We start from the raw sequence: 72,089 nt of genomic DNA on the forward strand, positions 1-72,089 counted from the left end.
CAAGCCTGAGTGTGAAAGATTTGTGTATAGGTGGAAGTGGGAGGGGGTCTGGGATCAAGCCTGGGTCTGAGCCTGGGCTTACATTGCAATGTAGACATAACTTTTGTCTAAATCTATAATCTAGCACTTCTCGATTTGTCCCTGCTAGTTTTACCTTGGCCACCTGTTTTCTCTCCATGACACAAACCGCAGGTGAACCTAACTAAACTCTAGGGACCTGCAATTCCTGGGCACGTGCACTAAATAAATTACCCTATAATGATTGTTTCCATACACTGGAGGTAAACTTGAGCATGGTAGTGCTTCTCTCAGTATGTGCATTGACTTTGATTTTTCTGCCAGTTCATGTCTCCACTCCACACGTGTATCCCTAATCTACTTCCTCAAATCCTTTTCATCCGTAGAACTAGTCTCCATGTGTGTGTGTACATATTACCCTAAAATATTTACGTTAGCAGATGATTAAGAAAGAAAAGAGGACTCAAGCAAGGTGTTGGTTTCATGAGAAAACAAACAGAGGAGGAGCAAAAAGCCTCGGATAGTGTGCCTGGATGGGAATGGGAGTTCAGGTGAAGAGAGGTACTTCATAGCACTCAAGTACCACAACCAGGTAACTGAGCTGTATCACCAACAACAGAAGCTTCTTACCCATTAGAGAAACCAGAATGTCCAATCTGGTATTAAAGGAGTAAACTCAAAGCAAAATATATACTCCAATTCTTGTTAATTTGTTTCTGGTTTGCCAAATGATTTGCAATGTCTTTGGTTGTTGCTTCCATATTTGAGCAAGAAGCATGGGCTTAGGCCCCCCAAATTCAGACGCTACTGCAATCTGCAAAATCCCCGCTCAGCTGCTGCCTAACCCTGTAGATGCCTAAACTCACTCAGCAACTAAATTTTTGCAGTAAAGAGGCCCTAGGGGCCTACGTTTCAGTGTCTGGTAATGCACACTGCTGCCTCAGCCAGGCATCCAGGTACCCACATCATACCTAAATCCTTGGGTGATCCACTAACTAGGTGAAGGACACATCTTGCCTGTGGGGCTTGATCAGACAGATGTTCTCAGAGCGTGCCTAACTCCACACACAACTACCAGAAAGGAGATGGCAGCATCCTTTCCTATAATCTTTAGCCCAGTGATTAAGGTAGCCATCTAGGATGTCGGAGACCCTGGTTCAATTTCCCCCCCTGCCGGATGAAGAGAAGGAACAGGGCTTTCCTACTTCTCACAAGAGTACCCAAACCACTAGACTACAGAGTCATTCTCAGTCTCTCTCTCTTACCCAAAGAATATTTACTTAGTTATCCAAATGAAAACTGGTTCAACAAGACAGAATGAGAGATCTACCTCAGAATATCTCAGGCATTCATTTGAGAAGTGGAAAATCCTATTTCCTCATTAGTCAGAGCCTACTGGGCTGGCTTTTGTGAATCCCCTTCTCAGGCACCTAACTTTTCCTATGCCTTGTATAGAGTCTAGGTGCATGACCTAAATACGGTCTGAGAATTCCAGTGATTTCAAATTCCTACAAGTCTGGACTTAAGTGCTTTCCCAAATCAGGGACAAAATGAAAAAGAGGGAGATGGTTAAAAAGAACTAAACTAAAAGAAAAGAATTCCTTTTATTTAAAAGACATTCAATAGTAAAATTGTACTTCCTTTCTCTCCTGTATCTTTTGGCAATTCTGCATTCCAAAACTCACACATATATGGATCAATGTTTTGTGCTGCTTTTATGAACAGTGGTTTCTTTTACTGATAATCAAACTAATGTGTATGTCAAAACTTCATAAACTGTAAGGATAGCATAGAGCTGAATTATCTGAGACTATTTCAAGAATTCTGAAATAATCTTATTTTTTAAACGAATGCTGACTTTCTTCACTGAACTTCAGTGTGAGTTTTACATAATAATGATTAATTTATATGTGCTTTAGTTGCTAATTATAGCATTGCCATTTACACTGCTAAAATTAAAGTTAGCATTTCATTATAGGCGTCTATTTTGTAGGTTTTATAAACATGTGAAGTGTTCCCCAACATGACACTAAGATTACAAAGTTTTCTTAGGCATGTTCTTCATATTTTTTTTTAAAAAAGGGGACTACGGCTGAAGGATTTTGTAATGGGATATAGTTTTTCCATCTCTATGTCACTGTTAAAATCTGGCCTTGATAAGTATTGACTGAAAGCAGTTGCTACCTGACAGCTACTGGGTGACCCATGTAAAATGAAGTAGCGATCTCATTTGTGAACAGATGCCCACCATATCCAGCATAAAGACACAATTACCACTGGCATAGCGGTTGGAAGACTCAATCAAGGGATTGAGTCAGACAACAGATAGACCTGCCTTTTCCTTTTTAAGGTGTGTGTGTGGAGAGTGTCCCTCCAACTCAGGCTTGAAGCACAGTAGTGGGGCAGAGTGGGAACTACCACTGACTGTCTTGCACCTGCTTTTGTGGAAAAATAAATAACTTCAGATTCCAGGGCAAATCAATCCAGTGCTGTCCATGAACACTGAAACCTCCAGAACAATTGTGGCTGGGTGTTCAAATGTTTGAAAAAATATCCCTGGGTTACTCATATAAAAAGCCATGGGCATATCTGAATAAGCCTGCTCCTAAATGCACTTCAACATCAATTGCTTTGTTGCGAACAAAGCATTGTACAGCTATGTGAGAGAGTGGAGTAACTAGGTGAGTCTAAGAAATGCACATTTACACAAGAATAAAACTTTGTTGCAACAGAATTAGTCATCTGATTTGTGATTAGACATCCAGATAGAGGTCCCAATCCTGTAAACATTTATGCATGTGCATAATTCTACTCATGTGAATTGTCCCATTTCGTTCATTTTTGCAGGACAGGGACCATAGATTGGCCTCTGCAACACACACAATCAATATTTCTGGCTTATATCAATCAAGTCTCTTTTACTGGCTACTGCTTTTATTTTGGATTGCAGAGGCCATTTTTTTAAGTGACAGAAAAACAGCGCTGTTAGATGCAGTTTAACTATGCAATGAATGAAAATCAAGATTGTATACATACATCTGAGGCTTTATTTTAAATAGGGAAAGCATTTCACACACAAACACTTTCATCACCTGTAAAGGCCCCTCGGTGATCCTTTGAACTCTTTCAACCAAGAAAGGAAGAATATTCTTTCTTCTGAAATCCCCCCTATACTGCTCCCTGAATGGTCAAAGGATGCCTTCAGTCAGACCATGCTGTCTTCATGCCCCAAGGGGCTCAGGACCTGAACTGAAGTAATTCTTTTTGGTACAACAGACAGTACTGCCCACTGAGATTATTTTAAAGGTTTATGAAGTAATCTCATGTTTACCTATGTGCTCAAAAGACCATCCCTAAACCAGAGTTTACAATCTAAAAAGGGGAAAAGAGAGAGAGCGGGAGAAAGCTATTACCATTGCCCCTACCTCTAAGAGGATCTGTGGTGTAAAAAGATTAAGGGTAAGATCCACAAAGGAACTTGGGTGTTGTGATGCTCAGGATTGCAGTTCCTAGAAAATCACAGGAACACCACTGCGATCCACAAAGGTGAGTTAGGCGTCTATGCTCCCTATACAAAAGCCAGCACTCTCAGGGGAAGGGGAAGCTGTCTAGACTAGTCAAGGGGAGATGCTGATGAGAGAGGTCTGCACTAAGCTCTGCCCCTCTCTCAAAGATAGGCACCTAAGTCCAGGCTGCAAGGAGGTGCCTAGCTCCACCAACAATGCATGAACAGGAACCTGCCACCTGCAGTCAAGTGACTTAGGTGCCTACAGAATTTCTTGAGGGATATCAAAGGAAAAAGACAGCAGCAAAATCAAGAGGACAAGGAGTTGACCTAACTTTTAAGTCCAGTGGTTAGAGTACCCATCTGGGATCTTGGAGACTCAGGTTCAGTTCCCCCCAATCTGGGGGTGGGGGGAAAGAAAGGTGGGAGACCCTTGTTCAAATCCTCTCATGACCACTGGGCCATAGGATATTCTGATGTGGGACTCCTTCAATCTCTCTTGTTAGAGTTGTTCTACTATGGATAAGTAATAAAGGAGTGGTAGGAGCGGAGTCTGGGTCTCCCACATCCCAGGTGAGCACCCTAGCCATAGAGTCATTCCAATGCTTGCTCTTTCACTTCCTCTCTCTGGCCCACTGACTATTCAAATATTTATCTGCAGTGGAATAGTGAATTAGGTGCCTAAATCCATGGTTTAGGCACTAAGTACCTTATGGATCCCACCCTAAGTGGCTTGCCCAAGGTCACATAGGAAGTCTCTGGCAGAAGTGGGAAATGAATCCAGTTTGCTTTCCTTAACCATAAGGCAAATCTTAATCCCTTCCAGTTGTGCTTACAGTATCATAAGGTCTATTGAAGCTATTACCATATCTGAACTTTCACCTTAGCATGCACTTAGGTGCCTTTAGAAAAATGTAGCCCTCACACTAGGGTTTTACCCCAGAAGCAAGGTTGATCCACTGAGAAGCGAGTAGAGAGACAATGTAAGAGCTGCTGTGCCTACCCTCAACAAAGGCAAATTGCAGGCTTCCTTTCACAAAAATCTTCATTTTTTATTCATACATAGACTTAAATTGCTTTCTGGGACTTCCAGGAAGCCAATAGGTTATGTGGTTTTTTCCTCCTCTCTCTCTGACTATTCATTGATATCACACAGAAACTTGTAATTAATGGTAGAGATTATGCAAACATGAGATATTTACCTTGTTGAAATGTAATTTGAATGCACAAATTCATATTTCTCAAAGCTCAAACTGGGCATCTGATGTCACTGGATGATGATTCTCACCCCTCCTTCCCTATGTCTTTATAACAGAACTTGAAAGTCTTTCAAAAGACTTTCCCAATAGATAGCCATTAACATTGCAATAGGCCAGCAGTCTAATTGTCCTCTCTATTTTCCCTGCAGCAACTGGAGTTTTGTTTATTTATTTTCTGAACCATCTCACTGCAGTTTGAGAAATCAGAGATTTGAGATACCATGGTGTGTTTCCATAGAAACAACTTGAAGTTATAAGAACAATTATGAAGGTCAGATCCTATTCTCAGATGCACAATGCACATTTCCATGTATTTAAGAACATAAACAGTGTTATTGTCTTAGTGATGTGCAAATGCAGTAGTAAGAGATCACTCAGAATGCACGATTTATGCTCTGTGTAGCAGAAATTAGAATCTGATTTAAAACACTTTCCAAAAGTGGTAAAGTCAGTTTTGAATACAGTAGCAAAAATAGAAAAGAATAAAAAATAAATGTATCTTAAATTACATTTTCTACAATAATTTAGGACTGATTACCCAAATCTAGGCTCCGTTATTACTATTATTTAGTAATATTTTGAAATTATGTTGAATAATATTTATACATTTTCTGATTAGAATTAAATTGCTAAATGTATTAATATTTTTTAACTGTCTCTACTCATGACTGTTGTAGCCAAGTGCCAAACACCGGGATTAAACTATACGAGTTTCCATGATTAGTGACATATGCAGTAAGAGTCCCAGCCTTTGTACTACTGTACCTTGACAAATGGAGTGAAGATGTTTTCAATAGAGGGAGAAGGCAGCATCTTGCTAGCTTCTCTTTGCTTCCACCTATTAACACCGTACTCCTCAAGAAGTTCCACTGAAACCCACAGGATTGCTTGCAGAGTAAGATATAACCCTCTAGTATTTAATGAGAAGTTCACTAACGCTTGATACTGGTTCAAAAACATGTCACTATTGACATTTTTTCTTAGATTCTATTTCTTCATTCATAGAGTTTAAGGCCAGAAGGAATCATTCTGATAATTGAGTTTGGCCTCCATAACACAGGCCAAAGTATTTCTATATCAAGCCCATAACGTGTCTGATCTTTTAGAAATATATTGCCTTGACTTGGACTGCAAGAATGGAGAATACACCACAGCCCATGGTAAACTGTTTAATTACCCTCACTCCTAAATACTTGCCCTTTATTTCTAGTCTGAATTTGTGGTTTCAGCTTCCCACCTTTGGCTCTCACTATGCACTTTTATCTCATACAAACAACAAAACAAAAAAGAGCCGCTGTTACCGGAAATCTTTTCCCCACATATGAACTTGTAGTCTATGATCAAGTCATCTCTTAATCTTTTCTTCAAGAACATTTCCTTTTCATGAAGTGCAATGACGGTTGATTGAGCAAGAGGTACAGAGAAAAGCATTAGCAAGCAAGATACCACCCTTTTTTATCTGCACAAGCGTAGTTCAAATTAACTCAGAATGATTGTTCTATTCTATTGTTGTTTGGATAGGTTACTAATTAAGGAATGAATTTAACTTGGAAACATCCTAAATACCCCCCATCATTTTTATTTTCAAATTGAACAAAGTTTCTCACACTTTACATACGGAGATTGTCTTTCAGACCACCAAAAATCAACTGCCCTAAGCAAAGAAATGGAAAAATAATTCTGAGATAAGTGTGGCAGTTGAATATATAATACACAAAAAGAATCCAGTACCTTCATCATGAAAGCACCTGTATGATGGCTGTGTAAATATTTATGTACTTAGGGATGGGAAGGAGGAGATCCTGGCCCTGTTGAAATAAATGAGTTTTCTCCCATTCTTCAAATTGTCCACAAACAGTTTTAGAGGGTATGTTTGAGGATAAAACAAAAATTCCCACTGAAAAGTAAAAAAGGGTTTAATTTGTTAGGAGTTTAGATCACTGAAGAAAATGTTTTATGCTTTAACAGGGTTCTCAATCTGTTCATGTCTAGAATACTGTTTTCCTGTGATGTGGCACCTGGCCCGCTTTAACATTGTTTTATTATTTTACACAGACAAGATATGCTTAAATAGCATTAAAACTATTTTAGAACCTAGATACTTAAATACAAATAATGATATCTGCTGATACCCCAAGAGACACTTACAAAAAATAGATTAAAAAATCAGTAGCTGTCTAAAATATATAATAGTACAAAACTGGCAGACATTTACAATCCACCCAAGTGTAGGACATTAAAAGTAAGGAAACAACACAGTCACTATACTCAAATGATCAGGTGGATAAATAGGTATTCTATGTAAAAAGAGGATAAAAAAAATCTTTAATGATGAGTTAAAAGGACACCTAAGCTACATAAACAGTGGAATAAAATAAAGAAGAGTCCTTGTTCATAAGCAGATTCATTCATACCAAAGTGCACCTTTTATATACTTGCCCATATATGATCCGATCATAGCTCCTAAAGAGACCACCTCTTTCCCTATAGAACAGCTCAGCTGATGTGCATTTGAACTTCAGGAAACTGGAGGCAGTACATACTTTTCTGGTGCTCATTTCCTTTACCAGTCTGCCAGGGTATGTCTACACAGGATTTTGGAGCCACTGAGAGCAAGTGAGGGATGCGGTTTGGCAAAGGGGACACCCGTGCACACTGCCTACGGATTGAGCCACCATTGGAGAGAACTGAGAAATTGCAGTGGGAGTGTGACCACCTTGTCCAGGCTGTCGCGGCCTGGGTGATAAGTTGACACAAGCCAGGCCAGGAAAAGTCTGAACCTCAGCCTTGCATGATGTACTACATAAGTACAAGAGGCCATATGTCTGAGGAGCTTCAAGCAATTCCTTGCTGTAGTGGTGAGGTATTGCCTGAAGCCTTCTATGAGGTCGTGCATTGTCTGAAAACGAGACTCAGGCAGGAAGGCTCTGACTTGACCCAAGTCCAACACTGCCCCTATAAAACTCTATTCTCTGAGTAGGGGATAGAGTTGATTTGTGGACAGTCAGCAAGAGACTCAGCCTGTCAAAGGTAGACCTTATGCTGACATGTTGCTACACCTGTGCCTTGGAGCAGGCCCTGAATAACCAGTCACCAAAGTCCGGGAATACCTGTGCCTGCCTTTTTCTCAGGAAGGTGGCTATGACCAGTGTTCCCTCTAATTTTTCCCATGCATGCGCTGAATGAATTTTGTTATGTGCACCAATATGGAGGTGATGTGTCACACAAAATTCATGTGGCGGAGGTGGGACTGAGGAGTTCGGAGTGTGGGAGGGGGCTCAGGGTTTGGGCAGAGAGTTGGCATAAGGGCCCCGGCTGGGGGTGCAGGCTCTGGGGTGGGGCTGGGGATGAGGAGTTTGGGGTGCAGGCTGTCCCAGGGCTGGGGTACAGTGAGGGACTCCCCCCACCCCAGCTCTCTCCCCTGGCTGGGGCTGGGTTGGGCTTCTCCCCTGGCCTCTGCAGGTCTCCCCACCGTGGCAGGTCTGGGCCTGGGGAGAGGTATCTCTTCCTGCCTCAGCCCTGAGCACCTGCGTGGTGCTTAATAGGCTGCTGCACGGCTGCACAGCTTAGAGGGAACTTAGGCAATGACCGCCATGCACTTGGTGAAAACTCGAGGGGTTAATGACAGGCCGAGGGGGAGGACTATAAACTGGCAATGGTTGTGGTTCACTACAAACCTCAGAAAGTGTCTGTGGGCTGGAACTATTGATACGTGGAAGAACGCATTCTTCAGGTTGAGTATGGTGTACCAGTTCCCCTGATCTAGGGATGGGATGAGGGCAGCCAAAGAGACCATGTGGAACTTCAGCGTCTTCATGAATCTGTTGAGGCCTCACAGGTCAAGAATGGGTCTGAAACCCCCTTTGGCTTTGGGGATTAGGAAATATCAGGAGTAAAAACCCTTGTGCCCCTTAGCTCCTGAGGAACCTCTTCCACTGCTCCTGTAGTCAGGAGTGTTTGAACTTCCTGCATGAGGAGTTGCTTATGAGAAGTGTCCCTGAAGAGGGACAGGGAAGGGGGAGGTGGGAGGTAGAGGAATAGGAGAATTAGAGAGAATATCTGATTTCTACAGTGTGGAGAACCCAGTGATCTGAGGTTATCTGGGCCCAAGCATGATAGACGTGGGACAGATGGTTCAGAAAACAGGGTGAAGGATCCGGTGACTGGACTGGTGAGTTGCCCCTGTCTCACCAAGCCTTAGCCTTGATTGAGTGGGGGATGGTGAGGCTTGCGCCTACCATTCCTGCCTAGGCTGGGGAAGGTAGAAGTGTGGAGGGGGTTAGGGCAAACCCAGCGAGTTCAATGTTGCCCATAGACTTTTAGACTATGGAGCTTTGAGTCCGTATGCTCTGAAAACAACCCCACACCGTCAAAGGGCAGGTCCTGAATTGTTTGCTGGACCTCTGGGGGAAGGCCTGACACCTAGAGCCATGAGCTCCTCCTCATGGCTATGGTGAAGGACATGGTTCAGGTACCGAGTCTGCCGCATCCAGGCCTGTAAAGAGGTCCATGCCACTGCCTTGCCCTCCTCCACCAGAGCAGCAAACTCTGCGCTAGAGTCGGACAGGATCAACTCCTAACTCATCATGGTGTCCCATGAATTAAAATTATATCTACTCAGGATTGCTTGATGGTTAGCAATCCGAAGCTGGAGCCCCCCGATGGATTGCACCTTCCTGCCGAAGAGGTCCAGCTTCTTTGAGTCTTTCGCTTTCGGAGTTGAGCCCTGCTGCCCGTCTCTTGTTCATTGCAGCTATGACCAGCGACGCAGGCTGTGGATTTAGAATGAAGGGATGAAATACTTTCTCTCTACTCCCTTACCTGTAGGGGGAATGGAGGCAGAAGTCTGACAGAAGGTCTTTGTGGTGGTTTGAATGGTTCTTATGATGGGTAATGCCACCCTGGAGGGCCCCTCGGGGGTTAAGATGTCCACCATGGGGTCCACAGACTCAACCACCTCCTCGGCTTGTAGCCCCATGTTATGAGCCACCCTGCACAATAGCTCCTGATGTGCTCTATCATCAATAGGGGGCGGCCCAAAGGAAGATGACTCCATCACCGCCTCGTCAGGCAAGAACGACAAAGATGCCCTCGGCGGTACTGGGCCCTCCTGTCCCTCTGGCTCCCTAGAATGGTCCTGTCTGGTGCCAGCAGCAGAGCTGGGATCCAGATGGGGTCCAAAGCTGTCTTGCTGCCTTTTGGCAGGGGACGGTCCTGGGGTGATAAAGGTGCATGCTTTTCTGAGATTATCTATTGGAATAGGTGCCCCGAGCCTGATGTTATGCCCACGGGGCCCAGAAAGGCCATTGCATGGGCCCTTGCCAATGCGCCAGCCACGACATCATCCCTGCCTCCTGTCTGTAGCGGCTCCACTCTGATTGGAGCCGGCTGCGCCTGGAGTAAGAGGACTGCCTTGGAGGACTCTGAGGGAGAGACCACAGCAGTGCCGAGTGGACGGCAAGTGGTGCCTCATCATTGAGGGCTTGCCTCTAGATGACGGCACATATTGCGGTACCAGAGGTCTATCCCACCTGGCAGGGGACTCTGGTGCCATTATTGGCAGTCAGGCCACCTCAAATGTGTCTGTGGAGGAAAGAAGCTCCAACTCCTTCACCTGGCACTCTCTAGCAGAGGAGTCCAACAGTGCCGGACTCAACGGACCCCTCTGCTGGCCTGAAGTTGACAGTGCTGTTTCCGGCGAGACAGGCGTCAGGTGCCCCTGCACGGGATGCACACTGCTAGCGCTGTCAGTCTTCTTGTGAGCTTATGAGGCACTGGTGTGCGCAAGCGGTGTCGTGTTGCCACCGCGGGCTTCAACGCCGGGGAGTGCCTGTTCCAAGAGTCTCTATGCATAGAGTCCTCCCGCAGTGCCGTAGCTTCTCTAATGGAGGCCGGAAAGCTCCACATAGAGGTGCTCAGTGCAGAGTCCTGCTGGCCCAGAGCCAGCTAGGAACAGAGGGCTGCCTCCATGAGGAATTGCTTGTGTCTTAAGTCCCTTTCCTTTGTTCTCGGGTGGAACCCTCTGCAGATCTTGCAGCAATCGGTTTGATGTGCCTCCCCCAGACACTTTAGGCAGGACTCATGGGGATCACCCTTTGGCATGGGCTTGTGGCAGGTACCACACGGTTTAAAGCCTTGGGATTGAGGCATGCCCTGAACCCCAAGAAGGGAAGGAATTGGGGTTGGGGGGAACCCCCAACTCTAACTACTGTAACTAACACTAACTATTTACAGGCTAACAGAAAAGAGAGATCACTAGAGGAAACACTCGCTGAAGCAAGAGAGACACTCAGCTCCAACGACCATCACACTGGTGGTAAGAAGGAACTGAAGAGACAGTGGGTCGGCAGGGACCTATATACACTGCCACGAAAGGGTGGCTCCACAGCCGACCTGATGGGAACTGCTAGGGGAAAAACCTTCCGATGACTGTGCACATGGCACACACACCCCTACTTGGAATTGACATGAGCAAGTACTCGAAGAACTGTTCCTTCCTACGTGTCTGTATGGCACCTATCATATTGAAGTTTCTATTCTGATTTTATAATACAAGGGTCAGCAACCTCTGGCATGCAGTTTGCCAGGGTAAGCACCCTGGCGGGCCCGGGCCGGTTTGTTTATGTGCCACGTCTGCAGGTTCGGCCGATCACGGCTCCCACTGGCCACGGTTCGCTGCTCCAGGCCAATGGGGGCTGCGGGAAGCGGTGTGGGCCGAGGGATGTGCTGGCTGTGGCTTCCCGCCACCCCCATTGGCCTGGAGCGGCGAACTGCGGCCAGTGGGAGCTGCGATCAGCCGAACCTGTGGACGCAGCAGGTAAACAAACTGGCCCAGCCCACCAGGGTGCTTACCCTGGCGAGCCGCGTGCCAGAATTTGCGGACCCCTGTTATAATACTAGTGTATGGGAAAAGGAGGTCGCAGGAAGAATTTATTTAGATGAGCTTGAAAGAGGCTCTTTTGGAGGTCTTTGACTTAGTAAGTTTCTGGTCTGTATTTTTAATTTTTACAAGCACTTTTATAAATTGAAAATAAAAAAAATACTAAATAAATATTGATAATTTGGGAATACCTGCAGCTGTTCTGGTTGTATCTATACCTGTTTCTTATAAAGCTGCTGTCTTTTTCCTTTGATATCCTGCTGAAAAAAAACCATGTTAGATTATGACAGCTGTCATTGTGTTTCACAGGAAAAAGATTTATTGAACATGCATCCCACATTCAGTATAAGAGGCTGATGGAAAACAAACAAAAGAGCAATTAAAATTTCATTCTATTTTCTCATCAGTTCTTAATACCATATTTTCAGTAAATTACACAAAACATTGTAATAGAGATATTTTATTTACCAAAACAGCCAGAAATTTACAGTCTTCTTTTAGAGTGACAATTACATAACAAGGTACTTAATATAATTTTAAAATTTCAAGCACATTTTGTATTTGATTAAATTTTGGATTTCCTGAGACATGCATGGCATTTCTTTAGGCTATAGTAAATTAAACACTGTGCATAGCAAAACATTCTACATTAAGAGCAGTGGTAAGTCACTGAAATTTTAGTGGTCAACAAATTGAAGTGCAACAAGAATTAAACTATTCTAGGCTTCAAAATACCTTAGACTATATCTAGAAACACGTAGTAATGAATGAGTACATTACATTTTTAACCCAGTAGTTTCTTACTAGAATACATCTACTTCACTATAGTGAATAGTAAAATATATTATAAATATCTGAACAGGCTATTTTCCAACCATGGGTTATTTACAAGTAGATTTCCCCTCAATAACTAAAGCAAGTGGTGCTTTTATATTTTGGTTGCTTCTTAACTGAAATAGGACAATGCATCTTGGGCCTGATCCCAGTTTTCTCCCACAGGCAAAACAGGCATAAACCCTTCTGCATTAAGACTGGGTGATTATTGCTATTATGCTTTTTTCTAGAATTGTAAAAATACACACGAGTCTCCTCCTTTTACCACTTTAAAATGCAAACATGAATCCTACATTTTTCATCTTTTGGTTAAGCATAGCAGTACCTCCTGTGTAATTTTTTCAAAGCCCTCTGAGTATTTTTGTGAGTTGTGCACTATAGAGAGAGCCTTTTACTGGATCAAATGTAACTTCAGTGGAAGTTTTGCCTATTTAAAAACATAAGGATCAGACCCAGTATGTTTCATGGGTTTGTACTATTAGAAGTCCTGCATCACTATTCACTTTTTCTGTCTTACAATAGACATTCCACTGGCTCACGAAGCAGAAACTGATTGGCAGCTGAATAAGTAGTAAATTTTGGTGAACCAGTCTCCTTTATATACAAATTAGAGCAGCAGACAGTTAATAGAAAGAACCAGTACGCCATGTTTTATGTGAGCAAATGCAATATCTGACACCTCAATTCCAAGGTCATAGTTGATAGAAAATTCACTTTCTACACTGTGACCGCTTAGAGATTGCCACTATCATACACTCTATGGCATTTTGGGCACACAGTTATTCTTCATCAACATTTAAGCAACTAGGTTTTTGTAAACATGATTATAAATGAAAACACTGTGTACTCAAATGATTTGCTATGAGCTAGATTGTGCCACAAATCTCATACATTGAGTAGTACCCTGAATAAGGGTGACAGAATCAGGCCACATTAGTAATACATTTCTACAGCCAGGTAGGAAAATAACACACCTAAAATGTAACTGATTTAAACTCTGTCAATTGCACACAACAAAATATTAATATCCACAACAAAATCATAAAAACACATTTTGTAAAATGCATGCTTTGTTTATAAAATACATATAATAAGCACATTCTCTTACAAAATATTGTAACAAGCTGGTTACATTGGAACTATACAGGAATTCTTAGAAATAAAGTTACTTTAAAAACAGATTTAAGATTTAAATCTGGACAGAAGTAGCAGACTATGACAATATTTTGAAGAGGTTCACAAAAAGAAAGGAATAAAAGATGGTGAGGGTTTACTGAATTGTTTAATATAGATAATAGAAAGTTAGAACTTCTTTGCAAGTAAAAGGACCAGAACTAATACTTACAGAATCTAGAACAATTTGCCAGAGATTTCTACCTTATCTTAAATAGAATATATGTAGGATTCTTTTAAATCAAATTATGCCTTTCTCCTTTATTAAGTACATACATTTTGCAAAAACCTAAAACACCAAAAAATAATTTACTTGTCCAAGTGCATAAAAATGTGTTGATCTAATCTCTATTTCCTACCACCAGCAATAAAAACTCTATATACAATATATTTTCCTGTAAAACATTATAAAGGGCACCTGAAAAATCCATGCAAGAGACTATCAAAAAGGTATGTAATATGCAAGTATATACTATGTACACAGTGTGTACAGAATTTCATGGTGAAAGACACTTATTAAGGATTCTTCTGTTCCAAAAACTTGTTAAGTCTGTGACAGAACATTGGCACCACAAGACAAAAGGAACTCTACAAATAAAGCTGATCCAAGATTGAAGCTGTGCATTCACAAGATGACAGCCATAAGGGGTTAACAGTATGTGCAAAATAGATGGACATGCTCTTTTGCTTGGGGAAAAAAGGCAAGGCAACTTTTTCAAATCTGTGCAATATAGACAAGGGTTCTGAGAGTACAGGGGATGGACTACGCTTCAGTTTAGATATAGCCCATGGAAATAAATAAGTATATAAAAAACTTACGTGGGCCTGTCAGAAGCTGAAGTCTACAACTGAATTAATAGGGCCTTCACACACTTTTATAAATGAATTATCTGGCTTTAGAAACATTGCTGCTTGGCCTTGGAGAGCATTTCCTGCGTATGGTCATCACTGCTTTCCCTGTCACGATTGCTCAGTAGTATGTCACCAGTGATTTTAAGCACTGCTATGGAGCACAGGTATAATAGCGAGTGATTGCCTTTAATAATCATTAATAGTTTTTAGTTTTGCCTAAATACAATTAATGCAGTATTATCTATTATGAATACTATGGCAAACAGTTACCTACATCTAACAATAAAGATTTTAATGGCAATCATTGCAATGTGTTTTGACTTAGACTCGGGGAAAGGTGGAGGATACCGTCCAAGTCCAGAGTCTAAGCTCAAATACAGTGAGAAAGTGGATCAAGATACTTACCTGGATCGCTCTCTGCAACCCAAATTCAGACTTTTAGCTGAACATACTTCAAGGGCAGCTGTTCCTAAAAACTTAAAAAATACAAAGACTCCAAACCCTTTTCAAGGCCATTTGACTCTTTTGAGTTGATTGCTTACATGTTGTGAAGAAATGAGATTCACTGTGTTGCAGAAGTCTTCTCCCCTTAACCCAATTTTATGAAAATATTCTCTGCTTTGAGCTATTATACTCCACCTACTAGAAAATAAAAGGCAGCTCCACCACCCCTCAAAAACAAATACCTTATCACACACTCACTATATATCCAGGCACTGATATTTGCTGCTTCTAAAAAACAGGGACTCTGGATGCTGCCACTTCATCTATAGGCAAATCTCAAATTAATTCCAAACTTTGATAAATGTACTATCTGGGTAGAAAGTAAAGTCCAGATTTTAAGAAGGTTGTGGAATTTTGACTATAAAATGGAAGTTGGGTACCTAGGTGGTTTTGAAAATCCTTGTAGGCACCTAATTGCATCTTCAAGCATCTGAATATTTTTTAAAATCTGCCCTTTGGTGCTGTTATGTGAACCTTTGAGAACAATGTGCTTCCACTGCAAAGTCACTAGTTAAGAAGCAATATTTTTTTAAACTAGGGAAAGATATTTCCAATTGAGTAGTGGGGTTACAATAATTTCAAAGGGTCCCATAACCAGCATAAACTGGAGGGACTGTAGCAGTCAAATTTGAAGAGTAAATGTTGGCTGTGGGGGAAAAACAGGCAACCAAAAGTTGAATGTAAACGGTCTAAAAAGTGCTAGGAAGCAGTAAGCAAGAGATGAAAAGGACCTAAAGCTGAGAAAAACTTTAAGTTAAAGAGACTTCCTCCCTTCAAAACCTCTTACTTCAGAAGTACTACTGATGGTCTGAGCCTTTCCCAGTTCATGTAGGAGGAAGCATGAGCATCCCTTTAAGTTGCTGAGAGCTAGAAAGCTAGAAATGAGGAAATAACTAAAGTAACTGTGCACTCCCAGGCTTGTAAATACTTTAAAGAAAAAGTAACAAATTTAAAACAAACAAATAAAAAGGTATAGTTATTTAAGGAACTAATACTAAAAGGGCATACATTAATTTCCTTAGGAGACTGTATGAAAGTGGTTAGAAGGGGGGGGGGCAGAGAGTTGATACCTGCTCTATGTCCTACACTGTCACTGATTCACTGTGTGACTGTGGTCAGGTCACTAAATCATCTATAGCTCAGTTTATCCACCTGAAAAATAAAAATACTACTTACCTACTTTGAAAAAGAATTTTGAGATCCTTAGAAATGAAGTCTGACGGTGCAAAATATTTAGAAGATACCATTTAACAGAATACAACATATTGAAGGTGCACTGTAACATCCCAGACTACATATTAGGCTAGGTCTACACTAAAGCTTATATTGGCATAACTTATGTTGCTCAGGTGTGTGAATAAGCCACCGCTCTGAGTGACATAAGTTACACTGATATAAGCGCTGTGTAGACAGCACCATGTCGGTGGGAGACCTTCTTGCAGAAGTGGTTTTATTATGCTGAGAGGCGAGCTCTCTCCCGTCAGCATAGAGCATCATCACCAGACATGCTGCAGTGGCACAGCTGCATTGCTGTAGTGCTTCTAGTGTAGACAACCCTTAGTCAAGATAGGCATTTCTCAGGCATGTTGAAGGCACCAAGCTACTCATTTCTCAATACACAAAAGGGAAACAATCCTGCATTCCTTGCATACCCAAATTTATCTTCAATGGGTATGCATGGAATGCAGGATAGGATCCAAGATTATTGCTTATCACACTTTGGGTCAGATTCTCTCTATTCTGTATTTTGTGTAGTCACACCAGGGCATTTGTTATGATTTAGTAGAATTTTACACTCACTCTGCCCCGATAAAAGTGACTACACAAGATGCATGGCAATGCTCTTTTCTTTCTCCCCTTCCCTCTCCCTCCCTCCTTTTATTTACATACATACATACACACACAAACGCACGCGCACACATAATCTTGAGGCTGCTCTAAACTACACTAGGACCCAACAAGCGCAGAACTGATCCCACCACTGGGAACCACAAATGGCTCTTCTGCAGCCCCTTTTGTAAGCTACACCCCACACCCCTTGGCTGTAGCTGAGAATATGGTCCTATATGTTAATCTTAGTTAAAAATAAGTTGGAATTTCCATGCCTATGATGTTTGGGGGCTTACTAATAGAATCATTTAAATAATCGGAAGAGAAATCTTACATACAATTTGCCATCCTGGATGTATAAAACAGTTAAAAGAATTTCAGACCGTTTCCCTGCATAAGTTTGGCGAAAACTGTCTTTAATCTACGGAGACAAGTTTCAGATAAACTCTTCCTTCCTTCACATTAAGAGGTCACTAACAAATATCAGCAACATCATGTCATTAAGATTAAATTTAAACATGTTTCAGAAATAAAGTTTCACTTTTTCAATCCTGCACTGAGACTGCATGGGCAGATTACTGTGCCTGCACAAAATTCTATTAAGTCAATGGGACTCGAATGGGCAGTTTACATGAAAATCACAATGCAGGATCAGGGCCTAAAGTAAGTAAAAATAAAATAAAAAAATCAAATAAAATAAAAAAAGCAATTATACTATGCTACAGATTAAATATTTGCCAACATACTCTCAAATTCACCACAACTATGAAACCAAATAGTGAAACCCCAAACTTGGACCACTATGGGATTTGCTCTATTCAGAACTGGGTAAGTGCCAAAAAAGCATTGCTAGACATAGACCATTGTTGAGTAGTGTCTCAGAAACAACCAGGTCTACAAATGAATGATTTATAATAATTGAAACCTGAGAATCTCAGCTTTCAAACAGTATTAAGCACTCATTTCTAGCAATGACATGTTATGAAATGCAATAAGACCATCACTCAATTACTATCTTGCTTTATTTTCTCCTCACCTGAATTCTGACATGATTTTGGTAGCTGCTACCTTTAGTACTGCAGGAAATCAATGAACTGTCTGAAACCATTTGAAATCTTAGCTTTCAAGTTAAGAGACAAAATTCATTCTAGTGGCCAAGACTATGTGCTGCTAAAATCATGTAACAAAGACTGCTCTAGAAAATGAATCAATTGTAGGACTAGTAAATATTTATGTGACTTGTAATCTTTTCAACTTTTTCCAAACACTGGATCTAGGTCTGCATAAGTAATACAAAAGTCTATCCCTGGTAAACATTAAAGAAAATCTTGTTTAAGAAACAGCTTATTTTGAGCAATGTCATCACTCAGATACTTTCCCCCCTCATTTTAGTTACTGTTATTCCTTCTTTAATTTTAATCTAGTTAGAAGATCTCAATGCATTTTGTTGACACTCCATAGTTACAAAAAAATACAGAATGCAAAATCCAAATACAAGACTAATCTGGAGTTAAATAACCTTTCATCAATTTTTGAAACCAAAAGCTTTAAAAGCTGTAAATTTCAGTACAATTTCACACCATTCTTAGTGTTTGTACCACAGACAAGGCAAATGTTAAAGTAAACTCTCCGCGTTCTACAAGGTGTACAAATGATATAACAATTGCTATGTTATTTCATGCACCACAAATATTTATCCTCTGAGGAACTATCGAGACAAAATTCTAATCACAGTAGTATTCAACTCTGAAACATGGCTTTATAGCTAAAGGTAATAAATGTAAATATGCTAAATTCTGTCTCACTCTACGTGAGTCACCTCTGAATTATTCCAGATAGAGTTTCTGTAAGCTTTACATAAAGATTATGAATAAAAAGCATCTAGCATTGCACAAAATATTCTCGAATTAAAATAGCCTAGAGATGCAATATTTCTCACTATTATTTTAGCCCCTAAAAGGAGTCAAAGTTAATTCTAACAGGTACAGTAATAGCACATACTACATTCAAAGGTTATTTTTTTTAAGTATATTTATGATAAAAGACATCTTGATTGGCTGAATTAGAATTTCCAGCATCATTTTCACCTCTGAGATGGACTGAATGTATTTACAAACAAGGGCAGCGGCACCTCACATAAGCCATTGTTCTTTTTCCTTACTGTATTTCTCAGACCACTTGCGAGTGAGCTCCAGATACATAGTTGGTTTATGAGGCTTGTAATCCAGGTAAGTTACCTGTCCAGTTTTCTTAGGAATAGCTTTTTCAATCTGAGTCCCTTCATGCCATTCATTGAAAGAGGTGATGGAAATAATTTCTGGTCGCACCAAAAGTGCTGCACTGAAGGCAGTCTCATAATACTTCCCATTAACACGGTTGCGGGTGTTGTGGTTATTCCACGGTCGGATGCTGGTGTCAATGTATCCTGGTCCCACACTTGGAATGAACATTAAGTTGCTGCTATCACAAAAGGCTTTTAGACTTGGCCAATTGTGATGAGATGAGCCATAAGAAAAGCCATTGGTGGCAAAGTATGTATAAATTCCATCAAAACCACTTCTGTGGATTTCATGTTTATGTTTTTCTTCCACTAGAAGTGCAATGAATAATCCATCATATGGTGTATTGCGAACGCTCTGGGATCCAGAAACAGTTAATAGATTTGCCCATATTTCAGGGATTGTTACATAAGAATCATAAACATAAAACATGGGGAGGGTTCTGCCTGTGCTGGTCTTATGCCTGTAAAAAGCTGGATGGCCTCCATATCTATAAAGCAAACAATATGGTAAATATTCATAATAATATGCCAGTTGGGAGAGAATCTTTCACATACTGAACTGAGGAATTTTTTATGAATTTTAAAACTTTATGTTCAAGATGAATTTAATTCAGTAATGTGGCCATTCAAATATATATTTTAACCATACATATGCTGGAAATTTATGTATTACAGCAAGGAGATAATAATCTATTGCATAACTTAATTATTAGTGTCAAGTCCTACAAGTAGCCATCACTTTCCTCTCAAAGGCAAAACATTAATTCGCTGAATCGTTATGGAAGATACTCTAAGTGGCAGCAATAAAACAAAAACTGTTTATAACTTCTTTGACTCTCAGGCTGGATTGAAGGATATTATGGGTTAGCCCATTAGACGTTTAGCTGGCAACCTGTCAGCCTACAAAGTTTTTTGTTTTAAATAAAAAAATATAAGTGTCTAAGAGCTTAAATAAAAGCAGTTAGAAATGTCAGTCTAAGGCGTCATGAAGCATGTGATAAAAATTGGTTACTAACCTGGTTCCATAACTGTTAGTCTTGGAGATGTGTTCCACTCTTGGCATTGGCGTGCCCAGCGCACAGCAATCAGAAACTTTTCCCCTCAGCGGCACCCATTGGGGTGGCTCAAGCTCTACCTGCTGCTACACACCACTGCACGCAGGTATAAAGGGCAGAGTCGTCTCTAGCCTCCCTCAGTTCCTTCTTGCCATAACTCTGATAAAGAGGGGTAGGAAGGCGGGTCATGGAATGGTCGTATGCAACACATCTCAAAGAACGACAGTTATGGAACGAGTTAGTAACAGTTTTTCTTTGAGTGACTGCACATGTGCATTCCGCTCTTGGTGATTCACAAACTGTAAGACAGGGGGCGGGATGGGAGCCTATTTCAATAAAGATTGGAGAGCAAGTCATCCCACTCTCGCATCATCTCGAGTCTTGAACCACAGTACAGTGGGAAGCAAGCATGTGGACTGAGGAACAGGATGACACTCTACAAATGTCTGCAATTGGAACTTGTGCCAGAAAATCTGCCGAGGCTGACTGTCACCTCATCAAATGAGCTGTGACTCTGTCAGGTGGAGCGACATTAGCCAAGTCATAGTTCATGCATATGCAGGATGTAATCTGGGAAGACGTTCTCTGGATGGAGGAGACTGACTGACCTCTTACTCTGTCTGCCACTGCTACAAACAACTGGGAAGATTTACAAAAGTAACTGGTTCTGTCCTGGTGAAAGGACAAGCCTTTTCTGACAGTCAGGGCTGGCTCCAGGGTTTTTGCTGCCCCAAGCGGCGGAAAAAAAAAAAAAAAAAAAGCCGCAATCATGATCGGCGGCAATTCGGCGATAGCTCCACCATGCCGCTTTCTTCTTTGGCGCCAGGTCCTTCCCTCCGAGAGGGACCAGGGGACCCGCCACTGAAGTGCCGCAGAAAAGCCTGACGTGCCGCCCCTTCCCCTTGGCTGCCCCAAGCACCTGCTTCCTGAGCTGGTGCCTGGAGCCGGCCCTGCTGACAGCCGAGGTATGCAAACACTCTTCGTCCCTGGTTGTATATGTTTTGGGGTAGAACACAAGCAAAAATATTGGCCAGTTGATGTGGAAATAGGAAACCACCTGTGGGATGAACTTTGGATGGATGAGGACACAAGTAAACCTTGTCCTTAAAAAGATTGTATATAAAGGCCTTGATATTACTGCCCGCACCTCCCCTACTCTTCTAGCTAAGATAATGGCCACCATAGATGCTACCTTCATTGACAGATGCAGCAGCGAGCAGGTAGCCAATGATTCAGATGGGGGGAGGGGCACACGTAAGTTTAGATCCTCTGGGGGAACAGGGTCTTGCACTTGAGGATATAATCTGATTAGGGCCATTTCACTGGAGAAAATAGAGTAATTATCCACTTCAGGAACGGTGAAATAACAGCCAGATGTACTTTGATGGAACTGCCAAATCTTGGTGTAAGTAGTCCAGAATACATTGAACTGAAGCTGGTCAGTGATACCCCATACTGGTGAGACCAGATAGAGAAACCCTGCAACTTAACAAGGTAAATAGCTCTTATAGAAGGCTTTCTACTATTTAGCAGGATCACCTGAACATCTTTCAAGCAAGCCTGCTCTCTAGCATTTACCTTATGGAGCATCCATGCAGTTAAGTGAAGGGACTATAGGCTCAGGTGGAGTAGGCACCCGTGATCCTAGGAGATTAGATCCGAGTCTAATGAAAGTGAAACTGGAGGTTTCATTGACAGCACCATGAGAGTGGAGAACCAGTGCTGATGGATCCATGCTGGGACTGTAAGCATGACTCTGGACTGGTCCCGTCTTATCTTTTGCAATACTCTATGAATGAGTGGGACTGGTGGGAAAGCACAGAGGAGCTTGCCTGCCTATGTCAGTAAAAGGACATCTGTTATGGAACCTACAAGTGAAATTAATTCATGCAGCAACTTATAAGCATTCCATAAAGTCTAGACACTAAACACATACTTAAGTCTAATATCTAACTTGAACAATACTAACATACAGATGAGCTGGTCTGGTTTCCAGCTATGAATTTGTTAGTGCTCAGCTGACGCCAACAGCCTTGGCAAGAGTTGGCACTTGGTCTGCCAGCGCATAGACAGTATATCACACTTTCACAGTGCTCAAGACCCACTCCAAAGTAATCTGGAACAAAGCACAGCCGAAGTGGGAAAGATGGTTTGCAAAGGAGGTTCAGTTCTGGAGAAATAGAGACTAGTATGTCAACCTTGACTGGCCCATTAAAATGCCTGCTTTGTGGTTCCTGCGTGTCTTGAGGGGCCCAGAGTTGGAGCCAACGCAGCAGGAGGTGGAGACCTACACATATAATCCCTGAAATTCTTTTTGATATGTCCTGTCGAAGAGAGGAGCAGTGTGTCTGCTGTGGCCAACTATGCTTCCTGACTGGGGCAGATGTGCACAACCAAAAGGACTTCAGGGTTGCTCTAGAGTCCCTAACTCCATGAACTTTGCTGTTTCTCTGGTCTGAGGCTAGAGAAGGACCATTGAATAGCAAATCCTGGATAGTACTCTGAACTTCAGCAGAAAGACCAGAAGACTGCAGCCAGGATGATCTATGTATGGCCACTGTGGAGGCCATGGTTCTAGCTGCTGAGTCCAATCCTGCCTGCAGTGAAGTTCTCATTGACCAAGGAAGAGAACTCCTGCCTAGCATTCTCCAGAAGCAGCTCCTTGAACTTTTCCATTGAACCCGACAAATTAAAATCACGTCTCAACAGAGCCGGTTGGTTGGTGATATGCAACTGCAAACCTCCGTTGAATAAATCTTTCTGCTGAATAAGTCTAGCTCTTAGCATTTTTTGATTTGAGAGTGGAAGGCTGGTATTCCTGTCACTCTCTCTCATTAGCCACTGCAACAGCTAATGAGCCCAGAGGTGGGCGAGTATAAAGGTAAACCCTTGGGAGGGTATATATTACTTTCTTTCTGCCCTTTAAGAAGTGGGCGGCAAAAAGGATGGAGTCTGCCATAAAGTCGCTTTAATAACTCCTGATAAACCTCAAATCATCAAGAGGAGGTGAAGTTGTGCTGGATGAAATGGCCTCGTCTGGAGAGGCCAAAGAGGAAGCCAAGACTTGAGAGGGTAGAACCTCTTCTACTGGCCATTTTCCCATTCTAGACCATCCTGTTGATGCTCGATACTGGACCCAGTGCTGGATTCTGGGGACAGAGCTGCTTGGTACATAGACTCAGGTCTTCTAGATGAGGGCACTGAGTCCTGGTCAATGCTACAAACTTATGCTGGTATAATTATATTGCTCAGGGGTGTGCCGAACTCCCAGTGTAGACAGTGCTATGTCAATGGAAGGCTTTCTCCTGTCAGCGTAGGTAGCGTCTTCACTAAGAACTGTAGTGGTACAGCAACACTGTAAGCTTAGATAAGTCCTGAGTATGTATGGTGAGAATACCTGGAAGCTGGGGAAAATCTGCAAAGGTTCCAAAATGGCCACTAATGCAGGGCAGGGTCCCACTATCCTGGCCACATTCCAATGACAGGTCCAATTGAAGGGTTCTGGGGGTAGTTGGAAAGAGAGGATCTGTGCAGAGACTGACAGGTCCTGCTTCAGGATTGTGATAAAAGCAAGATCCCATCCCTGAGTCCAATGAGGATTCCCCTTCTTCTGATGATGGCAGGGCCAATCCAGTCAGTGCCAGAGACCAGTGTTGAGAGCCTGGCGATGAAAGCAGTGATGCCATCATAACAGAGTTGCAAGGGTCCACCTGTCCGGGAAGCAGACAACTGAACTACTGGAGGTTGAATCAGTGGCAGCAGCGCCAAAGGACCAGATACCTGTAAAAAAGGAGACACCAACACCAAGAAGAACAGGTTTTTGCTGCTGCAAACGTCTGGCACTGAGGTGGTCTCTTGTTGCAGGGCCAAAGAAGTTAACAGTGTTCCTTGCAGAACCCAAGCCAACTGTTCTGACTTAGGCACTGATTTGGAGGAGAAGTGCTTAGGTTTCAGGTGCACACTACTCTACTCCTTCTTGATCCTCTTACCAGACTAAGGATGGAGACCATCTCCTGGCTGGTATCTCTCTGAAAGCTTTGTATTTCTTCCTTGGCATGGGCAAGGAAGAACAGTGCCGGGATTCCAATAAAGTGGAAGGTGCGCTTCTCACTCAAGCTGCAGCACTCGGCATAGAGTCAGATTGGAATGGTGAGCACCGTGTATATCAGCAGGAATTTCAGCCTTCTCTCCCTATCCTTCATCCTCAGCTTGAACTCCCTGCAAATCTGGCACTGGTCCTTCACTTGTGTTTCCCCGAAAGCACTTCAGGCAGCTATTTTGTAGGTCACTCACTGGCCTAGGCCGGAGCAAGAAGCACAAAGCTTGAAACCCAGTGATCAGGGCATACCTTGATAGCGTGAACAGAAAAAACCTCAAATGGGAAAAACAAACAAGAAGTCCAAAAAAACTTCATTTTTATTATATAACACAGCTAAAACTTAACATCTATCCTAACAACACTAAAGACTAGACTTAATTATATACATACATACTATGTTCGCAAAGGCTGAGAGAAACAACTGTTCTGGAATAGATCATAATTCCAATGACTGTTGCAGGAGTTAAGAAGAAACTGAGGGGGATTAGGAGTGGCTACGCATGCAGCAGCAGGGGGAACTCAAGCCACTCAACGGGTATCACTGAGGGAAAACGTTTCTGCTGGCCATGTACTGGTGCTCCAACACCAAGAGTTGACTGCACATGTGTAACTACTAAAAGAAGAAGAAATTTTAAATGTAGTTGTCTATTGCATGTCCACATAACATGCATGTCCCAATACTTTAAAATGTGCATACCTTGTGTCTGAATTCTAGGTCAGTCAGTTACAAGCAAAGCAGACCCTTTCATTTCTCTCAAGATCAGGTCATACCATATACAGTTTAAGAGTTCACACAATAACTGAGAAATATCTATCAGAGCATGTGATAATGCCAAATACATACATTTAGAAAGCACTTACTTGTCTACAATGTACTTCACATTGCTGTACATACTGCGATCATCTCGATCTTTATATGGCTCAATATGAAAAGTGACCTGTAAAATGAAAATGCAATAAATGCAATATGGATTATAAAACATTACAGGACATAAAAGCCATTTGGTGTTATTTGTCTAAGTAGTATCAGGCACACCAACAGAGCTCTAGAAAGAGGGATTTTGAAAAGTCTCCACAATGCTATGTGTGTAATTTATTCAAGACCACTATTCCTGAAGACTAACTCAATAAGACTCACTATTTTTGGACTGCCAAGATTAACAACACAGATTCGATGAAAAAATAGAAAACTATACACCTACTCTTTATTACTAGTTTTATATAAGATTGCTTTTCTAAGCTACTATAAGTAATAAGCATGTTGGGAAAAAACTACTAAAATACATAAATATAGAGAGTATTCTAAGCTAGTTAACTAAAAGATTATCTATTTACAGTTCAAAAGCTGATTATAAAAAACTTTGATCAGCTGTATTCTATTTCTAAACAACAACAATATATTCCAGTTGTTACAGATAATATTTCTCCAAGGAGAGCTTTCAGTGAGAAATTAGATTTTAAAATGCAGAATGTGAGAAGTTTACCTTTAATTTAGAGTTTTATAGGTTCATCAACAGCAATAAATACCTAGGCACTAAATCTAATATACTACCAATGCTATTTCAGGAATGGGGCTTATGAAATTATTTATGCTATAAACTTCAGCTCACTTCAAACTAAACGCCATTGTTTTCAACTACCCAATTAAAAGGAAGACTGTTTTTACATTAATCATTGCTGGCAGTTTTTCAGAAGCAGTTTTTAGGTAAAATGCATATCATAAAACCAATATTCAGCCAGTCTCCAGTGAAATTTGTCACTATTACAAAGATTTTTTCACAAACTGAAGTGAAACACACTGCTGGACTAAATTGTTAGGATTGTTAATCTTCCCTCAATTGTCCTATTATTTCTTTTTACTTCAGTCCAATAAAGAGGCAAATCATACTTGACAAGGGTACTTCTAGTTACACACTGTTATATGACCTTGTTTTTCTCTCTTTAGATTGAAAATAATTTCTTTTGCATAATGATTCTGAGTTTATTGACAAGCCTATCATCTTTAACTCTAATCATTTTCTCATTCAAATTGCAAGGATGCTTGCAAAATAGAATATTGAAGATGAAATTCACTGTGCTAAGAATAGACGTTGAGTATAGGTACTGAGAAAAAAATTATTCCAATGCTACTGCTAATCTCTTTCCTGCTAACTTCCTGATTTTAATTTTAATCCATTAACACTTTAGGGAAAAATACATTACAACCTTTATATTTCCTAATGCAGAACAGAACTGTTCAACCAACCAAAATTATTTTTTTGAGTCTTTTTGCACATCATTTGTGAACTACTCCTGATAGTTGAGAACATATTTAAGCTTTCCTAAGTCATCACCAAATATTTTGGGTGAGCAATTTTTAGACTATTGGTTGTCTGTAAGTTGCTCACTTTGAGTATTCACTATTCAAGAGAATGCTCATATGGTTTTGTTTCTTCTCGCTGATTATAAACAACATACACATGACAAATAGTTACCAGATAAATAATGTACTTAAGGTATGAATCTGAAACCAGAATTTGTGAACATTTTTCAGCACATTCCTGAACAACGAATAGCAGCAACTCAAATTTGGGCTTTTTATTATTAAGTCTTTTCCATTATTTGACTAGTTCTTATACTAATACAGTATCTCCTAACCCTCACTTTATTTCATGGTATGAACTACTGGGGCAGTCTCATAGATAACAGAGAAAAACCTTAGGGCAGGTCTTCACTACGGGGGAGGGGAGGGGGGTCGATTTAAGATACGCAAATTCAGCTACGCGAATAGCGTAGCTGAATTCGACCTATCGGAACCGACTTACCCCGTTGTGAGGACGGTGGCAAAAATCGACCTCCGCGGATCCCCATCGACGGCGCTTACTCCCACCTCCGCTGGTGGAGTAAGAGCGTCTATTCGGGGATCGATTTTCGCATCCCGACGAGACACGGTAATTCGATCCCCGAGAGATCGATTTCTACCCGCCGATTCAGGTGGGTAGTGTAGACCTAGCCTTAGAGGACTGGAAATGGATAAAGGGGTGTTAACATTCTGGGTTATGAGCATATATGTAATACCAACACTGGGCTATAAGGGGTACTTAAAAGTATAGATATAATACCAGGGTTATGTCTCAGTAAGAGATACTTGCTCCATATAGCTACATTAATCTATGGTTCAATATGATGTAGTGTGCTAGGACAGAAAAGACCGTCAGCCACTTTATGACAATAGGTGGGAGGCTGGGAAGGGGACAGAGCAGCACAAGAGTAAATTTGGTGCGGTCTCTTATCCCAGCTATGGGTCTTGCTATAGCTAGTTAGTCTCTAAGGTGCCACAAAGCCAGAGTGAACCAGAGTGTATCATTACACAGATGTGATACAGTATGAGAGTCCCTATGATATTTCTTTCCACCACAATCTCAATATCTACTGACATGGTTTCATGTGAAGACAGGCCATGAAAATACAATTACAACCATAAGGCCCAATGTTTATAGCATGATCTGAGAGGTCACCTGCTTGCTCTTCTATATTCTGTCACATCATCAATGTCTCAGATTCTGTTGTAGGGCAGAAACATTTTGAATTGAGCCATGTTTTGCAGTTTGTATGTATTCCAAATGTCTTTGGAGGCCAAACTAGGACTTGACGTTGATTTGTCATGATTAAGGCTGCGAGGTTGTCTCTTTCTGTGACTTCTGAAGTGGCCGGTGCATCTGGATCAGGAGCAGCTCAGGCAGCCCTGCACCAGGTGCACTGGCTGCTGCTAGGGCAGTCTCAGGCCCCCGTCTCCAGCAGCAGAGTTTATGTGTGGGAGGAGGCAGGGGGTTGGGGCACTGTACGGGCTGAGGCGGGCTCTGGGCAGTGCTTACCTGGGAGGCTCCCCGGAAGCGGCGACATCCCCCTCGCTCAGCTGCTAGGTGGAGGCGTGGCAAGGCAGCTCTGTACACTGCCTCCGCTCAGAGCAGGAACTGTGGCCAATGGGAGCTGTGGTGATGGTGCCTGCAGGTGACCGCCTCACCCCGTCCAGTGCCCCAACCCCCTCCCACATCCAAACTCTGCTGCTGCCGGGGGGGGGGAGGGGGAGGAGAGGAGTTGCAGAGCCTGGCAGGGAGCCTACCAGCACCATCAATCGCTCCCCCCCCAGGCACCAATGGGGGTCCCTGGTCGCATGCCGCGACCCAGGCCCCCTCCCCCCATAGCAGCGTCGTCGCCCCCTCCCCCCCCCCCCGCAGGCAGCCCCTCCCNGTATTTTTACTAAAAGTCATGGACAGGTCACAGGCCGTCAATTTTTGTCCATGACCTGTCCATGACTTTTACTAAAAATATTGGTGACTAAAACGTAGCCTTAGTCATGATGAATCACCACCACATGAATGGGTCATATCTTGCCCTCTGACACACTCCAAAGTGGCGTATTTGAGCAGCCAGTTGTCCAAGCACATGTTACTCCCAGCTTCTATAAGCAGGCCATAACCAATATCAAATATTTATTAAGAACATGTGGAGTCAGCTAGCTCAAAAGTCAAGACACAAAACTGGCAGCATACTTCCCAAATACGAGAAATGCACAAGTAAGTATTTTCAAAGTTCACAGTGCAATAGCACTACCACTCACCGAAGGGGCCAAGAAACCTTTAGAGCTAGGAACGTCTGCCTGCCTTGGACTAGGGAGTCAAGATTTGACAAGTGAGAATCCTGAATAGATGATATTTTTAGAGAATTTGTGTTCTCAGTTCCAGCCTTCCTAATGAAAGATTATTTAATCTATACAATAAAATAGTCAGAATATCCGATGTGGCCAAACTAATGTTCTCTGACTTTTGAACAGTTATTTCTCAACCCTAAAGTTGCACTAAAACTACTCATTTCAGTTAATCCAATCTATCATTTAACTGATACTGGACGCAGAGGGGGTTTTTTGTCGATACTTATTTCTATGAATCATTCAAGGCACATAGTTAAAAGAAGCGGATTAAAAACAGTTTCTGGAAGCATAACTCATAGGATTTGGTTTTAATTTCACAAGGGAATTGATGGCACATGGCATCTGAAGAGGTGCCAACAGCTTTTTGAGACGTGTAAGTCTGCTTTTCTCAGTATCTTTCAGAGGGTCTCAAACTATTTTATCGACATACTTACATCACAGAGGTGTTCAAAATGTAATGTATTTTACCCTACTTTAAAATGGATAGGAGGACCCAGGGAGAGAAAGACACAAACAGAAAGGCAATGATGAGTTGACCAGCATACTACAGCAAGTCAGAGACAGACCCAGGAATTGAACCCGGGAGTCCTGGCTCCATGTCCCCTTTAACCACCGAACAACACTGACTTTAATAACTTATAAACATTTAATGTGAACTGATATTTGGTAAAAAATTACCTTGACTAGTAAGGCTGTCAATTTTTGGAGAACACATTTGGCTACAATGCAAGAGTGACACACTTTATTAAAAATGTAGTGTAAGGACACAAAAGATGTGTTAACCACTTAAATGGCATTATGGTTATTTACTTTAAATGAAATAAAAGGAAATAACCACACCACCTAAAAAGCCAAGCTTCAGAATAAAATCCAAACTGGAACGGGTGCAGAGAAGGGCGACTAGGATGATCAGAGGAATGGAAAACCTGTCGTATGAAAGGAGACTAGAGGAGCTTGGGTTGTTTAGTCTGACAAAACGAAGGCTGAGGGGGGATATGATTGCTATCTTTAAATATATCAGAGGGATAAATACAAGGGAGGGAGAGGAATTATTCCAGCTTAGTACTAATGTGGACACGAGAACGAATGGATATAAACTGGCCGTGGGGAAGTTCAGGCTTGAAATTAGACGAAGGTTTCTGACCGTCAGAGGGGTGAAATATTGGAACGGCCTTCCGAGGGAAACGGTGGGGGCGAAGGACCTGTCTGGTTTTAAGATTAAGTTAGATAAGTTTATGGAGGGAATGGTTTAATGGTAAAACATAGTAGCCAAGGAATAACCAAGCAATGGTAGGTAAATAGTATAATGGCTAACAGGGGTCAGGCTAGAGACTCTTGCCTACATGCTCGGGGTCTTACTGATCGCCATATTTGGGGTCGGGAAGGAATTTTCCTCCAGGGTAGATTGGCTGAGCCTCCGGAGGTTTTTCGCCATCCTCCGCATCATGGGGCAGGGATCACTAGCAGAAGGGTCTCTGCCGATTGAAGTCACTAAAACACAGGATTGGGGACTTCAACAGCAGAGTCCAGGGAAGGGGTAGGGACGGTTTTGTGGCCTGCAGCATGCAGGGGGTCAGACCAGATGATCATAATGGTCCCTTCTGACCTTAAAGTCTATGAGTCTATGCAAAATCCAATACCCAACTGAAATAATAATAAAAAAAAACCTAGACTGGAAGAACAACATAGCTTTCCTTAAATTAGGCAAGAAACGCTTGGGCTCCATGTTTGCCAGCTTCAATGAGTTATTATTCTGCTTTTATCTTACCTTTGGGATTGATAAAATGCACATAACTTGAATCTCCCTTGCAAATAACTAGGGCCCTACCAAATTCACAGCCACGAAAAACACGTCACAGACCATGAAATCTGGTCTCCCCCTATTAAATATGGTCTTTTGTGTGCTTTTACCCTATAGATTTCATGGGGGAGACCAGCGTTTCTCAAATTGATGGTCCTGACCCAAAATGGGGGGGGGGGTCACAAGTTATTTTAAGGGGATCACAGTATTGCTAACCTTACTTCTGCGCTGCCTTCAGAGCTGGGCGGCCGGAGAGTGGTGGCTACCAGCCGGGCCCCCAGCCAGCAGCCGTTCAGAAGTAAGGGTGGCAATACCATACCACACAATCCTTACTTCTGTGCTGCTGCTGGTGGCAGCTCTGCCTTCAGAGCTAGGCTCCCAGCCAGCAGCTGCCGCTCTCTGGCCAGCCAGCTCTGAGGTGGTGCCACCGCCAAAAGTAGTGCAGAAGTAAGGGAATCAGTACAACCCCTTCTACGATAACCTTGTGACTCCCCCACAACTCCTTTTTGGGTCAGGACCAGTACAATTACAACACTGTGAAATTTCAGATTTAAATATCTGAAATCATGAAAATTTATGATTTTTAAAATCCTATGACCGTGAAATTGACCAAAACAGACTGTGAATTAGGTAGGGACTTACAAATAACAGTCATAGGATCTGCTGATTTTTCTCTCTTTCAAAGTCAAAATTGCTTTTTGTCCCTTTATCCATAGTATTCAAAAGGTAGATACATAACCAGGACTTGGGAAAAGAAATAGAGAAGTTAAGATTTTAACTCCTGTAATCCTTATTTTGTCCCTTCCTCCAGCCTTTTCTCTGCTTGAAGAAATTCAGTTATTACTTAGAAAGCTAACAGCACAACAAAGGGGTGTATTTCTTTGTGTATGCTTTTCTACAGGACTCTTAGAGGATTTCTGATTGCTTCACAAACAACTAGTCTAGCCTCATAACACCCTGTAAGACTAGGAGGTATTATTATTCCCATTTTACAGATGAGGAGAACAAGGCACAGAAAGAAAAAGAAATTGACCCAAGGTCACACAGAAGTTTTGACCAGCTGGGAACTGAACCCAGATCTCCTGCACTCCCATCCTTACCATTGTAGTACTTAAGCATCTTCCAGAACTGTATTGAGTGTCACAACTATTATTTGTCACGTGTGATTCTCGCTCTCTAATTTTCCTCTCGGAAAGAAAAAGAATGCAAGTATTTTTGTTTTGTTTTATTAATCTTGGATAAAATTTTTAAAAGTGCCGAGGCCCTAGTTTCAAAAGTTACTTAGGCACTTCTGAAAATTGTACCCTTTATGTCCGCTGTGTTATGTGCATTTATTTTTGAAGACAAGGTCAAAGAAGTGCACTTGTACTTGAAATGGAAAGTGGAAAGGTTTGAGGAGGTTCTTAGTTTTTGTGCCTTAACCACAAAGCATTCTTCTCTTTAGGTGTTGACAAATAAACCCAGACAAAGCATGGTATTTGCACTGCCCACACTGAGTCTCTTCTATCATCTAGAGCATCGCCCTAGTCTTTTCCTTTGGAATACATACTATCTCCAGAGATTTTGTGACCACCACAAAAAACCTGGGAAGAAAGTGTAATAGTCACTTATAGAATCCCAGGATTTATTGGAACACTACAGGTAACACCACCAGCAACACAGGCAGGACTTAACTTACTACTCAAACCCCCAACACAACACACAAGACAATGGACTTAACACTAAGATAAAGATACATAAGCATCTATTGGTGGAGATACTGTTTATACTGATCATTCAGAAGTCAGTTTGTTTCCATTACTTTAACACAGGGGTGGGCAAACTACAGCCCAAGGGCTGGATCTGGCCTGCCAGCCGTTTTAACCCGGCCCTCGAGCTCCCGCTGGGGAGTGGGGTCTGGGGTTCGCCCTGTTCCAGTGTTCCATCTGGGAAGCAGGGTTGAGGGGCACTCCGCACGGCTCCCAGAAGCAGTGGCATGTCCCACCTCCAGCTCATACACATAGGGGCAGCAAGGGGGCTCCGCATGCTGCCCCTGCCCCAAGAGCCGTCCCCGCAGCTCCCATTGGACGGGAACCATGGCCAATGGGAGCGGCAGGGGCAGCACTTGCAGATGGGGCAGCACGCAGTAGAGCCGCCTGGCCACGCCCCCGTGTAGGAGGGGACATGCCGCTGCTTCCAGAGCCGCTTGAGGCAAGCGCCGCCCAGAGCCAGCACCCCTGAGGCACCCTCCTCCTCCCCATGCCCCAGCCCTGATCCCCCTCCCACCCTCTGAACCTATCGGTCCCAGCCTGGAGCACCCTCCTACAGCCCAAACCCCTCATCCCCAGTCCAACCTCAGAGTCTGCACCCCCAGCCTGAGCCCTCAACCCCCACCCTGCATTCCACTCCCCTGCCCTAGCCCAGAGCCCCCTCCTGCACCCTGAATGCCTCATTTTTGGCCCCCACCCCAGAGCCCACACCCCCAGCCAAAGCCCTCACCCCCTCCCATACCCCAACCCCAATTTCGTGAGCATTCATGGCCTGCCATACAATTTCCATACCCAGATGTGGCCCTCAGGCCAAAAAGTTTGCCCACCCCTGCTTTAACACATACTGCTTCCACTAGCCTACAGGCTATTTGTGGAAATGGATCCACATTTAACTCATGAATGTCCAAGCACATTCTGTTCATACAGGGTTTGTTTTCTTAAAAAGGATAATATTAAAGAGTTATTAAAAAGTTGTTGCAGTCATAGTACTAAGTTATTAAAATACTTCTTGTAGAAATTAGTGTTTTCTAGCACTTTTTCTTTTTAAAAATCCAATTTTTATTTAAACTAGAGTTTCTGGGTTACTATTGTAGAAAGTGAACCAATGCTGCTTCCATCAATTAAAAAAAAAAAGGGGGACCGAGTTATTTGACTATAGAAAGAGCTTTAAAAAAAAACAACTTACTTTAAACTACAATTAATGAAGTCTAATGCTTTATTCTATCTTAAATTATATTACTCATCACTATAATATTACAATTAAATAAGTCATTTAAGGAGTTCCTATGAATTGAACTCTATTATAGACCTCTTAAAATAGGTGGTACAAATTCACAAAAGAAAATTTAAAATTCTTAGAACATTTCTACAATAACTTCAAAAGGTAAGTGAAAAGAAAACCCACAAGAAGGAATGAACACAGATAAAGCACCTTAAAAATCAAGATAAACGGTCTAGTTTCATGAAAGCCAAACTACTAACAATTCACTTTGAAATTCTCTACATGCCACGCTACATGAAAAATAATGCTTTAAGTCTAAATCCAAAATATATACAACCGTTAAAAGAGAACTAATTATATAGTTTATGAACATATATCTGTACATTTGATCTAGAGATGTACTGAATATGAACACTTTAAAATTACTATACCTTTAGATTGTGTTTATGTGCATTATCCAAAATAACAGGCACCAAATCTTCACCAGGTTCCCCATTTTCATCAGCCATACCAGGAGGGTACCAAGAAAGGGCTATGACACCTAAGATATAAAATATGAGCTTGAGTTATACCACCAAAAACAACATTATGCCTACTAAAAGTTTAAAGAAACAGAAGTGTGTACATGATAGCTATAAATATCATGTTAATGTATAACAGTTTATACAGCTAACTGAAGAATTGTCATTTCTGAGTAAGATTGGCATTTGATAAAAAATATATGTAAATACTTCTTACAGCCAAGAACAATATATAAGTATGGTTTGAATTTTTTTTTTTTTAATGAAATAAGTGAAGGGCAAGGCTTTCAAATGCAGCTACACATCTAATTTGACTATGCAATTACTGCAGATGTACACACCAATGTTATAATTGTATGCAGATTGTCAAATAAGCAAGGTACAGAAATAGCCATGGTGGAATTTTAAGTGCCTTGTACAATTCCCCCCCATTCCTCTGAGTGATGTTAAATGCAACAGTATATTTACTAACTAAAAGCCTTAGTTATTACATAAAGGTTACACTACCCATGATCTCTGCACCATATTCTTATTGACGGACTGTCACAGGTTGCCTTTAGATCAAGGAAAAAGATGGCACATGGGTCTAACTTCGTAGACACAGCCAGTGGACCATAAATCATATGGTCCATAGACAACAAAGATCTGAAAATAACATTACATACTTACAAAAAAACAGCCATAAATTGATTTGGCACAAGAGTCTTTTCAATAAGATTTATTCCTGTACTTAATGTTTTAAAACCATTTTGAATAGCATTGTGTATTTTACGGAAATGCAAGTAAAATTTTAATTCCACTGGAAACGCTAACACTGACATATAATCACTGGATCATTTCATTCTGTTCCCATTAAAGACAATAGCAAAGCTTCTGGAGTTTAATGGGATTAGAGCAGGCCCACTATCTCATGACAAATAAGTTATGCCACTATTATAAGACTCGGTTAATGCATGGGTTATGCATAGTTCTGTATAAATCACTGACTACTGGTATCCAGGCTAAAGTTTAAATGAAAATTTATGATGACTAAATCAAGAAATTATAAGATAATAACCTAGAAAATTCCCACAAGAATCTAGCAGAGGAATGTTTTCTGGTCCATCTGAAGAGCCTTTTTCTTTTCAATAACAAAAACAACTTTTAGACTTTAGACAGATTCCTTAAGAAATAAGCCAAATTGAAGCAGACAGTATAATAAGATTGCCAGTAGTCCAGGATTTCCCCGGGAGGAAAATACATAGCATATGCATATTCTACAAGTCCACAAACAGGATTGCCAGTAGCACTATCTTGAAACAATTCAATTTCAGACCCCAATGCAACAGCAATCTCCTTTTCCTGTCTTGTCCAGCCAACTATACTAAACACTTAAAAGACTACACTTTCAGGTTTTTCTAGTTCTTGCTTCCTCAATAAAAAACCAACAGTCATGATACAGAATCCTTTAAAAAAAAAAAGGAAAAAAGGTTAATGAAATTATTCCTGAGTTATAAGTCTCAGGAAAAATGCCCTATATTTTTAATTGACAGAGAAATATGGCACTAGTTGCTGCTGAATATGAAAATAAGTCAAAGGAAGCAAATATACCTTCCCCAAACAACTTATCTGTAAATTCGAGAAAAATGCCACGTTACTTTAAAAAAGTACATCTGATATGCATATTGTAAAAACTATCAGAGAAGCTGAGACAGAATACATTAGCAAACAATGACTTGCACTGGAACAGAACTTTGAAATAATATATATTTCTGAAATGCAGTAGGACAACAACTGTTGGGATTTACAGCCAGGTATTAAAGTAATTATACATGAATGACAGTTCACAGAAGTGGGAGAGTGGGTACTATATCTAAAAGATTTCATACACTCTAATGAGATAAAATTTTGAGTGAAGAGGACTTTACAGAAGAATGTGTATGGAAACTAATCACAAACATAAAAATACAAGTACAAGTAGGAACATACTACCAACCTCCAAGCTCAGAAAATGATGATATTTGAGAGCATGACATTTAGGAGACTGAACCAGCAACAAAATCTAATAGAATAGGAATAATACAACGTGCAACTACCTGCACGTAAACTGGTCCGATATCAAGTTGGGACATGGTTGAGAAAATCGTGGAGGATAATGAGTATACAGTAATTCCATCATAAGACATTTACATGGTGCTAAATAAAAAAAGGAAGAAATGGAAAACAAAATAAATCCAGTATGGTTCAATGGCCATGTTATAGAAATAAGAGAAATCCAGCTCAAGTGAAACCAATAGAAAAGGATAAATATGATAAGAAAAATTTAAGATGGAAAGTAAAAGGGCATGAGGAGAGCACATAGATAAGCATATAAGAATAATAAATTCTCAAAATACACCTGGAATAGGAAGCCTGCAAAGAATCAATGGGTGCACTGGATGTTAAGGGACATAGGGAACAACTGAGGAAAAAGACAGCTTCTCTGCACTGCTCTGATTTATATTTTTATATTAGTTTTCACCCCAGAGGTTGTTAAGAAGATACTTACTACAGATCTTCTCTTCACAGTTAAAAAAGAGAAGTACTCTTGGAGACTGAAGTGGCAAAGGGAGGAACAAACTAAAAAAAGTAAATAGCAGCAAGCCACTAGAACCTGGTACTCATTCCACAGATCTGAAAGAATTTAAGGTTCAAGTGATTGAATATTTTTGTTAGCAGCGCAATCTCACTAAAATCAGACACTGATGGAGGATAGCAAAAGTTGGACCTATTAGGCATACCCATGCATTATAAACTAGTGAGATATACTTCAGAACCAGATAAATTAATTGAAATAAAGAGTTATAAAATATCTAGCAGAACCATGTGATAAGGACGAACCTTGTAAAGGAAAATTCTGCCTCTCCAATCTTCTAGAATTCCTTGACCACCCCACCAGAATAGTGGACAATAGAACTGGTTAAAGCCAATTTATTTAACTAAGTCTGTTTGAAAGCGTAAAGGCCCACATAAAAGGCTAGTAAGAAAACTAAGGCCAGATGTAAAATACTGTGATGGATTAGAAACTGTCTAAGAGACAAATAATGGGAATAATGATCAGTTCTGCAGCACAGGAAAAGGTGAACAGTATCCCAAACATCCATACTAGGACTGATGTTTATTGTAGCAATTAAGGATCCACAAAAGCAAGTGAACTCTGAAATAAAATGAAATTATTTGAGATAGTCAAGACTAGACAGAACCAAGATAAAATTCAGAGGAACCTTATATAGGTGTATCAGCAATGTACACTGAAAGAAATAATTTAAACTATTCACACACACTGCTGAGTCCTAAATCAACTGTTATTACTCGGCAAAAAGAAGAATGCATCAAGTCTTGTCTACCCACCAGGAATTTCTTCCTAATGTTCTCCACCGATTCAGCTTTACTGGAGGTAAAGATTATGGCCTGAAGCTTAACGGATTATACCTTATAAAACTGTAAACAAGGTGATAATTGTTGCAAGTGTTTTAATCACTTTGCCAGTGAGAGAAAACACCACTGTGCTACAATGTCAGCAGCAACCTGCCCACACTAGTGCTCTCACTGTTGCTAACACCAATGGAACTATCCCAGTGTTAGTAACAACAGGAAATTTAAGTTTCTTAAAAAACAAAAAAAAAATCACTGATATGAACATATCAATCTTTGTTCAATATGTAGCTGTGGTCAAGAAAGCTAACAATGTTAGGAAGTATGAAGATTGGGATAGAAAATATTAATGAAAACATTATAATGCATTATACCAATTGACAGTAAGTCTTCACCTTGAATATTGTGGTCAGGTCTGGTCAAATAATATATCTGTAGAAACAGAAGGGGGTCCAGATGCATATGATAAAATAATTAGAAGCATAAAAAGAAATCCAAAAGAGGAAAAACAGAAAAGATTATGACTGCCTAGTTTACAGAAGAAATAAATAAGAAGGGCTATAATAGAAGTATATAAAATGAAGAATGGCATAGAAAAGTTAAGCTGAGTGCTCCTATTTATGTTCTCCCTCTCATTTAATATAAAAACTGGGGACAAACAATGAATCACATTAATAAATTTTAAATTTAAGAGATAAAAGGAAATACTGGTCTATAAGTTTTAAAAAATTAAACAATTAGCCTACAGTACAACCCATTCCACCAGGCATTAATGTTGTCAAGAGCTTAACAAATTTCAAAGAAGCATTGGACATGTATATGATAGTAAGAATTTCCTTAGTTACAAAGTACAGGAGGAAAATTGTACAAGGGATATAATTCCTCATAAATCAGGGCATAAAACAATTATTAGGTGATAGTGGTTGGCTAGAATGTTCCTCTGTGGACAGGTTATTCCATAATTGTCTATTATGGGATTTCTTGAACCAGCCTCTGAAACTGTGACTCAAATGCTTCAATGCCAATTGGCAATGCGATTACAATACACTGATCCTGGTACATACATTCTGGTTCATCAAAGAACATCGTGTGAAATCATAAATGAAAGCCAGGATCAATCATGTTGGTCAATAATATTGTTGTGAAACTTCTAGACAGATACTATATAAGGAGTGTAAGTATATATGTTTTAAGATCTGTGTCGAGGCAGAGTTGATAAATGGAGTTTTCTGTCAAAGGATGCCTATTCACCAGTCTCTCTAGCATGTAAATTAAGCACTGTAAGTTAACGCAATGGAGAGTCATTTACAAAGACAATGGGGGATCTAAAAATCAACAGGGAGGCAGTACACTGTCTGTCCGGGGACAGACAATGAACTTTGGGGAACAGAAGGAAAAGGCAAAAAGACACAGCTTTACCCTGCATGTAAGATCTAAACAGAAGACACAGTTACATTTATGAAACCAGGATCTCTTCCTACCTTGGTGGAAGACTCTGCAAGAGACTTTGGGTGTGAGAAACTTATTTAGAGTGGAAGTTAGTATGTTAAATTTAGTCTCTAGAAAGTGGTTTGTAATTATTTTATATGTAACCTTATGTTTCCATTATCTTTAGTCATTATCGCTTGAACGTTTGATAAACTTATGTTGTTTTCATTATAAATGTAGTTCAGTGCTGTGATATTAACCAAGGTACTGATCCTGAGTACGATCACAGAAGCTGATGTGTACACTATCCCCTTGTAGGCAGCAAACCTAGGATTTCTGTAAGTATTCAGTGGATAAGGGACTGCTTCAAAGGGGTGGACTGGGGTGTACCTATTTTTAAACTAGGAAAAGTAAGTCCGAGCCTGGAGAGACTGTTTGGGTGGCTAACAGGCTGGAGATGTGAGGGAGCTGACACCCAGGTAAATACAAGCAAGTCTGCCTGAGAACCATTACAGAAACATCTAGCACTGATCTTCTCTACTTGATAGACGCCATATACACTACAAAAATGCCTATATCTGTATTTTTGTATTTTATACACTACACACAGAGTACTGTTAAACAAGTAAACAAATAATATAAAATTCCTTCATCTAAACAGCTATATATATATAACAGCCCCCAATCCTGCATCTGCTCTGAACAGGTCTATCTGTATGAAGCAGCTTGGAAGATGAGAGACTAAGTTAGGGATTGAACATAAAGTACAAAGTCACTTGTTAAAAACAGAAGTTCTCATGAAGTTATCATTGACACAAATCTCCTGTGCACACAAAAAGAATACCAAAGTCCCCTTACATTTCAATATCTAGAGAAAACAAAGAGGTGAACAGTTCTGTTTACTCAAGTATCTGAGGTCAAACAAATTACTACTATGCCAAAAATAAACAAACATTTATTACCAACAGAGGCTGAACGCATTTGTTGCATGTGGGCTTCTATGACAGAAGGGTCTTTAGAGCTGTAAGTTCCAAGTTCAGGGTAAAAACTGGATGCAATATCATCTGGAGGATTGTGTCTTCCCTTTGGGTAATTGTTTGCAATTTTGGAATCCCAATGTGGCACCAGTGGATGGTTCCAGTGAATATATTTACCATCATATTGTGGATTCCCAAACCAGCTGTAGTAGAACACATGAAAGTTATAATTAGGGGAAGGCAATTCCTCTTCCAACTTTCTTACAGAGGCCATAGATGTTTTAATGCTATTCAATGCAACAGTGTTCAAATTATTGGTGTGTGTTACGCTATCCCCCCTGGCAGCAGTTAGGGGACTGTGTTTATTTTCCAAGAGTGTTGTCCGTTGAAGTTCCGGTAAGAGACCAAGTCCAAATGGATCCCCAAAACCAGCTCTGTCAGGTCTCAGAGTCTTCAAAGCCATCATCATGGAGCAAATGAATAAAATAAAAAGCAACAAAATAATGCACGTTCTTCTGTGAAATCTTGCCATGATGTCATAGTTCAACGTCCAAACAACAGGTTTCCAGCTACAACTGGTCAAGAAAAAAATATTTTTAAATCAGATTTCTTGTCACCTATCAATTCAACAATATTAAACTCTTCATAAAATTTCTAAATAAGAGATACAGGAATAAACATAACTAATTTCTAAAAATACACTATGTTTGCATACTCTTGTACATATCCTCTTTGCTGGGAAAAAGACGACAAAATCAACACATACATTCTCAAAGAGCATGCAGACATGTTTTAGTGAACCATGAAGTGAAGCTTTACAGCATCCAAGGATTATACATTTTAAGGAACATCCTACCTTTCAACGGGCTGCCTGGTTTTCCCAAGCTGCCACTAAACCCCATGAAATGGGAATTCTGGTTACATTATTTCCAAGCCACTGCTTTGTGCTTACCCTGTGTCACTGACAGAAACACCATAATATAGCTGTGATTTTTTATTTTGTGCACTTGATACTCCTGGGGGAATTCTATGTCACTGTGCATGCACAGAATTCATGTCTCCTGTAGATTTTTCCCCCTTTGCAAAATACTACATTCTGCTGAAGAGGCACTGCAATTACACTTACCAGTGGCCACTATAGCACCAAAAGAGAGAGCAGCCAACTTAGGGCTAGAGCAGTCAGTCCCAGAGAGGATGCTTTCCTCACAGCCCCCTGCCCGTGGGGACAGGTGAAGAGGCACGGCATATTGAGGGGTGACAGACCGCAGGGCACCCAGAGCTGCTGGGGGTCACATTGACTGGGGTTCAGAAGGGTTGGGGGAGACAGACTGGGGCAGGGGCACAGGAACTACTGGGGGGGACAGCACTGAGCCAGGAGCTTAATGGGAGTGGGGGGGGAGGGCCACATGGGATCAAAGGAGTAGCTGAGTGGCAGTGCAGGGACACATAGGATGTGGGGAGAAGGGTGCAGCGACACATGGGGACAGGAGTAAGGAGGTGGCTGAGTGGAGGGTGCAGGTACACACGGGGACAGAGGCAGATGTGCCTGACTGAATGGGAGAGGCTAGAGGTCAGCCAGGGTCTGCCTGGGGGAGGCACCCCAATTCCCTAACAATCCTCCCTCCTCCCAAAAAATGTTCCATACTTCTCCCACTCACACTCAACAATCCTCCAGGTTCACTTCCAGGCTCCTTTCCAAAAATTACTTCCCTCTCGCTCAGCTCCTCCATTACCCCTGACTCCCCCAAGCAAAGACCTTTGCACTTCTTCTGAGGGGTGCAGATAAGGGGTGTGGGAAATAAGTTTCTGTACTGTAGTTTAAATGAATTATTATGCAAAGTTCTGTATTAATAAGCCTGGTAAGGAATCTATTTGTCAAAAAACATTTCCTGAATCTTTTTTGTCATCTGTATTGTAACAGAGATACTTGTTGACAGATATTTTGAAATAAACCAAAATAACTGAAACCGGTATGATTATAATGCATTATATTGACAGATAAGATATGCAGAATTTTAAAACACTGTGCACGGAATTTAGGTTTTTGGCGCAGAATTCCCACAGGAGTAAACATACAAATTTCAGACTCTGGATTGTAAGCTTGGGACACTGACCGTCTTATTGTATGGATCTGTACAATGCTTTGCTTAATGGCCCCAGGATCCTAACTGGAACTTGGAGACATCATAACAAACTTGGCAACTGACCATTAACTGTTATATAGACAACTCCGTCACAGGACTTTATCAGTGAAAATGGCTGTTCAACTTGTAAATGAACCCTTCTGCACTGTTTCAAGAGGATACTTTATCACTGGTAAATCCATGGGATTTAAACTGCTTCTGCAATTTATTTAAGTTCATTTAAGTTGTTGTAATGATATTTACTTTGTGTATTGACACATGATGTTGACAATTTGTATTTTAATTGACATAAAGCTTTAACTTTTAAAATTTCAACTTCCATTGTTATTAAATAATTGTCAGGCCCTCCCTATTTTCTGACCTGCCCATAATTTCTCAACTGTGAAATTTTAAATCTCTAAAAATTGACAAAAAAATGCTTAAAACCCATCCCAACATGCGCAATTGTGAAGAATTTAAAATAAAAAATACTTAAAAAGGAAGCAGTCAATATTATCTGTTGAAATTATAAAATAAAAATTGAATTCTACCAAGCCTAATTATCATGCATTTTGCCTTGGAATGCAGCTGCACACATTAACTTATTTTTTACCTGTTGTCAGTAATGTAGGCAACTGAGTTTCACTCGAAACAAAATTGGTGGCTCAACTCCTGAAATCTCAAACATTTGTGAGAGTTGTTCCAGTTTCTTCCTCCTGGTCTGGGGAGTAGGGCTTAGATATGGGACTCAAAATATTTGAAATCTACCAATTTAGCTACTCCTACTATAGATAAAGATACTGAAACATCTCTCATTCCATAAGAACTCTGTAAAATCTGACATTTTCCATGTGCATGATTGTGTAATCCATATTTCACTAGTCTTTATTTCTCCAAAACCCTTACGTATCTACTTTACTCACAGCTTTCTAAATTCCTATATATGAAAAAGCTACTTTTTACCAAATCTTTAGAGACTGCAGACATAAAAGCCACTTTTTCCTCTACCACCATTTGTGTCCTGCAATAATAATTTCCATGTGGCTTTCATATTACTAATTCTTGCCTCTCATCCTGAGAGGAAATCCATGGGTCTTGTTCCTTCAAGGTTAATGTAATTTTACCCCTTTTTAATAACTCTCAAGCATAATCTTTTTTGTCTCATAAACATATGGATTAAAAAATGCATTAAAAATAAGGTCTGAAAGTTCTGATTTTTTTCAGCTTGTTTTTCATATTCATTTAGATATTGCCTAACTTGTTCCTCCTGGAAGAGTCTATGACTCTGAAACTAGTAGTATCATGAGATCAATTTTCATCTGCATGGTATCTGTGATTACTTGAACTTCAGCACGGCAGCTGAAACCAGTCATTGGCAATTTTATCTTTGTGCTCCACTGAGTAGGTTTTGATGACACAAACAGTAAAAACAGTGGTTTGTGTAGGAGAGAGAGCCATATTTTCATTTCTCTGTCTAAAACAATTAAAACAAGTCATAATATAATTATAACACGGTTCTTTCTGTTCCATCCAGTTCCCCTCCCCTCTCCTCCCTCCTTCCCTGCCAAAAGGCTATAACATAGTTGGGTTCAAACAAAGTTATTTTTATACCATAGACAGAATGCGAACCTTATTTTTGATTAACCTGTCCTGAATTTTTAGAGCAAATAATGGCAGAAATGACAAGGATCCATCAATGCTAAATATTTTATTGTATTTAGACATGGTAGTGTCCCAGTCCTGCAAAGGCTTCAATAAATTCATTGATTATAAGGCAGAAGGGACCACCATGATCACCTAGTCTGCCCCCCTTAGCTAATTCAGCAAATGCTAGGCCCATGTTAAATCCTCTTTGAACTAGAACGTCCAAAATCCGACTTTTATTTAAAAATTGCCAGTGATGGAGAATCTACGACATTACCCCACTTAAAACTGTTACAACTAAGAGGATTTAAAGAGAGAAACTGCCGGCTGGTTCTGCCAGTTTATGTACACTTGGGACTAATCGGACTTTAGCTTAAGAGCCATTTTCAGTTTCCTCCGCACAGTGTGTCAGCTTCCCCCTTGATTCGCGTGGCTCTCGCACACCAACGTGAGTGATACAAACATTTTAATTAAACAACAAAACAAAACCCAGCAACGTGGGGCTGTACGCCCAGCAGGGAGCGTCAGGCGGACTCAGGGCCACGGAGGATACCTGACGCTTGTGGGCCTGAGCCCCTGTGGCGACGGGCCCCGGGTCCCAGCACAGGCACGTCCAGGCGCGGGTCCGGCCCAAAAATGTTGGCCGGGGGCGGGGGGGAGGCAGGTGTCACTCCGCTGTGCGCCCTCCTCACTCGCAGGCCAGCCACGGCCCGCAAAAGGAGCGCGCAGGGGCTGGGTCGGAGCAGCCGCCCCCCAGCACCCCACCAGCGTCACTGCTGCCTGCGCGCGGCCCCCCCCCCCAGCCGTGCCGTGCCGTGCCGTGCATGGGGCCCCCAGTCCGGAGCGGCGCTGCGAGCAGGGGCCCCGGCGTGTGAAGGGGGGAGGCGGGTACTTTGGAGGCTGCCCCCCTCACTCACCAGTCGAAGGCGGGGGCGCGGCCCTACAGCTTGGGGACGGCGAAGCAGCAGCGCTCCGCCTAGCGGCTACTCGCGGGCGCGAGGCAGTTGGTGTCCGCACCGAGGCCTGCTGGGGCAGTTGAGGATGCGGGGTGATCATGGGCTGAGTCAAGTCAGTTCGGGTTTTGGTCCCTAAGCTGTTACTGAGCATGCTCAGACTTCTCAGCATGCGCAGTAGCTACCGGCGACGCCTCTGCCCTGAAATGAGCGCGTTCCCCGAAGAGACGAGGGAGTCCGGTAGCGTCATAGTTGGCTGCTGAGCATGCGCGGTAATACCTGCTGAATCCTCCTCTGCCCTCACTGTGCCCGCACTTGGGATTCCGAACGTGCTCCCTGCTGCGAAGGGTGGAGGGAGGGGAAACTGCCAAAGTTGTACAGTGGGCGGTGAATTGCATTCACGGGCTGTTCAAACACGTGCGGCCGGGGAAGGGGAGAGGTTCATGCGGTTGGACAAAATCAGGGACAGGGTTGCAGCCTGGGTGAAGGATGAGGTAAAGAGGCAGTGGCAAGCAGGGAGGGGCAGAGGGGATAAGAGTTACCCCAAATAGGGTGAGCGGGGCTTCTTCCCTTCCAGCAGGACGGTAGGTCTGAGCACCGGCTTTTCAGGGCTGGGTTTGGACAGGCACCATATAGCCGAGTGCCTAAACAAGGCAGATCTGAAATGATGTATTAAGCTAGTAAAGGAGACTTGATTCATGAAAGGTTTCAGAGTAACAGCCGTGTTAGTCTGTATCCGCAAAAAGAAGAACAGGAGTACTTGTGGCACCTTAGAGACTAACAAATTTATTAGAGCATAAGCTTTCGTGGACTACAGCCCACTTCTTCGGATGCATATAGAATGGAACATATATTGAGGAGATATATACACACACACATACACACGTATACAGATGGACATCATACCAAAAGGACTAAAGGTAAAAAATCCATTACAATCTACATATCACACAGACTATGCTGAGAGACTGTGTCACACACTCTCAAAGAAACTGCGAAACCACCTGATCAGCATCCTATACAGCAAACAGGGAAAGATTAAGAATGAGCTCTCAGAACTGGATACTCTCATAAGAAACCAACCTTCCACACAAACTTCCTCATGGATAGACTTTACAAAAACTAGACAAGCCATTTACAAGACAAACTTTGCCTCTCTACAAAGGAAAAAGGACACTAAACTATCTAAACTGCTACATGCCACAAGCAGCCACAACAGTAGTTCCCTTAACCCACCCAGCAATATTGTTAATCTTTCCAGATATACTCTTAGCCCAGCAGAAGAGTCTGTCCTATCTCGGGGCCTCTCCTTTTGTCCCTCCAGACCCATGAATATGATACAGTTCTGCGGTGACCTAGAATCCTACTTTCGACGTCTCCGACTCAAAGAATATTTCCAACATACCTCTGAACAGCATACTAACCCACAGAATCCTCCCTACCAGCACTACAAAAAAAAGGATTCTGCATGGACTCCTCCGGACGGTCGAACAACAGACTGGATTTCTACATAGATTGCTTCCGTCAACGTGCAAAGGCTGAAATTGTGGAAAAGCAACATCACTTGCCACATAACCTCAGCCATGCTGAACACAATGCCATCTACAGCCTCAGAAACAACCCTGACATCATAATCAAAAAGGCTGACAAAGGAGGTGCTGTCGTCATCATGAATAAATTGGAATATGACCAGGAGGCTGCTAGACAGCTCTCTAACACCACATTCTACAGGCCATTATCCTCTGATCCCACTGAGGATTACCTAAAGAAACTACACCATCTGCTAAAAAAACTCCCTGACAAAGCACAGGAACAAATCAGTACAGACACATGCCTAGAACCCCGACCAGGGGTATTCTATTTGCTACCCAAGATCCATAAACCTGGATATCCTGGACGCCCCATCATCTCAGGCATTGGCACCCTAACATCAGGCTTGTCTGGTTATGTAGACTCTGTCCTAAGACCCTACGCTACCAGCACTCCCAGCTATCTTCGAGACACCACTGACTTCCTGAGGAAACTACAATCCATCGGTGATCTTCCAGAAAACACCATCCTGGCCACTATGGACGTAGAAGCCCTCTACACCAATATTCCACACAAAGATGGACTACAAGCTATCAGGAACAGTATCCCTGATAATGTCACAGCTAACCTGGTGGCTGAACTTTGTGATTTTGTCCTCACCCACAACTATTTCACATTTGGGGACAATATATACCTTCAAGTCAGCGGCACTGCTATGGGTACCCGCATGGCCCCACAATATGCCAACATTTTTATGGCTGACTTAGAACAACGCTTCCTTAGCTCTCGTCCCCTAACGCCCCTACTCTACTTGCGCTACATTGATGACATCTTCATCATCTGGACCCATGGAAAAGAAGCCCTTGAGGAATTTCACCATGATTTCAATAATTTCCATCCCACCATCAACCTCAGCCTAGATCAATCCACACAAGCGGTCCATTTCCTGGACACTACTGTGCTAATAAGCGATGGTCACATCAATACCACCCTATACCGGAAACCTACTGACCGCTACACTTACCTACATGCCTCCAGCTTCCATCCAGGACACACCACACGATCCATTGTCTACAGCCAAGCTCTAAGATATAACTGCATTTGCTCCAATCCCTCGGATAGAGACAAGCACCTACAAGATCTCTATCAAGCATTCTTAAAACTACAATACCCACCTGCTGAAGTGAAAAAACAGATTGACAGAGCCAAACGAGTACCCAGAAGTCACCTCCTACAAGACAGGCCCAACAAAGAAAATAACAGAACACCACTAGCTGTCACCTTCAGCCCCCAACTAAAACCTCTCCAGCGCATCATCAGAGATCTACAACCTATCCTGAAAGATGATCCTTTACTCTCACAGATCTTGGGAGACAGACCTGTCCTCGCTTACAGACAACCCCCCAACCTAAAGCAAATACTCACCAGCAACCACACATCACTGAACAAAACCACTAACCCAGGAACCTATCCTTGTAACAAACCCCGATGCCAACTCTGTCCACATATCTATTCAAGTGACATCATCATAGGACCTAATCACATCAGCCATACCATCAGGGGCTCGTTCACCTGCACATCTACCAATGTGATATATGCCATCATGTGCCAGCAATGCCCCTCTGCCATGTACATTGGCCAAACCAGACAGTCTCTACGCAAAAGAATTAATGGACACAAATCTGACATCAGGAATCAAAATACTCAAAAACCAGTGGGAGAACACTTTAACCTGTCTGGTCATTCAGTGACAGACCTGCGGGTGGCTATATTACAACAGAAAACCTTCAAAAACAGACTCCAAAGAGAGACTGCAGAGCTAGAATTGATATGCAAACTAGACACAATCAACTCCGGTTTGAATAAGGACTGGGAATGGCTGAGCCATTACAAACATTGACTCTATCTCCCCTTGTAAGTACTCTCACACCTATTATCAAACTGTCTGTACTGGCCTAGCTTGATTATCACTTCAAAAGGTTTTTTTTTTTTTTTTTTTCTCTTAATTAATTGGCCTCTCAGAGTTGGTAAGACAACTCCCACCTGTTTATGCTCTCTGTATGTGTGTATATATATCTCCTCAATATATGTTCCATTCTATATGCATCCGAAGAAGTGGGCTGTAGTCCACGAAAGCTTATGCTCTAATAAATTTGTTAGTCTCTAAGGTGCCACAAGTACTCCTGTTCTTCTTTTTGATTCATGAAATATTTTATAAACCCCTACAATCCTCAAAAATTCTTTATTTTAAACGATTTGTTGCTGTTTAAAATCATTACTTATAGTTTATAAGATTGGATGTTTTTTCAAAATATATGGTCTAGGAATTATTTTGAGGAAGTTCTATAGTAGGGATCGACAACCTTTGGAACGTGGCCTGCCAGGTAAGCACCCTGGTGGGCCGGGCCAGTTTGTTTACCTGCTGCATCCTCAGGTTCGGCCGATTGCGGCTCCCACTGGCCGCGGTTCGCCGCTCTAGGCCAATGGGGGCTGTGGGAAGTGACGGTCAGCACGTCCCTCCGCCTGCGCCACTTCCCGCAGCCCCCATTGGCCTGGAGCGGTGAACCGCAGCCAGTGGGAACTGCGATTGGCTGAACCTGCAGATGCGGCAGGTAAACAAACTGGTCCGGCCCGCCAGGGTGCTTACCCTGGCAGGCTGCGTGCCAAAGGTTGCCGATACCTGTTCTATAGCATGTGTTATATGGGAGGTCAGACTAGATCAGGGGTGGGCAAACTTTTTGGGCCGAGGGCCACATCTGGATGGGGAAATTGTACGTGGGGCTGGGGGTTGGGAGTACAGGGTGTGGGAAGGCGGAAAGGAGTACAGGGTGTGGGAGGGTGCGGTGTGCAGGAAGGGGCTCAGGGAAGGGGGTTGGGGTGCAGGAGAGGTGCGGAGTCAGGAGGGGGCTCAGGGCAGGGGTTGGGGTGCAGGAGGGGTGCAGGTTGAGGCCGGGGGCTCAGGGCAAGGGTTGGAGTGCACAGGGGTGCAGAAAGCGGTGCGGGCCGAGGGATGTGCTGGCCGCCGCTTCCCTCAGCCCCCATTGGCCTGGAGCAGTGAACCGCGGGCAGTGGGAGCCACGATTGGCCGAACCTGCAGACGTGGCAGGTAAACAAAGTGACCCGGCTCGCCAGGGTAAACACCCTGGTGGGCCGCGGGCCAAAGATTGCCGATTCCTGTTCTAGGTGTTTGCAAATTGATTGCTTAGTTATTTGCTCCATTATCTTTCTGGGTACTGAAGTTAAGATGACTGGGCTGTAATTCCCCAGGTAGTCCTTATTTTCCTTTGTGTATTTTGGCACTATTTTTGCCCTTTTCCAGTCCTCTGGAATCTCTCCTGTCTTCCATGACTTTTCAAAAATAATCGCTAATGGCTCAGATATCTCCTCAGTCAGCTGCTTGAGTATTCTAGGATGTATTTCATCAGGCCCTGGCGACTTGAAGACATCTAATGGTCTAAGTAATTTTTAACTTGTTCTTTCTCTATTTTAGCCTCTGAACCTACCTTGTTTTCACTGGTATTCACTATGTTAAACGTCTAATCTCTACTAACCTTTTTGGTGAAACCTGAAACAAAAAAGTCATTTAGCACTTCTGCCACTTCCACATTTTCTGTTATTGTTCCACCCCGACCCCCTCCATTGAGTAATAGGCATATCCTGTCCTGGGTCTTCCTCTTGCTTCTAATGTATTTGTAGAATGTTTTCTTGTTACCCTTTATGTCTTTAGCTGGTTTAATCTTGTTTTGTACCTTGACCTTTCTAATTTTGTCCCTGCATACTTACGTTATTTGTTTATATTAATACTTTGTACTTCTCCCCTGACTGCTACTTTTGAGGCTTCCTTCCCAGTGGCTACCTCCAGGGCCTGCTTCTGCTGCTACCCATATCTTTCCTATGTAGCAGCAGAAGATAATTGAGCATGGATTTACACAACAGCAGTGAAAACTACCAAGTTTGATTAGTTTTAATTCTGCTGCAACTTGGAAATGCTTTGGGAGCACAATAGAAGACCTGGAACCATCTGTAGACTTTGGAAGACAGCACTGCTTTGGTTTTTCAGTTGGTACATGTCTGACAGATTGTTGTGCAGTGGTAAAGACTAGACATATCCATTATTTAAAAATTGAAAGCTTAGGTTATGAAGAAGTTGAATGGGACTCAGCAAGTTAATCTTGCTTCACTCCGTGGATGACTGGATTTTTTAAGCTCTGAATATAACCCAATGCTATTGCAAGGCCATAGTACCATTTTTATTATGTAACTAATCCTGGTATTTATTGACTGGCTCATTAAATAGATGTATTTGTTATGGATTTGTTCCAACTGTACAGCAGTGTAACTACTGTACATATATACAAGTGATAGTAAAGTCAATATGAAACTGACTGATCTACATTGTGGATTTCCAAAATCTGCCAGTATATCCCTATATAATGGCCAGATATCAGATTTTGAACCAAAGTCCAGCATGCGTGGGGTGATGCTTTTCTTAGAAAAGAATGCCTTTCATGTCTTGCCTATTGTCTGAACATGTGTTGCGAAAGCCTCAAAAAGAGCATAGTCTAATAAAAGTGGGTGTTATCGTCATAATAAGTACAGTGGGTTCACTTGAAAAGTTTCCTTTTAACTTGTTATGGTTACGTAATACATTTATTGGTACTAACAGATATTCCCTACACTGACACTGGGGAATATCACTAGTACTATTAATATCTATCTAATGTAAAAATAATACATTATACACTTTGCTTGGGCTTGGATGCATAATAGATGTATGTTAATGTTGCTGAGTTTGGAGTTAAGGTTTTGCATTATTGTGTGATTCTGAGGAATACGGTGTGTTACTATACTTGTTGGATGTGTATGGAGCTTATTCACAGAAGGGCAATGAAAGCAGGAAATGCGTTATATGTGAGTTAACACATGTTAATAAAGGATACCATAACTGGACATGTTCTTCCTTTCAAAGATTTGTGTGGAGAGGTATTGCCCTTAATTATTAATTATTAAGCAACCTTAATTATTTTTAACAGTTGTCTGTTAGTAGTAATAATATATAATGCTCTGGAACAAAAGCATTTTCAGTCTTTGCTGGCATTGAGAAGATTAAAGAGAAAACATACATTTTGTTTTCAAGACAGAATTTTCCCCAGGAGTATTTTTCAAGCTATGAATATAATTTAGTATCTGATTTGAGTTCCATATCCTTTAGATTTTAAGAACCTCAAGTGTGCTATTTTGTAGATTAAATGAACTGTGATGGGACAATAATGTTTTCATCTACTGGCAGTGTAGGTGATTCAATATAGGTAGCCTCATGAACGAAAATTCCTCCATGTTGATAGATGAAGGAACAGTTCCTAGACAATTCAAGGGAAGAAATGTGTGATGATGCAAAGGTTTGAGAGTTTATATGCCAGGATGATAGATGCCTTAGAAATATTTGTGATAGGTTGTGCTGACAAGAAGAAGAGCCAAAGCAGCCAAAAGGTTTAAAGAAACAAAAAACAGATTTGACCAGACATTGTAGCCATGTTGATCCCAGGACCAAAACATTGTGGTCCATGGACCAACACAGATACAACACTGCGTACAACAATGGAAGATATTGCATGTTGCCATCTGAAATGGAAACTCCATGGAGAAAAAGAAAGCAAAAATGTAACAGGAACACCTGCTTCATGAGCAAGGCAAGAAACTAAACATCATCCCCAGAGGCCTAACCATCCATAAGTCTCTGACTACTCTATATCGCATAGCTCTGCAGAATGACTTCAAAAAACGGAAGAACCACTTACTGTACTTCATTCCAGCAGGAACCACCTCAAACAAGAGGTCATCACATGCTCCTTACAGAAGTTCGTCAGATAAAAGATATTACCCACCCACCTTGTCTTTCTAAAATTTGCCTAGAGGCATTTAGTCTATGTGCACATTTTTAAGACGTATCAATTTAGTTTTAAAGTGCTCCAATACTGGATAATCATTTTCTAATTGATTCAGTATTAACATCCAGAGAGAATTAAATTAGCTAAATGCTGTTGCATCACATTTCTAACTCATCAACCATTTTCAATTATCACTCAAGCAATATACACAAACTTTTGCAAGATGTAATATTTTTTATTGACAATACAGGGTAACACAACTTTAAAAAGCAAACAGACATTTATAGAACTTCCTCCCTGTATGTCAGAGAAAGGCAAATCTGACTGGTTTGGGGGGCCATTAGATAGCACAAGGCTCCCAACACCAACATCACAGTGTTCCTGATCTTGCTTCAGAGTCACATTGGTAGGTATGTAGGATAGAAGGAGTTCTTCTATTCTGTCAATAAAATCAGAAATGGAAATAGGACTACTAATTGCAGAGTTATACTGTATCACTGGTCTTCAGACGTGTAAGGTTCCAAGGGGCTACTTGCTTTGTTTGTGCCTAAGGTTAGCCCTGAGTAAGCACATGTGTATAATCATATAGAAGCACAGTATAATTAGATGTAAATTTGATTAACTTCCTTGGTTTGTGTGACATAAACTTTCCCCACTGAAACAACTATATAAATATTTTCCATAGCTTTACTAATGAAATAAAATGTATGTATCCATTACAAATTGTTTGTCTCAGTACCTCAATAAGATTTACGTTGGTAAGCCAAGTGCAGATACTGGCTTAGAGTAAGTCCATGGTCTACAATGGCTTAACCTAATGGAGATCCTATTGCAGGTCCTTGTCACTGAAAGTTTGCCAGTAGGGAGGGGAATTGAGATGGCAGAAAAGTTCAGTAACCTTCTTTCCTTAAAGAGGCCCCTGGACAGCTAATTCAGTCCCTGAAGTAGATGTGACTGAGTGTGGAGGAACCAGGGCAGGGCAGGATGGGATGAGCTGAATCTGGTAGAGCATTCTATGAAGCACTGACTATAACTGAAATTTTCCCTCACCTAGCTGAACATCCTGAAGGAAGACAATGAGGTTAGGCAGGTGGAACTGAGTATCAGATTTGACCTATGGAATCTTTAACAATAATGCTGATACCTGAGCTAACAAAGAGCCCAGCTTAACTTTCAGATCCCATGTTCAGTTTAGAAGGCTGGCAGTTTAAAAAAGAGTGTTTTTTAGTTGTACACTGAGTCAATTTGATATGAAATTAGTAAGGGACAAAAAGTATGGAACCCAACAATGACATTTTGAAAGTTACTTTTCACAATACAACATTTTCACATTTAGAAATGTCTCAGTGCAGTGCAAAAGGTGGAGATATGATCATTCTTTACTACTTGGGTCCTGTGAAAGAGATGTATTACCTTGTCTCCAGCAAGGAGTGAAAAGGGTTAATAAGATTCCTTTTTATGTGAGGAATATCACCTGCCCCAAAGGGAGTGTACCAAGTTATCAGGTCTGGAGGAAAGGTTAGCAGTTGGGATTCATTGAGTAAGTGAACTTTTAAAAGGAAGGGGTTGGGCTATGACTAGGCTTTTGCTCAAAGAGAGGAGAATATGGGACACTGATAGTGGGTTTAGTGTTCCTTGGAGATCCAGGTATATTCTGTGGCATGATATCTCTCTGAGTCTTTTAAAAATACTTCTCTTTGAGACCTACAGTGGTGGTATGCCTTAGTGTTGGGTGAACTTTGGTCACTGAACTACTACTGTCAGTGGTTTTACACAGGGTGAGTCCAGTTAAGTACTGTACCTCCATGCGGTATTCAGGCTGACATTTTGACAGGTGATAGATAGTATGTGCCTTTACTAGCTTCAGTGAAATGTAAATTGGAAATAAACTATTCTGCCTTTTTCTAAAATTTTCTTGAAAGAAAAATGGATAGGTTGTTGGGTCAAAAAATACTGAGCTACACAACAAAGTTCCTGATTGGACCATACACTGCCCCCCAAGGCAGTGATATTGAACTCCCCTGTTGGGATGGGAAACCTGATACCACTCTCTATTATATGGTTCCTCTATTACACTGTCTCCCTCTATGTATATTTGTAGATGTAAGAGAGCATTATCCAGTGTTTGCTTTATATGTTCAAAAGACTATTATATTAGCCACTCTTCAACACATGAAGTTGTTGAAGAGCTGTTCTACCTACACAATGCTTTCCCTAAAACTAGGTCTTGTTTTGGGATCTTAAATTAGAATTTGCAGCTGCAAAGCAAGATCACTGAGAGGAAGGTACAGTATCAGGGTGCAGCAGTTTCTTCAGATATCTGTATGCATTATATAGTCCACTGAGCAGCATTAGTAGTTGGGAAAATGCCAGCTGAGAACAGTAATTTCCTTAATTATGCAGTTAAAACAATAACATCTTCAAATTAATTAGATCTGCCTTCATGATGCAGACAGTTTTATGTGATGAAATGGAGATGAACTCCATGCAGTTATTGTTGTGCTCAAGCCTATGGGCAAACTTGGCAACTGATTTATTGCCAACAGAAGAGGAAGTCTTCAACTAAGCTAGCAAATGGACAAGCACTTCATTATAACAGTCACTAACACTTTTTTGTCATTAGATTATTGGCAGAGCGTGATTTATCTTTGTCCAGTGTATCCATAATAGCAATAACCATTTCTTAAAACATCTAATTGTGTGAAGTGCTGCACAGAACAGATAAACATATATTTCCTGCCCTGAGGATCTTACAAACTAATTAGCAATGCTGTAACAAGGGATCACAAGAGAGTAAGGAGATAGTTAGGGGGAGGAAATGGGTAATACCAATAAGATACTTCCATGATGGGATGAGGTTTAATAAAAGGAATCATATTTTTTAATTGGGTAACGTCTTGTATGCTTTCCTGAAGAAGTGGGTTTTACAGAGGGACTTTGATAGGGAAAGGGAAGGGTTAGTAGCTTTGCAGACCAGATCAAAAGGATATTGCATATGTAAGGGATAGGGTAGAAGGACAGGTGGTTGTGGGAGAAAAGAATGCATGGCCTATGGAAGCTGGTGTCAGTGGCATCAGATTGCAAATCTGAAATATTTATTTTGTGGCTAGTTAAACATATCTGCTATTTTTACTGTACACACAAACAAACCGGAAGTAAAATTCAGGCATATGGTTGTTTCCTGCTTACTCTCATAAACCAAGGTTTTCAGAGTGACAAGTGGTTCTAGGCATTCAACTTGAGATACCTGAAAGGGGCCTGATTTTTAGAAAACGTAGAGTGTGCATCCTCTTAAAACTGGACCTTTTCAAGGTGTTTGCAGTGAGAGGTGGCATTTAGGGAGGGCAAGGGGGCACCTGCTCCTCCCCCCCCCAGTTTCATACCACAGTGGAGCAGGGGTGTCATTTCAGATTCTGTTAGGCACCTCACCCTCCCTAAATGGTGGCCCTGCAGGCTAGCTCATTGGTACAGCATACTGGGCTCACCCTGCCAGATGGTATATCCCTTCTCCAGCATCCTGGTGGGGGAGCTGATCATGGTGCTGGTGAGAAGGGCAGAAGGAGGATAGGTGGCACAGCTGGTTCCTGGCAAGTTACTTGCAGCTGCTGGAGGTATGAGACCGGCCAAGTATCTGGGAGGCGTGGGTAGGGGGTGCACGGGGCTAAGGCCACAAGGGAATGCAGGCATTAGGGGTGAAGGAGTACAGGGGGGTTAGTGGAAAAGGGAGCATAGAAGAGGTTAGAGGAGAAGTGACGCAGAACGGGAATGCAGGGGTTAGGGGAGAAGAGGATACATTAGCATCAGCATAAGTGCGAGGAGGGTAGGGGTGCACAAGGGGCTATGTGATGGAGCATACATGAAATGTGCTAGTAGATTCTGTACAGATCTGTGCCAGAAGGGACTGTGTGGGCAGTTAGCACAGGATGGAGCTGTTGCCTTCCCCAGACCCGCTGTCTGGCCATGCCTCATTGGGACTGCTCATGCTCCCTAACCTGTGTGCAGGGCTGAGCCCTGGTAGAGCAGTGTCACCAGCCTGGGACCTGGTCCTTCCCAGCACTGGGGGAGAGAGGGCACCTGGGGTTAAGGCTCTCATTAAAGTTGCTAATCAAATCAAATCAATGGAGATATCCTATCTCCTAGAACTGGAAGGGACCTTGAAAGGTCATCAAGTCCAGTCCCCTGCCTTCACTAGCAGGACCAAGTACTGATTTTGCCCCAGATCCCCAAGTGGCCCCCCTCAAGGATTGAACTCACAAACCTGGGTTCAGCAGGCCAGTGCTCAAACCACTGAGCTATCCCTCCCCTCCACCAGTTGTACCACTCATACCATTCATTGCAGTGTTCAGTTGGACATCAACAAGTTGAGTGTGATATACCGGTGCATAGTACGTGGCTAGTACACAAGGACCATTGTTGATGTCCATAATATTGATGCTGATGCTCTTCATCTTGCGGTTGCCAGTTTCTGGACCAGGTTGACCCTGGCCTTTGTCTTGGCGGCAATCTTCTTCAGATGGTTGTGGAAGGTGAGCGTGCGATCCAGCTTCACTGTGAGATATGTTGGAGTGGGATCATGATGACAGTGTTGCCACAGAAGGTCACTTTCAAGGTGTGTGTAGTGTTCCTGTTATCAAGATGGAATGCAGTGACTGGTGTTTTGTGGCGATTTGGCTTGAGCCTCCATTTCTGGAAATATTCCTCCATGCTGTTTAGGTCCCCATTCAAAGTGGGCTTTATGTTGATGCAGGTGGGTGCTTGCGTTGCAAGGACAAGGTCATCCGCATATGCAAATTTGCATGATTTTTGTGGGTGGCATGTCGCCCATGTAGACATTGAAGAGTGTCGGTGTGAGTACCGAGCCTTGTGGCAGTCCGTTGTTGAGGAACTGGGGGTGAACTGACTTCGTCGCCCAATGGGGACACATAACCCCCTATTGCTCAGCATCGTCCATAGCAGGCATAGTGTTTTGAGGTAGGAGATGATCCTTGCGAGCTTCAGCATCAGGCCTTTAATTCAGACCATATCGTAGACCGATGACAGGTCTACAAAGGCTACACCCATCTTAGATTTCCTCTGGAATCTGGCCTTGATGTGTGTTACAAGTGCCAAAACTTGGTCACAGTAGCTGTGTTTTGGCTGAAATCAGGCTTATTCTTTGGGAATCACTGACTCGACGAGAGCGCTGATTCTCCAGAGAAAACGGCCCTACTGGGTCAGACCAAAGGTCCATCTAGCCCATTATCCTGTCTTCTGACAGTGGCCAGAGCCAGGTGCCACACAGGGAATGAACAGAACAGGTAATCATCAAGTGATCCATCCCCCATCGCTCATTCCCAGCTCCTGGCAAACAGAGGCTAGGGACATCATTCCTGCCCATCCTGGCTAATAGCCATTGATGGACATATCCTCCATGAATTTATCTAGTTCTTTTTTTAACCCTGTTATGGTCTTGGCCTTCACAACATCCTTTGGCAAGGAGTTCCACAGGTTGACTGTGCGTTGTGTGAAGAAATACTTCCTTTTATTTGTTTTAAACCTGCTGCCTATTAATTTCATTTGGTGACTCCTAGTTCTCGTGTTATAAGAAGTAGTAAACAACACTTCCTTATCTACTTTCTCTACAACAGTCATGATTTTATAGATCGCAATCATATCTCCCCTTAGCCTTCTCTTTTCCAAGCTAAAAAGTCCTAGTCTTATTAATCTCTCCTCATAAGGAAGCTGTTCCATACCCCTAATCATTTTTGTTGCCCTTTTCTGAACCTTTTCCAATTCCAATATATCTCTTTTGAGCTGGGGCAACCACATCTGCACGCATTATTCAAGATGTGAGTGTATAATGGGTTTATAGAGAGGCAACGTGATATTTTCTGTCCTATTAGCTATCCCTTTCTTAATTATTCTCAGTATTCCGTTTGCTTTTTTGACTGCCGCTGCACATTGAGTGGATGTTTTCAGTGAACTATCCACAATGACTCCAAGATCTCTTTCTTGAGTGGTAACAGCTAATTCAGACCCCATCATTTTATATGTATAGTTGGGATTATGCTTTCCAACGAGCATTACTTTGCATTTATCAGCATTAAATTTCATCTGCCATTTTGTTGCCCAATCACCCAGTTTTGAGAGATCCTTTTGTAGCTCTTCACAGTCTGCCTGAGTCTTACCTATCTTTAGTAATTTTGTATCATCTGCAAATTTTGACACCTCACTGTTTACCCCTTTTTCCAGATCATTTATGAATATGTTGAATAGCACTGGTCCCAGAACAGATCCTTGGGGGACACCACTATTTACCTCTCTCCATTCTGAGAACTGACCATTTATACCTACCCTTTGTTTGCTATCTTTTAACCAGTTACAAATCCATGAGAGCACCTTCCCCCTTATCCCATGGCAGCTTACTTTGCGTAAGAGCCTTGGGTGAGAGATCTTGTCAAAGGCTTTCTGAAAATCTAAGTACACTATATCCACTGTATCCCCTTGGTCCACATGCTTGTTGACCCCTCAAATAATTCTAGTAGATTGGTGAGACATGATTTCCCTTTACTAAAACCATGTTGACTCTTCCTCAACAAATTATGCTCATCTATATGTCTGACAATATTGTTCTTTATTATAGTTTCAACCAGTTTGCCTGGTACTGAAGTCAGGATTACAGGCCTGTAATTGCCGGGATCACCTCTGGAGCCCTTTTTAAAAATTGGCATCACATTAGCTATCCTCCAGTCATCTGGTATAGAAGATGATTTAAATGACTACAGTCAGTAGTTCTGCAATTTCACATTTGAGTTCCTTCAGAACTCTTGGGTGAATACCATCTGGTCCTGGTGACTTACTGCTGTTTAATTTCTCAATTTATTCCAAAACCTCCTCTAATGATACCTCAATCTGGGACAGTTCCTCAGATCAGTCACCTAAAAAAAATGGCTCAGGTTTGGGAATCTCCCTCACATCCTCAGCCGTGAAAACCGATGCAAAGAATTCATTTAGTTTTTTTGCAATGGCCTTATCGTCCTTGAGTGCTCCTTTAGCACTTGAATCATCCAGTGGGCCCTACTGGTTGTTTAGCAGGCTTCTTGCTTCTGATGTACTTTAAAAAAATTGCTATTACTTTTTCAGTCTTTGGCTGACTGTTCCTCAAATTCTTTTTTGGCCTTCCTAATTGTAGTTTTACACTTCATTTGCCAAGGTTTATGCTTCTTTCTATTTTCCTCATTAGGATTTAAGTTCCACTTTTGAAAGGATGCCTTTTTGCCTCTCACTGCTTCTTTTACTTTGTTGTTTAGTCACGGTGGCTCTTTTTTGGTTCTCTTACTATGTTTTTTAATTTGGGGTATACATTTAAGTTGAGCCTTTATTATGGTATCTTTAAAAAGTTTCCACTCAGCTTGCAGAGATTTCACTTTTGGCACTGTAACCTTTAATTTCTGTTTAACCTCATTTTTATGTAGTTCCCCTTTCTGAAATTAAATGCTACAGTGTTGGGCTACTGAGGTGTTTTTCCTGCCACAGGGATGTTAAATTTAATTATATTATTGTCACTATTACCAAGCGGTCCAGCTATATTCACCTCTTGGACCAGATCCTGTGCTTCACTTAGGACTAAATCAAGAATTGCCGCTCCTCTGATGGGTTCCAGACCAGCTGCTCCAAGAAGCAGTCATTTAAGATGTCAAGGAAAAGAAAATAAGAGCATCCCATCCTGAGGTGACATGTTCCCAGTCAATATGGGGATAATTGAAATCCCCCATTATTATTATTGAGTTTTTTATTTTAATAGCCTCTCTAATCTCCCTGAGCATTTCATAGTCATTATCACCATCCTGGTCAGGTGGTCGGTAATATATCCTTACCGCTATAGTCTTATTATTAGAACATGGAATTTCTATCCATAGAGATTCTATGGTACAGTTTGATTCATTTATGATTTTTACTTCGTTTGATTCTATGCTTTCTTTCACATATAATGCCACTCCCCCACCAGCACGACCTGTTCTGTCCTTCCAATATATTTTGTATCCTGGTATTACTGTATCCCACTGATTATCCCCATTCCACCAAGTTTCTGTGATGCCTATTATATCAATAATAGTTCACCCATTTTATTATTTAGACTTCTAGCATTGGTATATAAGCACTTCAAAAATTTGTCTCCTTTTTGCTGTCTGCCATTACACGATGTAATTGAATGGGATTCTTTTTTATTTGACTGTTTCTGATTAGACCCTACCTGTATTTTATCATTTTCCATCCTCTCATCGTCAATAGGACATAGAGATTTTCTACTAATAGATCGTCCCCTAAGCGATGTCCGAACAATGTGCTCCTCCCAGGGCCGGCTCCAGCATTTCTGCTGCCCCAAGCAAAAAAAAAAAAAAAAAAGCCGCAGTTAGCAGCGGCAGTTCAGCGGCAGAACCTGCCGCCCCGAATTGCCGCAGGTGCCGCCCCTCTCCCTTGGCCGCCCCAAGCACCTGCTTGTTAAGCTGGTGCCTGGAGCCGGCCCTGGCGCCTCCGTACCTGTCGGCTTTCCTCAGCCCTTAGTTTAAAAACTGCTCTATGACCTTTTTAATGTTAAGTGCCAGCAATCTGGTTCTATTTTGGTTTAGGTGGAGCCCATCCTTCCTGTATAGGCTCCCTCTTTCCCAAAAGTTTTGCCAGTTCCTAATAAATTTAAACCCCTCCTCCCTACACCATCATCTCACCCACACATTGAGTCTCTGCAGTTCTACCTGTCTAACTGGCCCTGCGCATGGATCTGGGAGCATCTCAGAGAATGCTACCATGGAGGTCCTGGACTTTAATCTCTTACCTAGCAGCCTAAATTTGGCCTCCAGGATCTCTCTCTTATCCTTCCCTATGTCATTAGTACCTACATGTACCACGACCACCAGCTCCTCCCCAGCACTACACATAAGTCTATCTAGATGTCTCGAGAGATCCGCAACCTTCGCACCAGGCAGGCAAGTCACCATGCGGTTCTCCCAGTCATCACAAACCCAGCTATCTATGTTTCTAATGATCAAATTGCCTATTACTAGTACCTGTCTCTTTCTAATAACTGGAGTTCCCTCCCCCTGAGAGGTATCCTCAGTGTGAGGGGATACCACCATCTTGAAGGAAGGTCCCAACTATGGGATTGTTTCCTTCTGCTCCAGTTAGATGCTCTCCTTTCCTGGGATTTTCATCCTCCTCAACAGCACAGAGGCTGTCAGACCAGGGGTGGGACCATTCTACTGTGTTCCGGAAAGTCTCATCTATGTACCTCTCTGTCTCCCTCAGCTCTTCTAGTTCAGCCACTCTGGTCTCCAAAGCCCATACACAGTCTCTGAGGGCCAGGAGCTTCTTGCACTGAATGCACACATACACCACCTGCCCATAGGGTTGTGAACAAGAGTGATATCAGCCTATAGCTTCCCAAGTTGCTTGCTTGGTTTGAGTATAGCAATGATTATTGCTTCCCACTGGCTTTTTGGATGCATCTGGATTCCATGGTTTTGGTGTACAGTTTCACCAGCCATTGGAGTACCCTGCGGCCTAGTCAATGAAGAAATTCCAGGGTCACTTAGGGTATATGCTACACTGCAATAAAACACCTGCAGCTGGCCCATGTTAGCTGACTTGGGCTTGCGGGCCTTGGGCCATGGGGCTATAAAGCTGCAGTGTAGATGCTTGGGCTCAGGCTAAAGCCTGGGCTCTTGGACCCCACCAGGTCATGGGTTTAAATCATGACCCAACTGAGTGATGGGAAGAGAGACCACTGCAGGGCCGAAGCAGCTATCGGCAGGAAGACACCAGATGGGAAAAGAGCCTGTATACTACACTTCAACATGGGCCATTATATTTCCAGAGCACCAGTGTCCACTGGTCCTGGACAGATGGTGCATAAAAGGCAAGTTGTCTCTGGATATTATGGGGACCTTAACCAATTTCATTGTCTCCACAGGGGCAATTTGAAGTTACATGCCAAATTCATACTCCCCTGGGTTGGCCTGGCAAGGTAGATAATGCCTGGTAAAATTTCAAAATACCTGGCCATCTGCTTTTTTCAATTTGCCAGCATTCAGGGATACCAGAGGCTGCAAATGTGTGAGAAAGTTCCCAAGATTCCCAGAATGGAGTAAGAGTCCAAACAATGTTTCCACAGAGGAACTGAAAGGTCATTAATGGGGAAGCATGTGTCAGCTCTGGTTCTCCCAGCAGTGGGGGGTAGACAACTGTGCTCTCAGATAGATGCCTCTTTGCATGCAGGATGAGACTTCAGTGTCAGGGCCTGGACCAGCCCAGGCAGCCTTCTCCCAACTCACTTTATCGTCTGCCACTCCCAAGGGTACGTCTATACTTACTTCCTGGTCCGGATGTAAGCGATCGATCTTCTGGGATCGATCCCGGAAGTGCTCGCCGTCGACGCCGGTACTCCAGTTCAGTGAGAGGAATATGCGGCATCGACGGGGGAGCCTGCCTGCCGCGTCTGGACCCGCGGTAAGTTCGGACTAAGGTACTTTGAATTCAGCTACGTTATTAATGTAGCTGAATTTGCGTACCTTAGTCCGAAGTGGGGGGTTAGTGTGGACCAGGCCCAAGTAGCTGGAAGGGAGGGTGAGGCCATAGAGGGTGTTTCTTCCAATTCCTGTTCTGGGTAACTGTAACTGTCCTAAGGTGCACCCAATGCATCTCTGGTTCCCAGACAGTTGCCAGTTCTGAATGGCCAACATGACCTAGAGAGACAGCACTGAGAGTAATTGGTGAGGGAGGATAAAGCAAAAGCCAGGCAAAATGTGCACAGCTCCCAGACTCAAGTATTCCAACACTCTCCAGGAGTGCCTGGCCAGAGTTGGTAGGAGGAAAACACTGATCCAAAGATTCCAAGAGTCCTTGAAATGCGAATTAAAAGAATGGTAATGTAGATTTTGTTTTTGAACTCAAGGAATCTTCTTGATTTCTTTGGTTCTGAGTTCTTCTGTTAAAATCAAAAGGTTATTTAATTATAAATGTTTTATACAAATTACACTACTCACAATTTCTTGTGATTTAAAAAGAAAACTCTCTGCAGCATTTAACAACACAGTTGACATGGGATACCACTTTCAGGTGAGACAGCAGTTACGCTCCACAGCACATTCATCTCCCTCTGACGGAGAGGTTGACAGAACAAACACATAGTTGTTAGTCACATCACTTAGTGCGTTACTGGAAAACACTCAGATATTACGGTGATGAGTGTGGTATAAGAACCTGTATAGGCTAGAATGAGCTTGCTACTTCATTATCGTATAAATTTAAAAGTGCGGAAAGTAATCAGGTGCTAGTACACACTATCTGCTTCCTCTTTATATTGAAATCCACTAGTTAGCCTAAGGGAAAATGTAAGTCCTTTCTTTACTCAAGTCAGTGGACTAGAAAATCATTAGCAAGCTCTATTATAGAATATATTTTCAGCTGATAGGTATTGAAACTTCAAGGGACCTGGACTGCATTAAACCATTTGACTTTGCTTATGTCTTAAATATCTGTACTGTAACAGTAGAGTTGAATGTTCTTTAGAATATTATAGTTACAACATATCCACATTGATATTCATAGGAGATTATGGACAATGGAATAATTGTATTTTGTTAATTTTTCAAATTGATAAAATGTATATTGCTCTACTGTAATATATTAGGGTAATGCAAAACATGCACTAAGCAAATAAGCAAATAGCTTGCTTAAATTATGTATTTATTATTCCGTTTGTAACAAGCTATTCTTGGAATGCACGCACCTTTTATGATCTATTGAGGCATATGTGAAAAAATGAAAGCTTATAATGGATTAAGATGACATTAAGTAAGCAAGATTCAGATATATCAGAGGTAAAATGGGGAATGTATGTTTGAAGAGAGCTAGGTCTGTTTATTTATATTAAAGGCCTATGCACCTTTGCGGATTAGTGAGTACAGAAATGCTTAGCATCTCTATTATTGTTATAATGTTCTCATTATCATTTTATTAAAAAGAATCCCTTCTTGATATTTTCCATCAGAGACATTAGAATGTTTGCCTCCCCTCATTTCTGCTTATATACCGGGGAGCAGTTCAACAAAGTTATTAACCATAGTCCATATTCATTACCCATATTTTGTTTCTTCACAACTGATTCTCCAAAAATAATTAACTTGAATACTTGCTCTCATGTTCCTAGGTGGCTTTATTTTTCTCCAGAAAATCTGTTTTCCTGGTCAGACTTGCATACTGGGCAGCATGGATGATGATTTAATCTTGTTTGTCCAGAACTGAGATAATTGGGATTCAGATAAGTCAATGACTTGGTTTGATGGTATTTTCCCCATCCTCAGGCATGAACTAAAATATTCCTCTTCAATTTTAATCCAGGCATCTGAACAACTTGAATATTACAAATACAGAATCAACATTTATTTATAAAAGAGATCGCCATAGTTTCACTGATGTACAACTAGTTCTTGGCAATATCTTTATTATTTTCTTACAGGCCCAGAGGTGTGGTTTGTTTGTTTGTTTGTTTTTTGCAAATGTTGTTTATGTTATACAAACGAGCAATTTCACTAATGTCCATGTTGCCAAAATCACCATAAAAATTTATGGTAACAGACACATTTGGGGAACGTAACATAACTAAAGGGAGAGGCATGGAGATGGAATCATAAATAATATACTAATCATCTTGCTTAATCAATTGCTGGAAGATGCTCTAGAGACCACAATGTGGGTATATTATAAGAACCTAAATATAATAGGAAAAATAGATACATATTACTTGTTTGTCTTTTTTTAGCACTAAATATCTCTAAATAGCAGATAATTTCAATTTACCGTATATACTCAATCATAAGCCAGTTCGTTTATAAGCCGACCTTCCCCCACCCAAGATGGATAAGTAAAAATGGAATTTTTTTTATAACCCATTCATATGCCGATCCTATAATTCAGGGGTCAGCAAACTTTGGCTCCCGGGTCGTCAGGATAAGCTGCTGGTGGGCTGAGATGGTTTGTTTACCTCGAGCGTCCGCAGGCACGGTGGTAAACCTAAGTAAACAAAGTGTCCTGGCATGCCAGCTGCTTACCCTGACGGGCTGGGACAGCAACTGGTGGGGAAATGTTTTTGGGGGGAGAAGCTGGGACTCAGGGGAGTACCCCTGTGACCACCCCCCACATGACCCTACCCCTAGCCTAGGACCCCGACACTCTCCCCATCCCATCCCTTCCCACCTTATCTGGGGATGGCCAGGGGAGGATGTCTCTGACCTGGCTGGAGCTGCTCCGGCAGGCTGGGCAGCGTGGCCGCAGCCTGTTCCAATGGGCCGGGCCAGACCAGGCGGTGCAGCGGCAGCATTTTCCAGTGGGCTGGGCCGGGTGGCATGGTCGCAGCATGCTCTGGCAGGCTGGGCGGTGCGGCCACAGCCTGCTCTGGGGGGCAGGACCGAGCGGCATGGCTGCAGCCTGCCAGCCCCAGAGCTGCTTTGGAGGCTGGGGGGAGAGCAGCATGGCCAGAAGTGGAGAGACTCTGGCCCCGCCTCTTCCCTTCTGGCTCTGCTGCCTCTCCTTGCTCCCTCTGTTGGGGGTAGGAGCTGTGTCCCACCTCTCCCTCTCTATACCCGTTCATAAGCCGACCCCCTTCTCTGGTGCTTCCCTTTTTTACTAAAAAAATTCGGCTTATGAATGAGTATATACGGTAAATTACTATAGATCAAAACACAACAGAAAATACCCAAAGACCATAGTGGATAGAGCTCGATCATGAACAACAGGTATCTATAAATACAAGGAAGGTAGAACTGCTTCTGGGAAAGGGTATTCATTCTTATAGAGAGTAGACTCGCTCAACAGTTTCATATTCTTTGCTGGTTATTTAGGGATTTTATGTTTTTATTAATTTAATATTCAGCTATTTCAATTTCTACTATTGGTGGATCATTCTGGAAGCTCTTCCCACATAAACAAAAATTCTGTAAGGAGAACGATGGGCAACTGGCATACAAGTTTTTTTTAAAAAAAAAGCCAACATTGCACTGAGCATTTGGGGGAAGATTTCTCCTGAAAAGATGTGTAAGTGGTAATTCCTTGGACTCCCCAGTTCCATTATCTTAGCACGTCAGCTGGATAATTAAGTAAATGTAGCACTTTCCACTGTGAATAGAAAATTTGGTGGAGAGCTGTGTCTGGCACATAGCCTTTATATTTGATTGACTAAGCATATAAAAATGGGAAAAGAAAATATTCTGGTATTTGCTTGCAGAGTCTACAGTTGCATCAGCCATTCAGTATACAAAGGGATACAAAAGCAGGCTGCCTTTCATCCAACTTGAAATAGGATGTACGAGTCATGAGGACTTACTGCTTAGGTGAGTTTAAACAAGTCATTATTACTTCTTCATGACACAGCATTCATATGAAGGGTCCTAAAATACTCTTGGAAAAGGCTAAACAAGTGGAATAGAATGATACTGAAAAGAAAATAAGAGCATACACAAAGCACTTGGAAAAAACCCATGTTACAGTGCCTTTTATGGGTAAAGCAACAGCTGCAAAGGAAGACATTCAGTGAAACCTTGGCACTATTGAGATCAATTGCCATGAACTTCAGTGGGATTAAAATCAGAGCACATCACAAGATTTGTCTGGTAAAGTTTCACCTGGTTTGGACAATGCAGCGCCCTCAAAACACGCAGGCAGAGAAGCATGTCTTATGTATGAATTAAAGTATAGTCAAAATAAAAATTATTGATAAAGAATGTCATTTTTTTCTGTTGGGAGAAGCTGAACATTGTTTGAGACACAGGTAGTACCACAACTTGTGCTCAGGATGTTCCAAATTATAAATCAGTTTTTGCCATGCTTTATTTATTTAACAACCAGAAGAATATGATTATGTAAACATGAATCCTTTGTTTAAACATTAAATAGTAAAAGTTATTCTGATTCAAACCCATGCCTGCTTATTTGTGGTATGTTTTCTGGAGAATACTCACCTTTTACCTCCTGTTTAGTTTTTTGCTTATTGATTTATTTTATTTTGCTTTGTTTCTGTTGGGCTTTAGGGGTCTTGGATCTTCATCTATTGTGTATCTTTATTGCCCTTTCAAAATATTTCAGCTCCTGTTTTCAACTGAATATATTTTTTCACATTTGGGGGAAGTACTACTTCTAGTACCTCTGTCTATATATTGGGGGTTTCCAACACTTTAGTAGACACACATCAAAGTGCAGTTATTCTTTCAGTGTAAATTTGAGGAGGATCCAGAATGGAGGACACTCCATTCTCTGAAAGAAAAATCCTCCTGTTGCTTTTTGCACAGCACTGACACCTAAAGACATTACATCCCCGTAAGACAAACAAACAACAAACCCCACACCACCCTGATAGAAATTTTGACCATTTTTAGCTTTTACGGGTTTTTTTTTTGTCATTTCAAAATGAAAGTGGGCTCCTAATCTTCTTAGGTGCTTGTCAGCATAGGCACCGACTTCCCCTCTGCCATGTGGGTGCTTGACCCCCCCACCACACCCTTGGCCCCGCCCCTGCCCCAATTCCACCCCCTTCCCCCAAGTCTCCCCCTGCCTCGCCTCATTACCGCCTCCTCCCCCAGAGCATGCAGAGTCCCCACTCTGGGGGGAGCGGGGACATGGCACACTCAGGGGAGGAGAAGGTGAGGAGAGGGCAGGGGGAGCTTGGCTGCCGGTGAGTACGGAGCACCCGCTAATTTTTCCCTGTGGGTGCTGTAGCTCCGCAGCACCCAAGGGTTTGGGGCCTCTGCTTGTCAGAATCCTACTAGGTGTCTAAATACCTTTGAAAATGTGGGCCCTGAGTGCCTGAGCTACTTTTGAAAATGGAACTTAGATTCCTGAATGCCTATGGCGTTTGACAGTTTTACTCTAAATGTAAATTGATATTTACTTACTAGTGGCCAGTGGCCACCAGACTAAGTATTTTGGAAGAGGCCAAATTTATGATCTAAACTACTTACTGGTATTTGTAATAGATTCTGAAACAAACTCAGTTTGCTCTGATTGGCTGAGCACTTGATCTGACCTTTGGATCTTAGTCCCTTTTCATAGAATCATAGAATATCAGGGTTGGAAGGGACCTCGGGAGGTCATCTAGTCCAACCCCCTGCTCAAAGCAGGACCAATCCCCAACTAAATCATCCTAGCCAGGGCTTTGTCAAGCCTGACCTTAAAAACCTCTAAAGAAGGAGATCCCACCACCTCCCTACGTAACCCATTCCAGTGCTTCACGACCCTCCTAGTGAAAAAGTTTTTCCTAATATCCAACCTAGACCTCTCCCACTGGAACTTGAGACCATTATTCCTTGTTCTGTCATCTGGTACTACTGAGAACAGTCTAGATCCATCCTCTTTGGAACCCCCTTTCAGGTAGTTGAAAGCAGCTATCAAATCCCCTCTCATTCTTCTCTTCTGCAGACTAAACAATCCCAGTTCCCTCAGCCTCTCCTCATAAGTCATGTGCTCCAGCCCCCTAATCATTTTTGTTGCCCTCTGCTGGACTCTTTCCAATTTTTCCACATCCTTCTTGTAGTGTGGGGCCCAAAACTGGACACAGTACTCCAGCTGAGGCCTCACCAATGCCGAATAGAGGATCACGTCCCTCGAGCTGCTGGCAATGCCCCTACTTATAGAGCCCAAAATGCCGTTAGCCTTCTTGGCAACAAGGGCACACTATCAGAGAGGTAGCCATGTTAATCTGGATCTGTAAAAAGCGACAAAGAGTCCTGTGGCACCTTATAGACTAACAGACGTATTGGAGCATAAGCTTTCATGGGTGAATACTCACTTCATCAGATGCATGTAGTGGAAATTTCCAGGGGCAGGTATAAATACGCAGGCAAGAATCAGTCTAGAGATAATGAGGTCAGTTTAATCAGGGAGGATGAGGCCTTCTTCTAGCAGTTTAGGTGTGAACACCAAGGGAGGAGAAACTGCTTTTGTAGTTGGCTAGCCATTCACAGTCTGTGTTTAATCCTAAACTGACGATGTCAAATTTGCAAATGAACTGTAGTTCAGCAGTTTCTCACTGAAGTCTGGTTGCTGAGCTCTGTGACTTTATCCTCACGCACAGTTATTTCAAATTTGGTGACAATATATACCTCCAGACCAGTGGCACAGCTATGGGCACCCGCATGGCCCCACAATATGCCAACATTTTCATGGCTGACCTGAACAACGCTTCCACAGCTCACGCCCCTTCACTACCTACGCTACATTGATGACATCTTCATCATCTGGACCCATGGGAAGGAGAATGGAAGAATTCCACCACGATTTCAACCTGCCCCTGGAAATTTTCACTACATGCATCTGACGAAGTGAGTATTCACCCATGAAAGCTTATGCTCCAATACGTCTATTAGTCTATAAGGTGCCAAGGGCACATCCAAGGGCATATCCAGCTTCTCGTCCACTGTAACCCCAAGGTCCTTTTTTGCAGAACTGCTGCCCAGCCGTTCAGTCCCTAGTCTGTAGTAGTGCATGAGATTCTTCCGTCCTAAGTGCAGGACTCTGCACTTGTCCTTGTTGAACCTCATCAGATTTCTTTTGGCCCAATCCTCTAGTTTGTCTAGGTCCCTCTGTATCCTATCCCTACCCTGCAGCATATCTTAGGGGGGAGGGATAGCTCAGTGGTTTGAGGATTGGCCTGCTAAGCCCAGGGTTGTGAGTTCAATCTTTGAGGGGGCCACTTAGGGATCTGGGGCAAAATCAGTAATCAGACCTGCTAGTGAAGGCAGAGTGCTGGACTCAATGACCTTTCAGGGACCCTTCCAGTTCTATGAGATAGGTATATCTCCATTTTTTTATTTTTTTTTTACTACTACTCCCAGTTTAGTGTCATTTGCAAGCTTGCTGAGGGTGCAGCCCACGCCATCCTCCAGATCATTAATGAAGATATTGAACAAAACCTATTCGTTACACATATTAATTAAGAAATACTGAATAAAAAGAAAAAATTCTGGAGCTGGTGAAAGTGGCTTGATTTAACACACAACTAGTGACATATTATCATGTGAGAATCTTAAGATATCCAAACAAACAGGAAATCACATGGGAAACCACAGGAGCTGCTATTAGAAATAATATATTTTTCCCAAATGTCATATATTAAACAATATCTGTCCCTTGTGTCCTACAAGATTCTCTAATATAGCTTTCATATATCATAATAATGCTTAGGATTTGTATAACTCTATACATCTTCAAAGTACTGTACAAACACTAACTAATCTTCACAACACCCTTGTGAGGAAAAATGTGAAGCGTCTTCTCTGAAACAACTAGGCAGCAAAAATGTTCTGTTTTTTTGTTGGAAAAGTAGTGGGAAAATATTCAACACATTTTCCAACAAAACAAATGCAGAAATTATTTTACCAACAGTAAATGGTGTTTGCTGAAACTCTCGAGAAAAAAACTTCCATGCTGGCCAAGACTAGATATGAAAAATACTCATGAAAGTGTCAGAAAGTCATGATATGTAATTGAGAATGATGGGGTTCTAATGGAAAGGCTCACTCCAAACTCTGTTGCTGTACCTGCCGATAGTAACATGATTAAAACTGGCTGAAGTTTTTCAAATAACAGATATACTCAAAAAAGGGGAACGTTTTCAAAAATGTGCCTAATTTTTGTGTGTCCAACTAGTAATAGTATTCAGCCCTTGACACATCAGCCAGTGAGTGTCAGAGACCAGGAAGTGAATGGTCATGCCTACTGGTGGGAGCAGAAGTCAGGCCCACTAGCTGGCACAGGACTCAGAGGTCAGATGCCACAGTCAAGGGTCAGAGCAGAAGTCAATAATCAGAGTTAATGGTCAGAGCCAGGTTACCTGGGGTGAAGCCAGGAAGGGCAGGGACATGGAAATGCTTTGAGCAGCCACCAAACTACTGCTAGGCTTAAGAGCTGCTGACTCTTCCCACCAATCAGGCAATGTAGCCAATCGTGCAGCCTACTACAGGTCAGCTGTGCCTATTAGGTTGCCTAGAGACTAGCTCTGGTGCAGGCCCTGATTCCTGATAGCAAGTGCATAGCCATAGGACTTCCTCTCTGCCATATGCTCACATTTGAAGTGGAAGATAAGAAAATGAAGATTGGTCTCCTTCCTTACTTCTGCCTTTCTATGAGAGTGACTTTTCCCCCACACTCTTTAATCCTACTCCTATTCCTCCAGAGTTTAGGATGCATACAGGAAAGAGGTTTTCTCCCCCTCTTCTTCCCATAGAGCTCCTGCTCTTCCTCCCCTGCTGAGGCTCTTGCACTATTTGTAAACAGAGCTGGATTAACACATAGGCATGATGGGTTTCACAAGAGGGATTTAGGCATCTAAACCCAACATTTAGGTGCCCCTGCAATTCACTGTCCTGCACAGCTGCTGCCTAACCTTGTAGGTATCTGAAGTCCCCAGACACTTAAGTTTCCATGTTAGTCCTCAGTACACCTAAATTTTGGCAGCTAGGCATGTAAACCTTGACACTAGGCATTTCCCCACCTATCTTGCCTTCAGAGCCTGTCTGATCCACACAGAGGGTGGGTAGAGCAGAGGAGGAGGTGGTGCTAGTACTTCCCCTCCCCCCCTTTTACCTGTGATCAGAACACTCACACGGGATGCGTGAGACTCAGGGTCATATTTCCCTTCTGCCTGTGTGAACTTGGGTCTTCTTCCTCCCAAGAAGCTGCTCCTACCACTCGGCTCTGGAGTTCTCTACACAGGGCCGGCTCCAGGCACCAGCTTCTCAAGCAGGTGCTTGGGGCGGCCGGTCAGGAGAGGGGCGGCAGGTCCAGGTATTCGGTGGCAATTCGGCGGAGGGTCCCTCACTCCGGCTCGGATCGCGATCGTGGCCGCAGCTTTTTTTT

General features: G+C 42.1%; 1 protein-coding gene across 2 annotated transcripts; it reads right to left on the reverse strand.

Annotated features, from left to right (window-relative positions):
- Positions 1-13,311: 13,311 nt before the first annotated feature.
- MANEA (mannosidase endo-alpha) lies at positions 13,312-44,950 on the reverse strand. 2 transcript variants are annotated; one of them, XM_034766016.1, is made up of 5 exons: positions 44,755-44,950; positions 40,056-40,645; positions 34,183-34,292; positions 25,152-25,228; positions 13,312-19,624 (listed from the first exon to the last, which is right to left on the reverse strand). In XM_034766016.1, exons 2-5 carry the CDS (start codon positions 40,600-40,602, stop codon positions 18,988-18,990), a joined length of 1,371 nt encoding a protein of 456 aa, XP_034621907.1. In that variant the 5' UTR covers positions 40,603-40,645; positions 44,755-44,950; the 3' UTR covers positions 13,312-18,987. The 2 variants fall into 2 exon arrangements, with proteins under 2 accessions (XP_034621907.1, XP_034621908.1); XM_034766017.1 differs by lacking the exon at positions 44,755-44,950 and adding an exon at positions 42,807-43,054.
- Between the last annotated feature and the right edge of the window lie 27,139 nt (positions 44,951-72,089).

The sequence above is a fragment of the Trachemys scripta genome, chromosome 3 (assembly GCF_013100865.1).
Source record: "Trachemys scripta elegans isolate TJP31775 chromosome 3, CAS_Tse_1.0, whole genome shotgun sequence".
Taxonomy (NCBI): domain Eukaryota; kingdom Metazoa; phylum Chordata; order Testudines; family Emydidae; genus Trachemys; species Trachemys scripta.

Bases quoted from the DNA above. Each gene is read 5' to 3' on its own strand.
- MANEA (XM_034766016.1), bottom strand. From the start codon at position 40,602: ATGGCAAGATTTCACAGAAGAACGTGCATTATTTTGTTGCTTTTTATT. The intron at 34,293-40,055 runs GTAATAAATGTT...TTTATATCTTAG, and splicing joins AATGCGTTCAGCCTCTGTTG to GTGTCATAGCCCTTTCTTGG. The intron at 19,625-25,151 runs GTAAGTGCTTTC...TTTGCTTTATAG, and splicing joins GTGAAGTACATTGTAGACAA to ATATGGAGGCCATCCAGCTT.